The sequence below is a fragment of the Mobula hypostoma genome, chromosome 20 (genome assembly GCF_963921235.1).
Source record: "Mobula hypostoma chromosome 20, sMobHyp1.1, whole genome shotgun sequence".
Lineage (NCBI taxonomy): Eukaryota > Metazoa > Chordata > Chondrichthyes > Myliobatiformes > Myliobatidae > Mobula > Mobula hypostoma.
Window position 1 is genome coordinate 32,301,304 of NC_086116.1, and position 72,089 is coordinate 32,373,392.

General features: G+C 41.4%; 1 protein-coding gene across 1 annotated transcript; it reads right to left on the reverse strand.

Moving 5' to 3' along the window:
* Positions 1–12,681: 12,681 nt before the first annotated feature.
* il17rel (interleukin 17 receptor E-like) lies at positions 12,682–54,728 on the reverse strand. Its single transcript, XM_063072149.1, has 18 exons — positions 54,515–54,728; positions 46,465–46,498; positions 45,740–45,880; positions 43,253–43,362; positions 39,970–40,084; positions 39,027–39,071; positions 37,525–37,664; positions 36,170–36,238; positions 34,785–34,839; positions 32,867–33,033; positions 29,720–29,764; positions 28,540–28,597; positions 23,115–23,263; positions 21,993–22,058; positions 20,516–20,573; positions 18,865–18,975; positions 16,046–16,100; positions 12,682–14,553 (listed from the first exon to the last, which is right to left on the reverse strand). Exons 1-18 carry the CDS (start codon positions 54,626–54,628, stop codon positions 14,517–14,519), a joined length of 1,569 nt encoding a protein of 522 aa, XP_062928219.1. The 5' UTR covers positions 54,629–54,728; the 3' UTR covers positions 12,682–14,516.
* Between the last annotated feature and the right edge of the window lie 17,361 nt (positions 54,729–72,089).

Sequence of the window (72,089 nt, forward strand, 5' to 3'; positions counted from 1 at the left end):
ATTGCCAAGCGCGAGAGGGTAGTGTGGGTGCTGACACACCCTGCCCTGAGACATCAGGCAAGGTCATTCGATGCCAAATAATTCAGTTAATTGATCATTACAGAATGTCTCACTAGTGTTTCCTGCTCCCTCCCCTCTCCCTTCTCTTTTACCTAACAATGATTCCTCTCTCCATATCCCCTTCCCACTCTCAGTCCACAGTAGCGACTCATATCATCACTCATATATGTCATGAAATTTGTTTTTTTGCTGCAGCAGCAATACAGTGCAATACATAAAATTACTACAGTATTGTGTAAAAGTCTTTGGCACCCCAGCTATAGTTACTGTATGTGCCTAAGAGTTTTGCACAATACCGTATTCTTGCTTATCCTATAGAAATCCTCTCCTTGGTGTCAATTACTGGGAAAAGTTCTCAGTGATACAATTTTCTGCAGACTCAATTACTGTCCTCAAGTGGACAGTTCCACAAACACTGTAAAAGCAAATGCACTCCCCAGTTTTGAACAAGGAACTAAAAACAGCTCAGAAAAGAGAAGTGGCCAGGGAAAATGACCAAATGAGGTTACTGCTTCACAGAGACGATTAGTTAGGATATCGTTCATGAGTTACAGTATATCACAGTCATTTCAGTGACAGTTTCAAGTCCAGAGGTTTGGAAAGAGAGGCACGTACACTCGGTGGCCACTTTATTAGGTACACTTGTACACCTGCTTGTTTATGCAAATATCTCATCGGCCAATCATGTGACAGGAACTCAGTCCATAAAAGCATGCAGACATGGTCGAGAGACTCCGTTGTTGTTCAGATCAAATACCAGAATGGGAAGCAATGTGATCTAAGTGACTTTGACTATGGAAAGATGGTTGGTGCCAGACAGGGTGGTTTGATTATCTCAGAAGCTGCTGATCTGCTGGGATTTCTGTGCACAACAGCCTCTGGAGGTTACAGAGAGTGGTGTGAGAAATAAAAAAAAACTTCCAGTGAGTGGCAGTTCTGTGGGTGAAAATGCCCTGTTAATGAGAGAGGTCAGAGGAGAATGGCCAGAATGGTTCAAGCTGACAGGAAGGCGACAATTACTCTAATAACCATGCGTTACAACAGTGGTGTGCAGAAGGACATCTCGGAATACAGAACATGACCAATCTTGAAATGGATGGGCTACAGCAGTAGAAGACCATGAACATGCAGAATTACACCCAGTGGCCTCTTTATTATGTGCCTCCTGTACCTAATATAGTGACCATAGAGTGTATTTTAAGGACAGCAATATGTGCAAGGATATAAAGAGGAAGGGAAGTCTAATGAATTGGTAACTCATATTGACTCTGTAACCAGAAGGTTATTTCAATAACAAGTAGTTAACCTCACTATGTGTCATCTAGTCATGTGGAATCTAATTAAAGCTGCACTCCCACATGATTGTGGTTCACCCTTTCTCACACATTAAAAGCTCGAGAAAAGGTCATCGTCCTCATTATGTGCTGTGTCCTATGATGTGGGCAATCATGGTCTTTCCATGGCCATGATTGTTCTTGGCAATTTTTTCTACAGAAGTGGTTGGCCATTGCCTTCTTCTGGGCAGTGTCTTCACAAGAAGAGTGAATACTGTTCAGAGGTTGTCACATAACCACGATTTGTGATATACACCAGCTGCTCATACGGCCACCCATCACCTGCTCCCATGGCCTCACTTGACCCTAATCGGGGGACTAAGGAGATGCTACACCTTGCCCAGGGGTGATCTGCAGGCTAGCGGAGGGAAGGAGCACCTCACACCTCCTTTAGTAGAGACATACCTCCACTCTGTCACCTGGAAGAAAAGGTCACTTTAGTTCATCATTGGGTTCTGCTAGTTTTAGAAGATTCTCCTTTATCATTACTACTAAGTAGCAGTGGTGGTTTAACTAAATTTAGCTGAACAATTATTTTGGCAACACTGATATGTTTAACCTACACCAAAGGTAATTTTCTGTTTGTAAAGAACAAAACATTTTAAATAACCATATTCAAATTTATCCTGTTAATCAATAGATTTTTTGGAAAGACTGTCTGTGAATGTAATGGCCATTTTATTGGCAGTTTGTTCTGGGATCAGTGCTACTCTGAGATGAGGAAGAAAGCCATTGGCTGATTCTTTAATGCAATATATCGCAACTTGAGTGACGTGGTGGAGATACGTCTCAATCAAAGGAGGTGTAAGGCTCTCCTTCCAAGGCTAGAATGAATGTATTTTGTGATGTATGCATGCCTCTCAAAGTCCAACCCTATGTCCTCATCGTGAGAGGAGGAAACGGGTAAGCCAGGCCATCAGGGCTCTGGTGAAGCTGCATAGGCTAATCCCTTTTACAGACGATGCAATGGATTGCAGAATCGTTGATGAACTCCAACCACACCATCGATTTTGGATGGGTTAGGATGTTTACAGTGGCCTATGCCCCACTGGGAGTTAAGGGCCCAACAAGATGATGCATGCATGTTTTTGCTACACATTTGAGATCAAAATGCTTCTTTATTTTTTCAATCTGAAGTTATAAATCTAAGGAAAAAGTAGCAGCAAAACAATCCCCACTAAAATTTTAGGAATTGAGATTTACTATTACACAGAGTGAAGGGAAAGTCAGGGACGGATTTGTTCCTGTACAACTCTAACACAACTTTAATAGGAGTGTATAATCTACATGACCCAGTTCTAGCAGTTAATGGTGTACTGGATTGGGTATCTAACTTGTTGTTAAATCAATTCTTCAAAGCACAAATATCTGCAAAAGGGAGAAACAAAGCTGGATAAATCCTGAGCCCATGACTAAAATGGTCTTTACACTTCAGTGTTTTCTGTTCAAATATGAAGAAAGTTTGATAGATAATATCAGACAGATCACGTAACAGAAAGCCACAGATAACTTCCTCCTAGCAAACTAACTTCCTTAATGTGGGAAAATCCCTAAATACAGCTGATGTAACAGAATTCCAGAAAGACATTTGAAATTATTTAAATTTAAAGACCGTACAGAACTGACTGTGACAATAATACAGCTTTGAAGGTTTCCTCCAATTCCCTTTCATGCTTTTCGGTAGGTGTTGATTCATACTGACACAGATTGTAAAAGTTACAGTAATTACAAACCATTCATGTCCTCATTCATCACTTACATACATATGACTGCAACCCTTTATTTCCCTTTCCTACCCTATGCTGCTCGGGTATAACCTGCTACAACCTTAGACTGGTTAGTTTGCATTGATAAAATTTGGGTCTCTCCATTAATCCATGGATATGTAAAAAATGGTCATAAAATTTAATGGCAGAATCCTACAAAAAGTAGTGGATACAGCCCAGTCCATTACAGATGAAGTCCTCCCCACCACTGAGAACATCTACCTGAAACACTGCCACAGGAAAGCAGCATCCATCATTGGGGACCCCCACCTCCCAGGTCATACTCTCTTCTCACTGCTGCAATCAGGAAGAAGGTACAGGAGCCTCAGGACTCACACCACCAGGTTCAGGAACAGTTATTACCCCTCAGCCATCAGGCTCTTGAACCAAAGGAGATAACTTCACTCAACTTCACTTGCCCCATCACTGAACTGTTCCCACAATCAATGGACTCACATTCTTCTCAAAGGTTCAAAGGTTCATTTATGACCAAAGTATACAACTCTGAAATTCTTCTTCTCAGGGTAGCCTAGAAACGAAGAATCGTGTGTTCTTGATACTTAATTGCTTACCTATTTATTATTATTATTTATTTATTTTTCTATTTGCACAGATTTTTGTCTTCTGCATACAGAAACATAGAAAACCTACAGCACAATACAGGCCCTTCGGCCCACAAAGCTGTGCCGAACATGTCCTTAAGAAATTACCTAGGGTTACCCACAGCCCTCTATTTTTCTGATCTCCATGTACCTGTCCAGGAGTCTCTTAAAAGACCCTATTGTATCCGCCTCCACCACCATCGCCGGCAGCCCATTCCACGCACTCACCACTCTCTTACCCCGACATCTCTTCTGTACCTACTTCCAATCACCTTAAAACTATGCCCTCTCATGCTAGCCATTTCAGCCCTGGGAAAAAGCCTTTGACTATCCACACGATCAATGCCTCTCATCATCTTATACACCTCCGCACTTTGGTTCAACAGGCAAATTGGGCGGTCTTTCATTGATTCAGTTATGGTTATTATTTTATAGATTTGTTAAGTATTCCCACAAGAAAATGAACCCCAGGGTTGTATATGGTGACATATATATAAGTTGAAATTTAATTTACTTTGAGCTTTGAACTTACATGTGAAGAGATCAGTTCTACTGTAAGCTCTAACTGCATTTGTCACATTTGTGATACAAGTCACACCAGAAACTATATTGGCGAAGGTGTTAGATTCTAGCTGTTAGCTAGAACCTGCCCAAAATATGCACTCTAGGAAGATTATGATATCAGACATAATGCAGTTATGATTTTTAAAAACAGGAGTGGCCACTTCAATGTTGACAAACTCTTACTTGCCCTTGGAACCAAAAGTAAATTTTCCATGCCATTTAGCTGTTGCAGATACAAGTAAATGCAGAGTGTTAATGAGGGTTGTGTCCAGTGTTTGAAGCAGATGTTTGCTCTGGTTGAATAGATGAGAGCTGAGAGTATGTGCAATCTCTGAGATGACAATCTGAGGTACAACACAGTGCCTCGACTTTCTTTGAGATCCGAGCAGATTTGGCATGTCATTTAAAACTTTGATGCAGAGTGGAGAATATCCTAACTGGTTGTATCACAGCCTGGTACGGAAACACCGAAGCCCAAGAATGGAAACAAGGAAGACTCAAGTTTGTGACACTTGTTCGTACTACTGAACCCGGACTTCTGAGTCGAGAGTGGAACTGCCCCAGTACAATGGTTTTCCCACTTTAAAAACTCTCCCGCACAATTTTCCTGTCATCGTCAGACATGATGGAAAACCTCCACTACCATGAATTTGAAAGTATGTTAAAGGGGTGTGGTCACAAGGGTTTCTAGCCCACACTGCACTAGCTACACCAGCAAAGAACTGGCAAATGGAGTTTAACATTTCATGCACCAAAAGGCTGATTATTATCTCAATGCAAAGAGGCTGCAAGTGAGTAAGGAGGAATCTGTTGTATGTAACGCACTCAAAATGCTGGAGGAACTCAGCAGGCCAGACAGCACCTATGGGAAAATAGTACAGTCAACATTTCAGGCCGAAACCCTTCAGCAGGACTGGAGAAGAAAAGATGAGGAGTAGATTTAAAAGGTGGGGGGAGGGGAGAGGTGATGGGTGAAACCAGGAGGGGGAGGCGTGAAGTAAAGAGCTGGGAAGTTGATTGGTGAACGAGATACAGGATTGGAGAAGGGGAATTATGATAGGTGAGTAAGATGGACATGGAAGAAAGAAAAGAGGGGAGGTGCTGGACAGGCAAGGAGATAAGGTGAGAGAGGGAAAAGGGGATAGGGAATGGTGAAGGGGAAGCTGTATTACCAGAAGCTCAAGAAATCGATGTTCATGCCATCAGTTGGAGGCTACCCAGACGAAATATAAAGTGTTGTTCCTCCAACCTGAGTTGTGTTCAATTGTATGTGCTCTGAAGCGTGAACCACTATAAGACTACCATGTCGGTTCCAAAAGCCACTAAGAAAGCTTTCATTGCCTGCTAGCCTTCATTGTAAATTGGCTGGTGTTTAAAAATAGAAAAGTTTTATTACGCACACAACACACACAAAATGCTGGAGGAACTCAGCAGGTCAGGCAGCATCTATGGAAATGAATAGACAGTCGATATTTCGGGCCTAGGCCCTTCTTCAGGACTGCAATGGAAGGGGGAAGACTCCAGAATAAAAAAAGGTGGTGGGAGGGGAAGGTGGATGTAATGTGAAGGGTTAGTTTACTTGTCGATCGAAAGCCACTTCTGCGGTGCAGTTCACCGACTGGCCTGTTTGAAGGATGCAGCAGATCTTCCCACTGGTCGCCTTGTGTGCCACGGCCCCAGTGTCTGGTTTCAGGCACCTCAGGAACTTTCCTTTGTGTCTGGGCTCTCATCTTCACACTGAGGTCATGACCTGTGCTGAAGAACCATTGGGAAAGTGTGCAGCAGATATAAGAGTGCCCACAGGAGCTCTTAGTTAATTATCTGTTTGTGTCACAGGGTGGTTTAGATGTCTGGGTGAATGCTTTATTGTTTGTCTGTGAATAAATGATTAAGGTACTTATTTGTAATCAGTGTCTTCTGTGTCTCTCACCAAACCTGTGACCTTTTTTCCTGGTACAGAGAACTAGCTAAAAGCTGATAGGTGAAGCCAAGTGGGTGGGAAAGGTAAAGGACTGGAGAAGAAGGGGTCTGATGGAAGGGGAGAGAGGACCATGGGAGAAAAGGAAGAAGGAGGTGCACCAGGGGAGGTGATAGACAGGAGAGGAGAAGAGAAAAGAGGCAAGAGTGGAGAATAAGAGAAGCGGGAAGAAGGAGGGAAAAATTCTGAATGTTCATGCAGCATCTGCAGAACCTCTTGCGTGTATGAAGTTTTATTGCATCTGTATAAGTTGCTGGTGAGGCCTCACCTGGAGTATTATGTACAGTTTTGGTCCTCATCTAAAAATATGATATAGTATTGGAGGCAACACAAAGGAGATTCACCAGGCTAATTCCTGGGATCAGAGGCTTTTCCAACCATGTGACACACATTAACACTTGTCCTTAGAGTTTAGAATAATGAGAGGGGACGTTATTTAAACATCGAAGCAATTAAAGGGGCTTGCCAGTGTAGATATAGGGTTGTTCTCACTTCTGGAAGAGTTTGAAACAAGCAGCAAAACTACAAGATAAGGAGATGGTCATTTAAAATGGAGGTGTGTAGAGCTTCCTTATCACAGACAATGATGAATCTCCAGAACGCTCTGCCACAGCAGGTGGTGGAAGTTGGATCCTTAGAGACATTTTAAGTGGAAATGGATAAATATTTTATAGATCAAGGAATGGAGGACTATGGAGAAATGGCACAGAAGAGGCATTAAGGAAGAGTTGGACCAGAGACAGCTTCTCTTTTCTAATAGACAACAAGTTAAAGGAATTCAGTGGGTCAGGCTGCAATGTGGAGGAAATATTTTGGGTTGAGATCCTTGAGATCCACACTAAACAGTGTGGATGTGGAGAGGATATTTCCTATGGGGGGGAGAGAAGTCTAGCACCAACCTCAGAATACAGGAACATCCCTTTAGAAAAGAAGTGAGGCGGAATTTCTTTAGCTAGAGGATGGTGAACTGTGGAATTTGTTGCCACAGACAGGGGGCCAAGTTCTTGGGTATATTTAAGATTGAGGTTGATCGGTTCTTGACTAGTCGGGGCGTCAAATGGGGACAAGGTAGGAAAATCGTAAGTCAGTCTTGATGGAATGGCAGAGCAGACTCAATGGGCTGAATGGCCTAATTCTCCTCCTGTGTCTTATGGTCAGTAAGCACAAGCCAATAATTCCCCATAGGAACTCACATCAAAGTTGCTGATGAACGCAGCAGGTCAGGCAGCATCTCTAGGAAGAGGTACAGTCGACGTTTCAGGCCGAGACCCTTCATCAGGACTAACTGACTAACTGAAGAAAGAGCTAGTAAGAGGGGGAGGGGGAGATTCCCCTTAGGCTTGGTCTGCAGAGGGGAGGTGAACTGCAGAGTAACACCTTGCATCAGAAATACCAGTACAATGGCAAAACTGATTTATTGCTCCTGTGTTGGAATTTTTGTTGTTTTACTCGTCTAACTGGTAGGGATTGTGGCACAGGCTTTATTGAACATACTTCATACAAGCAGATGATGTGTACCACAATGTAACGTGGGTCCAGAATAAAATTCCCAACTTAATAGAATACCAGGAGAAACTAGTCAGACGTAACTACACTTTCTCCATGAAAGGATATGTCTTGAAAGGGATATTGGAATGGACATTGAAATTCTTCCATGGATTGAAACCCTGTTGGAAGATATATACAGTACTGTGCAAAAATCTTAGGCACATGTATACTATATATAGCTAGGGTGTCTGTGAATTTGCACGGTACTGCAGTAATTTTATGTACTGTAGTAATTTTATGTATTGCACTGTAATGGTGCCACAAAAAAAAACAAATTTCATGACGTATGTGAGTGACGATAAACCTGATTCAGATATGGGTCTCTGTTGTGGACTGAGAGCAGGAAGGGGTCAGGGAGAGGGGAATCGTGTTTGGGAAAAAGGGAAGTGAGAGAGGAGAGAGTGGGAAGCACCAGCGAGTCATACTGTAATGATCAATAAACCAATTGTTTGGAATCAGAAGTCTCAGGGCTGGGTGTGTCTGCACACACACAAACCCCACCCCTGCCACCTGTCCCACACCCTTCCCACGGTGCTCCACCCTCTCTATTCCCAACATCCTTTGCTCCTGCCAGATTACATAACTCACTCTACACTCCATGTTAACAAATACAGGTCTATGCGATTGTCTTAGGAAGCCTAACTCTATATGTATACCCAAGATTTTGCACAGTACTATCATTGCTGCTTAGTACAGGAGAGTTCATTGTGGAGGCCTGTGTTCAAAACAAAAAACAGAATACTGTATGCCAAGAAGTCTGTTGGTGGGTATTTACTGTACTTGGTTAAAAATATAAATAGCTCATCCGGACACAAGAGATCCTCTAAATGCTGGAAATCTTAAACAGCACACACACACAGAGTGCATTCTGACACATTAACTGTTTGTTTCCCCACATACTGTAGATGCAGTCAGATCTGTTGAGTTCCTCCAGTATTTTGTATAATTAGCTCACAGTTGTAAACTCATTTCTCAAACTGGATACCTACTTCCTTCCCATTATGCTACTGGGGTTTAGGACAGCAGTGAAGGTCTTTCATATCTGGCAGTGTTCTGGGCTTCTGTCATTGCGCCAGTAGCTTCCTCTCAGTTTTCACTACTGTCAGTCTTGCAAGTCCCAGGTGGAGATTAAGGAATACCATCACACTCAGATATAGAAGGATTCTTCATTGCTGTTTTCGTAACGATTTTGTCTGACCAGTCTAGGTCGTTAGCCTCCAACCTGGAGGACCGGTGGACCACCCTTAGTCTGGCCTCTACCCTTTGACCTGTTTGGCATGGGTAACCCTACAAAGAGCCAAAGCATAAAGCCCTGAATCCAGCCAACGTAGCTCGCTGGGTCACTGAGGCACACAAGACTCCAAACCACAAGAAGGTGTAGTCCTCTTGGAGGTCAACTTGTATGGTCCTCAAAAATAAAATACAGGATGCTAAGACAGTCATTGAAAATGCAACCACATAAACTATTTTATATAATGTTAACAAATCAAAAGGACATTTTAACAAAATTGTAATAGCATTGCAATTCTTTTTCTCCCATTTTCTTGCATCTCAGAGAACTTTCACAAAACTACTTCTTAATGATGGTGAAGGGGCCATGAAGCTAGAGAGCAGACACCAGAGACTGCACGCACAAAATGCTGGAGGAACTCAGCAGGTCAAGAAACTGCAGGTGCTAGAATCTGGAGGACTGATGCTGTTTCCACCCGAAACATTAACAATTCCTTTCCTGCTACAGATGACATTAAACCTTCTTAGAGAAAAGTTGAATAGGTTAGAACTTTATTCCCTACAATGAGGGGAGATTTGATAGAGGTATGCAATCTTATGTGGGTTATAGATAATGTAAATGTTGGGTGAGACCAGAGCTAGAGGTCATAGGTTAAGGGGAGAGATGAAGTGTTTAAGGGGGACATGAGGGGAAACATCTTCATTCAGAGGGTGGATGGAATGTGGAACAAGCTGCTAGCCAAAGTGCGGGAATGTGGGATCCCTTTCAACATTTAAGGAAAATTTGGATAAGTAAATGGACGGACGGAGGTGTAAGGCACTCCTTCCCTCTGCTAGCCTTGGTCAAGGTGTAGCATTTGCTTAGCCACATGAAGCCATGAGACCAGGTGGTGGATGGTCGTATGAGCAGCTGGGGCATATCACAAGTCCTGGCTATGCGACCACTGATACCAGGCAGACAATCTCTGAAGAGTGTTGGTAATGGCTGGGGTCACACACAATGTTCCCTCCAATTTGTAATGACTAGTGTGTGCAAAGATCTTCTGCTGTACAATTGTTTGCCCAGTGACAACAACATGTGTGCACTGAATTTTTAAGTGGAAGTAAACCTGAAATTATTCTAAGGATAATAAACCACAAAGTCCAGTTTGTTGTTCATTGTTTAACTGAAATAAAATAATACACATTAGTGAGTCTTACTTACCAAATACTATACAATAGCGTGTAATAATATCAATCTCTTCACGTTATTAAAGTATACTTAAGTATACATGCCAATGTGGTAAAGGGTGACAACCTTTCGTGCGCAGTTTAAATTCCTTTGTCCGCTAGTAGCAAAAGGAGTGCGCGCGCACACACACACACACACACACACACCTTAGAGGGAACATTGGTCACTCATCTTGTAAAGACACTGCCCAGAAGAAGGGAAAGGCAAACCACTTCTGTAGAAAAATATGCTAAGAACAATTATGGTCATGAATCAAGACCATGAAGGCCTGCGTCATACGATGCCGCACATAATGGTGACAACATGGATGAGAAGGGTATGGAGGGTTCTGCTCCGGATGCAGGTCAATGGGACTAGGGAGATTAATAGTTCAGCACAGACTAAGTGGGCCAAAGGGCCTGTTTCTGGTCTATGACTCCTTGACTCAGTGAACTGCTAAATTGCTCCAGCAGATTGTACATTGCCATCAAGTTAAATAACTTCTCAGCTCTTGTTCTCACTGAGTTAATACTTCAGGAATTTATCTTCCTATCCAGCCTAGCAAGATCATGATAAACTGGATTAAAATGAGTTCTTGTTAAATCCAGATGTCAGGTGAAGGTAAAATACATCATCAATATCTGCAGGAAAATTGGCTTACTGTGCCTACGTTAACAAAAGTTGGCAGCCATATATGCAGACGTAGACTGATCCATTATCTGGAAATTGACCTAAGATGCAGTATCTCTGCATGGTTGAAAGAACTATGGTTTTTTGAAACATACAAGCTGTGAAACAGCCAAATGGAAAAAGGTGAAAATGTTCAATAATGGTTACATTAGGATTATGCTAATCTCTTGACTATAATATAAGGTTTTTCACCATAAAATAATGATCTCTGTTTTATATTGTCATTTATTTAAAATTCCTAACCAAAACCTCTGCACAATCAGCAGTAATTTAATTAAGACAATAAGACCACAAGATACAGGAGTGGAATAAGGCCATTCAGCCAATTGAGTCTACTCCACCATTTCATCATGGCAGATCCATTTCCCTCTCAACCCCATTCCCCTGCCTTCTCCCAATATCCTTTCTTGCCCTGACTAATCAAAAAACTATTAGCGTTTGTTTTAACTGCACCCAGTGTCCTGGGCTCCACAGCTGCCTGTAGCAACAAATTCCACAAATTCACCACCATCTGGCTAAAAAAAATTCCTCCTCATCTCTGTTCTAAAGGGACATCCTTTTATTCTAGGGTAGTGCCCTCTGGTCCTAAACTCCCCCAATAAAGAAAACATCCTCTCTACATCCACTCTATCTAGGCCTTTCAATATTTGATAGGTTTCAATGCGATCTCTCCTTATTCTTCTAAACTCCAGTGGGTACAGGCCCAGAGCTGCTCGTACGATAACCCTTATATTCCCAGAATCAGTTTTGTGAACATCTTCTGAATCTTCTCCAATGTCAGCACATTCTTTCTTTCCAGAACTGCTCACAATAGTCCAAGTGACCAGTGCTTTATACAACCTCAGCATTGCATCCTTGCTTTTATGTTCTAGTCCTCTCCAAGTGAATACTAACATTGCATTCATCTTCCTCACCACCAACTCAACCTGCAAATTAACACTTTAGGGAATCCTGCAGGAGGACTCCCAAATCCCTTTGCACATCAGATTTTTGAATTTTCTCCCCATCCAGAAAATAGTCTACGCTTTTATTACTTCTACCAAAGTGCATGACCATACACTTCTCGACCCTGTATTCCATCTGCCAGTTTTCCGTTAAGAACCTAGGCAGTCATCGGAATCACCAGACCTGTAAATCAACCACATAGTAAAAGTAGACATCAGAGCCTCTACAGAAATTTAACAGTTTTTAAGCCTCAAACTGAAAAACTTGTCTATTAAAGCAGAGGACATTAGATAAGTGACCAACAGCATCACCAGAGGTAGGCATGAAGGAAGGTCCTGCATGAGAAAAATGACAGAGAGAGGATATTCCAAAACTTGGAACCACAAGCTTTGCCATTAATGGTGGTCTGAAGGAATTCCCAGCAATTATCAACACACAGGGGGAACTCAGTTTGGAAGAGAGTAAACAGTCAACATTTCAGGCTGAGACCCTTCTTCAGGACTCAATTTTGTCCACTAATTCGGTGGGAATGCTAGAAACCAGGGTTTCTGCAATTTATAGTATGTTCGACTATTGTTGGTCATTAAAGGGGAAAATGGAATCCATTATGCATGTCTTGCATTTACCAGGGTGGATTGACCGCACAGACTTCATTTGAAATCTGACCGTTGGGGCACAAGGACACAAAAAACATTCATCAGCTGCACCAAAATAATTATTAACACAGCAATACAAAAAATAACTTTCTCTTTTATTTGCTTTTTAAAAATTATAATGAAATTCTATTTCACACACTTAGCAAATGATACTTTTTTCTATATATATATATACACACACACACAGTTAAAAAAATCGGATTTTTGTATCTGCCTCCAGGTGCATTTTCAGCTTATAAATATATATATGGAAGATCAAGGAGGCACAAAACACTGAGATAGTCAATAAAAACACAATTGTAGAAGCACTTTCATTTGGTTTTATATGTTACTAACAAGCTTTAACCAATTGCAATGATTATTATTTCTTGTATCTCAGGAAACTTCTATCAAACCATTTCTCAATGATAATTAATGAAATGGCTCAAAGGTAAGATTATACAAGCTCTATATAAAACATAACATCTATCTAAATGTTCCTCCCTACACCAGTTTGGCGCATTCGGCGAAAACCTTGCCATTTCTTTAGCGTTTGTCTGTTATATGAGGCCGAATTGCTAGCTCGATGCTCAACCCATCACAAGCAGAACTCGTACAAGGAAACTTCTATCTAACAGGTGTCTAAAACGTTAAGTGGTTGTTCCAAATATTTGTTTCACTATGTGATGTAACAGTCATAAATTATTCCCCCTGAAATGGAAGGTGCAGATTCCAATTAAAAAAATGTTTGTAATACTCAGAAGCATTTGTTAATGTACACTTTCAAATGCAGTGTTGATAATAACACAAAACAAATACAAAATAGTTCTTCAAATTACAAAATTCATTACAATATCTTTATTCGCTACCACTTTTACATTAATATAGAATTTAAAATATATTTATTTGGCTATTGTAGTCTGATCATGGAAAAATTATTTCCAAATTGGTTGTCACGTTTTCTTTTTAATTCAAATGTAAATATTTCTCAAAGTTATACATCATGGATGAAGCTATGTTTTGATGCCACAGTAGCGTAGTTGTTAGCAGAACGTTATTACAGCTTGGGGTATTCCGGAGATCGGAGTTCAATTCTGGCATTGCTCCGTAAGGAGGCTCTGTATACCTTCCCAGTGGAACGTGTGGGTTTTAACTGGGTGCTCTGGTTTCCTCCCACAGTCCAAAGAGGTACCAGGTAGGTTAATAGGTCATTGTAAATTGTCCAGTGATTAGGCTCAGGTTAATTGGGGTTGTGGGGTTGCTGCCAGGACACAGCTCAGAGGGCCAGAAGGCATCCTCCATACTGTATCGCTACATTTAATAACTTTTTGTCTGCCAGATGCTGTCACATTTTAGGTAAGGTTGAAAATTAGATTGACTTTCTGGTAAAAAAAAACTTTCTTCTGGTCTGCATAAGCACTAATATGTTAAGGAGTCACAGAAAAGTACAACACAAAATCAGGCCCTTCAGCCTATCTAGTCTGTGCTGAGCCATTTAAGCTGCCTACTCTGTTGCCACTGAGAACTGTAAATGATTCAGATTTACAGTCACCCTCTGACAAGGATAGATCACCAAAAAGTAAAAGGTACAAGTAAACAGCAAAAGATGAAAAGATTCTTGTGATACCCACTTGCAAATAATAATTCACATAGATTTGACAGATAATATGAAGTTAAATGTAGTTTTGTTCACACATATCAGACTGAAATGATTGGGTTATTATCAGGAATATAACAACAACATCATGCTCCCATCTTCCTCTTTGGAAATCTTTCAGCAAACTAGAAGTGCTTCATTTTCATCCTTGTCATATTCCAAAGGTGTAAATATCAGGATACAGTATCTGCTAACAGTCTGAAGCATTATGTCTTCACATCCAAACAGCTTAGAGTAAACTTCATCCTTGTTACATGACAAGATTCTTTGATTAGCTCAAAGTGGAATGGAAAACTTTCAAAGCTGAGAAATTCCTTTCACGTCTGTATTGATGCTGAAAAAGAACAAGAAAGTTTCAGTGAGGAAAATATTGTAATTCAGTTTATGATCTGGAGTTTAGCCTTGAGTAAACTGTATTTTTTTTCCAATTCAACACAAAGTACAATTTTTATGCAGATTAAGATACCTGGTCATTTTTGTGCACAGGTATATATATAAAAAAACGCAAACATACGAGGGGTGATTGATAAGTTCGTGGTCTAAGGTAGAAGGAGTCAATTTTAGAAAATCTAGCACATTTATTTTTCCTACATTTACACACTCAGTCCAGCGGTCGTGGAGCATACGGATCCCTTCTTTGTAGAAGTCGGTGTCTTGGACCTCCAGGTGGTCCACAGCAGGGGTGATTGATAAGTTTGTGGCCAAAGGTAGAAGGAGATAAGGAGAAACTTCAAACTTTCTGCATTTTCACTCAAAGAGTTGAACTGCACGTGCACGTAATGAGAGCTGTATAACTCATCTCCTTCTACCTTAGGCCACGAACTTATCAATCACCCTGCTGTGGACCACCTGGAGATCCAAGGTGCTCTCGTTACATGCACGTGTGTTTCAGCTCTTTGAGTGATAATGCAGAAAGTTTGACGTTAATAACGCATCTCCTTCTACCTTAGGCCACGAACTTATCAATCACCCCTGCTGCGGACCATTTCTACAAAGAAGGGATCCGTATGCTCCACGACCGGTGGACTAAGTGTGGACATGTAGGAGGGGACTATGTTGAAAAGTAAATGTGCCAGGTTTTGTAAAATTAGGCCATGAACTTATCAATCACCTTTCGTAGTTGCATGTACAGTCAGATCAAAAACAAAGTATACCCCCAGGGCAAATTAGTCACACTGGAGATTTAGGGTCACATACAATTCTTGGAGGAAGAGCCAAAACTTCAATCACAGACACTTTCTACAAAGTTTGGAATTTTTTTTTAAAACACGGATTTGCTTCTGTATTCCAGTCAAACTGGAAACTATTCTGTACTCAGTGGATTCAGGTTAACACAGAGACACATCCGGACCAGTACAGTTTTTGCCCAATTAAGCAGCTGCCCCAATTAGCCAAGGTTTCATGGAAATAGTTAAAAGGGTATAAAAAAAGACAATCAACCATTTAATTTAGTAACAAATTATGCATTTAAATGAAATGCAGAATAAATTAGGACACTACCAATAATACTATAGTACTACTAAACTGTGCATTAGCTCCGAGAAGTTGTCAGCAGAGGAATTCATCCTGTGTACACTGCTGTGTTCTTTTAATTTACCAAATAAACATCAGTGTAGAAACCTAGTGCAGATAACGGACTGTCTTCATACAATGCCTTCGACCTAGGTCATTAGCTTTGTTAATTTCTTCCATGTTAATCAATTGGAGATTTGAACAATGTCACTCTCACACATTTATGCCACAAAGAATATCAGGTGTCAATAGACAACAAGAAAAATCTGCAGTTACTTTAGTGCTTCTATTAGTCAATTCTAAAGTTTTCTTACCTTCTGGATAATTGGCCTGAATACAGGAACACTCTTTGGTAAGGCTGTTGAAGAACTGCAGAAATATTGACTAATTTTAGCAACGATTACATTTAAAAACAAATAGCAACACACAACAGTACAGTAAACTTGGACAGTCAATATGCAACTTTTAACCCTCTGAACAGATGAAACTATTCTCATTTAGTTTCGATGTTGACCTTGGAGCAAGGCTTCATTTGGCAACCAGTCATGACCTCAGCCAACGCTCACCGCATTTGCCAAGCTTCACCACACGGAGATTAATGGTCACTTTGATCAGAGCCCGTGCCTTGCACCGGGAATTGATAGTTACACTATGCAATGTAAAATTGCGGTGAGGTAGAGTAATGCTTATAACAACGTCTTACGGTGACAGCAAACCAGGTTCAATTCCTGCCACTGCCTGTAAGGAGTTGATACGTTCTCCCCGTGACAGCATGGGGGTTTCCGTCCATAGTCCAAAGACGTACCTGTTTGCAGGTCAATTGATCATTGTAAATTGTCCCGTGGTTAGGCTAGGGTTAAATTGGGTAACTGCCAGTTGGTGCAGCTCAAAGGGCAGGAAGGGCCTATTCTGCACTGTATAAATGTATAAAAGTCACCAGGAAACTATCGCATTTCCTGGAACTGATTATGAATACGTCTTTAACAATCTACTGTAAATACCTTACAGTCAACATGTACCTCAGTAGTCAGCCTCCCCCCAGCTCAGAATGACTCATCAATAACTAACAGTCATCTTAACTCATGACAAAATGCCACTATTTTCTTGGGAGTTCGCAGTACTCTCTACCTGCCTTTGATTGGTCTATCAGACTATCAAGTGAGAGCCAAGACGCAAATTTGGGCTCAATGACTTTACCTGTCGGCCTGTAGGCCATGTGTTAGACATTATAAATGTAACAGCAAGAAGTTACCACACTGCCAATTTTACAATATTGCCAAGAGCTAAAGTACTCCTCAACGCATCAACAAGAAAATTAATCAACAAGCTAATTAGGGAACAGCTGTCTCCTGCACAAGATAATATCTAGTAAGGGGAAAGTGGTTAGCCCTGAAATGTTAGTTGACCAACCGCAAGAAAATTGTTCAGTTGTGTTGCTGAGGTCCTGTTTATCCAGTGCCTGAGCTTATTATCAGGGAGACTGCACACTCTGACCGGGATCCTGATGCAATTTGCCACCTGGGATCGGAATCAGGTTTACTATCACCGGCATATGTCATGAAATTTGATGTCTCCCAGCAGCAGTACAATGCAATAAAAACTATAAATTACAACGTATACAGTACTGTGCGAAAGACTTAGGCACATAGATATAGCTAGGGAGCCCAAGACCTTTGCACAGTACTGTATCTGTCAATGTGGAGCAGAGAGTGAGCTTGTTAATCTGGCAGGAGCAAGGGATGTCGGAGGGTGGAGAGGGGAGTGGGACTGCCAGGGGCAAGAGGAGGGGATGGTGGCATGGGTGCAGACACACCCAGCCCTGAGACACCAGGCAAGGTCATTTAATTCCAAACAATTGGTTTATTGATCATTACAAATGCCTCTCTTATACTTCCCACTCCTTCCTTTCTCCTTCCTCTTTTTCCAACCATGATTCCCCTCTCCCTGCCCCCTTCTCACTTTCAGTCCACAACAAAGACCCATATCAGAATCAACTTTACCATCACTCATATATATCACAAAGTTTGTTCTTGTTTTGCGGCAGCAGTCCAGTGCAATACACAAAATTACTACAGCACTACGCAGAAGTCTTAGGCAACTTAGCTACATACAGTATGTGCTGAAGACTTTTGCACAGTGCTGTTTCTATAAAAAATAAATTAAAAGGAGGGGAGGAAAGTAGTGAGGTAGTGTTCATGGGTTTAATGTCCATTCAGAAATCTGATGGCAGAGGAGAAGGAGCTGTTCCTGAATCACTGAGTGCGTGTCTTCAGGTTCCTGTAACTCCTCCTTGATAGTAGCAATGAGAAGATGGCATGTCCTCTCCCATTAGGTTTCCTCACTAAAATATATATCCAAAGGGAATGGAATGAAGGTATAATTCATATGAAGTCACAGGACTATTCCCACTCATGCTGCACTGAAAGGTCTTTTCTCCCACCTTTCATGAGCTTTTCTCACCATACTGGGAGGAGAGTGCAAGTCGCATATTGTAGCCTGGACTTCTGGCTGATTGCCTGGGCTTCCCAGTGGTTGACCCAGCAGTGGCATGGGACCTGGCCACAGAGCCCAGCGTTTTAACTCTGCTGCTCCTCCCTCTCCACCTGGTCACCACAAGCCCAAGTCATTTCGTGGTTGTAACTAAGCTGATAAAAGGCAGAATGTCTGCACAAAATTGGGATCAAACTGAGATTTGCTCAGGTATTCAGATCAACACTCACCCTGAACACAATCTGACCATAGCCAGTCCAATGCGCAATCTGAGCCTGACCCAACTTAGTGTGGTCCTATTGCCATGGAATCAGATTGCTAACCACTAGAAATCACTGCCAGAAGGCAGCAGAATCCAAGCTTAACAGAAGTATCTGAGAGGGAGATAAGAACTAGAGATTTGAATGTGTAGTAGCTTCAATGGCCTATCTGTGAATTCCAAAAGAAATCTTAAAATGATAAATAAGCAAAAATCTATGGAACGAATTACCATGGAAACTAGACACCTCTGAGAAAACGCTTGAGGTAAAGAGCTCCTGCCAGTTACCACAATACTTTAATCCATGCAAATAGTGACAGCTCGTACATAAGTTATGTATTTTCTGTATAGTTGTATGCATTTATACTTCCATTCATTTCTCACCTGTGAATAGCATGTATCCAGAATAGATTAACAGAGTTATTGTAATCAATAAAATAGCGGTGATTGCCAATGGCCAGAGAAGTCTTGGGGAAGCCGTTGTGTGGTTTTCTTCTGTAAGAGAAAGTAAATAAATTCTAGGTAATGTTGTGTACAAAAGTGTGTAAGACAGAGCTTCCCATGTTGTTTTATGCCTTGGACCAATACCATTAAGCAAGGGGTCCATGGACCCCAGTTGAAAACCCCTGGTGTAAAGACATAGGTGGAGACATTCCTCACCAATATCCATTTTCTTTTCCTGCTTCTCTAACACGGAGATACCAGTAGGGGAGGGGCAGGTGGGACCTGCATCTTTACTGACTCTTGCCCTCCACTGCCCCACTTTCTGTTACTCCCCAAGACCACTGGTGATAAAGATGGCAGTGGGCCTTTGCAAGAGACTCCACACCTTCCATTCTAGCTTCATGCATTTTTTTTTGATACTTGTGTCTCTTTCATGACTTATTTAGGTTTTGCTGTTTGTCACAACGTACATAGTTCTCACACTCTGTTATAGCCCACATTCATCTTTTTCTCCTTTCTCAAATTAAATGGGTTTCATTCTCTGCCAAAATTTACACAAGTTTTGTTATCTGATGTGATTTACTTAGGTCTTGAACCTGGTTTGATCCCCATTTCCACCAAGACCTACACAGGTGTAGCCGCATTTGTCATAGAATTTTACAGCTCTTCAAAGATGAAACACAGCCTCTTCTGATGCTGCAGCGCTACAGTCATGACCTCATTAGGCCTGCTGGTAGATTTTTTGCCAATAATCCTTGACCAAGAAAATTTGCCATGGCTTTAGACTAGGTCAGAAGCTCCAATATGGCTATACCTCTTTGGCTGAAATATCATTTTAGACTCTTTATTACAACATGTAGCTGGGTGTCACTATCTCTGCGGATCTATTGTCAAACCAACATATCAATGCAGTTATACAGAAGGCACGACAGCGGCTATACTTCATTGGGAGTTTGAGGAGATTTGGTATGTCGCCAAAGACACTCGCAAGTTTCTACAGATATACCGTGGAGAGCTTTCTAACTGGCTGCAGCACCGTCTGGTATGGGTCGGGGGGAGGGAAAGGAGGTGGTCCTCCACCACTGCACAGTATCGCTAAAAGCTGCAGAAAGTTGTAAACTCAGTCAGCTCCATTGTGAGCATTAGTCTCCCCGGCATCCAAGACATCCTCAAGGAGTGATGCCTTAAAAAAAAGGTTCTATCATTAAGAACCCCCATCATCCAGGATATGCCTTCTTTTTGTCAACGAGGAGTTGAATGTGTGCCTTCAGGCTCCTGTAATGTTTGAGAAGCAGCTTCTCCCTTCTGCCATGAGATTTCTGCATGGACGTTGAAACCATGAATGCTACCTCACTATGTTTTTTTGCAGTACTTATTTAATTTAGCTGCTGCATAACAATAAATTTCATGCCAGTGATACTAAACCTGATTCTGAAAAGTGGATGGAGATTGATAATGCTGTTTATTATTCCATTCTAACATTAAAGATAATTTATTATTATGTATTATACTTTGTTACTAAATTACTTCAATCGGAATTTTTCATTGCACCAGCAATTTGTCTCTTATTAAAAAAAAGCCAATTACTTACTGCACAAACTGCCGCAGAACTGCACCCGAACAGAATATTCAATATCTGTCCGCCAACCCTGCCAAGACATATTATTTAGATTTATATTAAAAAATACGAACAATTATTAACTTTAAATAACATTAGGGTAAATTTCTCAGTCCAATTGGCAAGTGCATCATGTGAAGATTCAGGACTGAATCCTTGACCTACACATCATGGACAACCAACAGTGAGTGGCTTCCTAGAACTTCTGGCTGCAAAACAGAGGGAGACCATGAGGCCTCACCTGTCTACACCAGCACCCCACCAAATAAACTCTTGAGTTACATCACCAGCCTCTTCTCCATAACCTTGTAAATCTTTTCTCATGGTGCACTGTGCAACTATCCAGTTCCCTAATGAAGGCCAGAGTGGGAACTGCCTCCACCACATCAGCAGGTAGGCAATTCCATATTCCATATTCCATACACGGGATGCAGAGATATTTTCTCATGTCAACCCTCCTTCAACTGTATCCACACTACTCTATTGGATTCCCCAGGCCTCCCCTTCGTTAAGGTAAGGACTCCCGGTCTCTCCGATCTCTCTTGCTAACTGAGTTCCTTCATCCCAGGTACAGTTCATGAAAGTCATCCCTGTACCTTCCCCTTTCTATAATGAAGCAAGCCCAATATAACAGAACTGAATGCAATTCTCCAGTTGAGGCTGGTCTAATGATTTATAAAAATTAAACAGGTCTTCTAATCCTCTATCGATTAAGCTCTGAACTGTGTATGCCTTATTGTGAATTGTATACCACTTTCTCTACCTGCCCTACCACTTTATAGTGTTCATAGTGTACAGAAAAGTAGTGCAAAAACACTCCATTCGGCCCATCTAGTCCATGCCAAACCATTTAAACTGCCTAATCCCATCAACCTGCACTGGGTCCATAGCCCTCCATTACCCTCACCATCCATGTACCTATCCAAACTTCTCTCAAATGTTGAAATCGAGCTCACATGCACCACATGCACTAGCAGCTCATTCTACACTCTCACGACCCACAAACTCCCGAATGATCTAGAGCTCGTCCAGTTCCAGCTCCAACACCTTAACGTGGTGTGGTATAAGTTGCAGCCAGATACACTTCTCACAGATGTACTGTAGTTGTCAGGGACACTGGAGATCTCCCTGCCTTCCCACGTCCCACAAGAAGAGCATTCATCTATCCTCCCTGGCATTTCTACTGTCCTAACCAGATTTTGAGGCTTGAACTTCCCACCAAGCCCTTAATCAATGTTTTCTCAAGTACAAAGATAAAGGAGGAGATAGTAGAGTCTTATCTCATTCACACCTATCAGCCTAGCTTCTCTTGCACATGACTAAGGGGTCAAAGGATCACGATTATTCCCAACATTTTATTGCACAAAGAATTCCCTGCTCCCAAACCCAAAAAAATGACAAGAGAAGGGATACATTAATACAATTTTCCTTTGAGACAGTCCTCACGTACCTGCACACAAATGTTGCTGTCACATTCATCATTAGGAAAGTTTAAAACTGCAGAATAGGCACCCATCTATAACGAGATAAGTCGTGTCAATATTTATTGCATTGATACAGAAACTAATATGAAAAATAGGAGCATTTCGCAAGCTATTTCATATCTTTCTATTTACTAATTGATAGCCAACAATATCGCAAGAGAACAAAATGCAGGTCAAGAGATTCTAATGTGCCAAAAAGGCGTAATTGCTGCCGGCCTTCATTGTCCCCGATACCCAGGTTGGGTGCTACACGTCTTTCGTCTCAAAATGCGCTGCTTAGGGAATAGAGAGAGGGTGGGTTTAGTATCTAAGCCACACATGAAGGCCAGGAGCTGGAATTGGTTATCAGAGGCTTTTTGAGACAATCCTTGGGGAGCATTTACTAGGTAGTGGGACCTCATCCGCACTATCTCCCCTGGCTACGACAACCTTAAGGATCCAAGCCTTGACAGCCCTCTGGGATTTGCAATTCTAGACATTCATCACCTTCTGCAAGATGAAATTAATAACTTCTGCTTTAAATTATCAGCTTCTTATTTTATGACTATGATCATTTCTTCTGGGTCGAGTCATAGGACGTAAGCGATCATGATCTTTCCAAGACCATGATTGCTCTTGGCAAATTTTTCCACAGAAGTGGTTCGACACTGCTTCTTCTGGACAGTGTCTTCACAAGACGGGTGACCCCAGCTGTTATCAATACTCTTCAGAGGTTGTCTGCCTGGCGTCAGTGGGCACATAACCAGGACTTGTGATGTGCACCAGCTGCTCATACGACCATCACCACCCGATCAGGGGGCTAAGCAGGTACTACATCTCGCCCAAGGATGACCTGTGGACTAGCGAAGGGAAGGAGCATCTTACATCTCCTTTAGTAGGGGTGTATCTTCACCCTGCCACCCAATTATAACTATGACCCTTTGTTTTAAGTTTCTACCATTTAAACCTGACCCCCTTAGGTTCATACATATTTCAATAAAATTACCCTTTTCACAAAATTTACAAATACAGTACATGCTAATTGAAAATTTTCATTATGTCTATTTACCATAATTATTTATAAATGCAACGTGTCAATATGAACTTACTGTTCCTGCGGTAACATGCATCTCCTTTATGGGTTCACAATTGTTAGCTGTAGTTCTGTTGCACAGAGCCATCTTAAATTCTGCTTTGTCTTGAGTCACAAAGGTAAGCTGCAGTTTGTTTAGCTGACCAGCGATACTCATGTTCCAGCCTGCAAATAACCACAGTTGGGCCATAAGTTACCTCATTCGGGACCAATTATTTCGCATCTGAATCAAATCCCTATTCTTTACTGAAAATACTTCTTGGCGGACGTCAGGATTGTAGGATAGCATAAAACAAGTTCAAAATATAGGGGTTTTTTTCATGAGTTCAACAAAAATGGAAACCTGCAAAGAGAGAAATGAGCTGAAAATTTACTATCACCCAATTACACCTTCTCACAAAGCCAGGTTATACCCTATTTGCACACCTTTTAAATGGAACAGGGTTTCTCAGATATAATTGTATTAACACAATGGAATGAATTATTTATGAAAAATTCAGAACTAATCAATTAATTATCGAACGAATCTCCTAATTATGAATTAATTAATTCTGGAATGAATGGGAATGGAGAGTCAAATTGAAATGGGTGGCCATGTCAAGTACCTTTGCCATCCATCAAGAGAGCCAGGTCGCCATCCATTTCAATTTGATTTCCACACAATTTTTTTGAAAATTTAGAGATACAATGCAGAATAGACCCATCCGGCTTTTCAAGCTGCACTCCACAGCAACCCCCGATTTATCCCTAACGTCATCACGGGATCAATAACCAGTTACAATGACCAATTAATCTACTAACCAGTACATCTTTGGACTGGGGTGGGGTGGGGGTGGGGGGGAAGAAACCCAAGCACCCAGAGAAAACCTGTGCCTTTCACAGGGACTCCTTACAGACAATGCTGGAATTGAACTCCCTACTCTGGAGTCCCATGATGCAATAAGCATCACGCTAACCGCAACGCTACTGAGGCCTCCAACATGTCTATCCATGGCTGCCTTTACTGCCACAATGACGCCAAATGCAGATTGGAGAAGCAACATTTCCTCCTCTGTTTGAGTAGTCTCCAACCTCATGACATGAACATTGATTTCTCTAGCCTCCAGTAACTACATCCATCAGTTCCAGCACCCTCTCGCCCCTTTTTTGTGGCCCTTTCACCTTTTGTCCTCCCTTGCCTGCAAGATCTGCCCGTCATCTCCCCCTGGTTTCCCACTTCCTTCTCTTTTTCCCTCTGTTCGATGATCCACTGCCTTCTCCTATCAGACTTCAACTCTTTAACTCCTCCACCGATCCCCTCCCAGGTTCTCATGCCATCCCCCTTGCCCCACCCAACCACCTTCCCCCTCACCTGCTCTCACCTATTACTCGCCAGCTTATATTCTTCCTCCCCCCTCTGCCCCACTTTCTTATTCTGGCTTCTGCCCCCTTCCTTTCCAATCCTAAAGAATGGTCTCAACCCTAAAAATCACCTACACATTTTCTTCTATAGATGCCGCCCAACCTGTTGCATTCCTCCAATATTTTGTAACTGTTGCTCCAGATTTCCAGCATCTTCAGAATCTCTTGTATCTTTGATACATCCTATCATTTCCCACTCAGATCATGTTTACATATTTTTAGTGATCCATTAACGAACTGCATGTTTTGAACAGGGCATCCGGGTACTTTTTCACTAAATGTTTTTGTTTTTTAGCCAATCGTTTTCCTTTTGCACAATGTTGCAGGTGTTTTACCCACACAACATGCAGGGAGATTTCCTTGCCTCAGGTCGTTATTGGCAGTTTTCTCAAGTTACTAACAAATCTTTTGAATTACTCACCCCACTTCAACCTTCACTGCACAGCAGCCCAAAATAAAATACAAAAATACCCATCATTTCAAAACTGGGAATTTAACTCAGCAATCTGAAATGTTGTTCCAACTTATTTAGTGTTAGAAGGGCTTTCTTGGTCCCAAATCTCAACAAATGTAAGGAAACTATTCAAATTCAGAGGGCATAGCAGTAAAAGTTATTACTCTCCTTGGATATCTATAAGCAAGAACATTTCACTAATATTTTGTTACTTATGTTGTACTCTGCTTGTCAATGTGGAATGAGAGCGAGTTTGTAAATCTGGTGGGTGAAAAAGAATGTTGGGATTGGTGAGGGTGGAGCACTGCAGGAGGGGTGCGGTGTGGGTACAGACCCACCCAGCTCTGAGACACCAGGCAAGGTCATTTGATTCCAAACAATTGGTTTATTGATCATTGCAGGATGTCTCTCTGGTACTTCCCAATCCCTCCCCTCTCCCTTCCACTTTTCCCAACCATGATTCCCCTCTCCCTGCCCCCTTCCCACCCTCAGTCCACAATAGAGACCCATATCAGAATCGGGTTTATCATCACTCACGCCATGAATTTTGTTTTTTTTGCAGCAGCAATACAGTGCAAAGCATAATACTACTACAGTACTGTGCAAATGTCCTGCGCACCCTAGCTATATACGGTACAGTATATGTGCCTAAGACTTTTGCATAGTACTATTTCTCAGAACACAGGAGGAGGCATCTTACCCACCAGGTCCACGCCAGCTCTCGGACAATTTCTTTCAGTCGCGGCCCCCGCTCATTTCCTAACAAACTGATTGTCTCCCACATGTCCCTCAGTTCCCTGTTGATCTTCCTGCCACCTACTTATACAAGGACAATTCTACAGTAGTTAATTAAACTAGCAGCACAGTTTTAGGCAATGTGAGGCATGTCTGTCTATGGCCTCCTCTTGTGCCAAAATGAGGTCATCCTCGGGGGGGGGGAGGAGCAACACCTTACAGTCCATCTGGGTATCCCCCAACCTGATGGCATTAATATTGATTTCTCCTTTCTGTAAACAAATTTCCTTCCTTTATTCCCCACTTTGACTCTTAACGTCTTCTCGCCTGCCTGTTACTTCCCCCTGGGTTCCGTCTCCCTTCCCTTTCTCCTATAGTCCACTCTCCTCACCTATCAGATGTCATCTTCTCCAGCCCTCGATCTTTTCCACCCTCCCTGGCTTCTCCTACCACCTTTCAGCAAGCCTCCTTCCCCTCCCCCCACCTTTTTATTCTGGCATCTTCCCCCTTCCTTCCCAGACCTGAAGAAGGGTTTCAGCCTGAAATACCGACGATCTATTCATTCCCATAGATGCTGCCCGGCCTGTTGAGTACCTCCAGCATTTTGTGTGAGAGATGTGCAACAAGAAAACAGATGAGCATGGGAAGAACATGCATCCTCCTCACAGACAGCACCCACAGATCAAAGCTAGGTCACTGTACAACAGCTGCACCATTCGGCCACAAGATAATAATCATGGGGTGCAATTCCCTAGAATCAGAACTTTTATGGCACATTTATGGATGCCTCGGTAGTGCAACAGTTAGCACAACACCATTGCAGCTCGGAGAGTCAGAGTTCAGAGTTCAATCCCAGCATCCTCTGGGAGGAGACTATTGTATGTCCTCCCTATGGAACATGTAGGTTTTCTCCAGGTGCTTTCGTTTCCTCCAAAAGTCTAAAAACATACCGGTTAGCTTAATTGGTCATTGTAAATTGTCCTGTAATTAGCTTAGGGTTAAATCGGCGTGTCATGGGTTGCTGGGGTGGTGCTGCTTGACGGTCTGAAAGAGCCTAGTCTGCTCTGGATGGATGGACAAGTAAACAAACAAATAAATAAGAAGACCATTCAGCCTATCACCAGCGTATTGACCAACATAAAGAGTGAATTAACCCTCTTCCCGGCTCTTGTTCCATGGTACAGCAAGTTACAACTCTTCAAGAGTTCATCCTTTGTTGAGTGAAATATTTTCTTTTCAAATCCTCTTTTATCCTGCTGCAAACTAATTTAAATCAAAGTCCCATTACTTGATTAACTTGATCCTAATGTAAGCACTGTTTATCCTACCTGGACTTCTAACAAATTTATATACGTCAGTTATACCTCTGTCTCCCTCACCTCAAACAATAACAACTCTACTCATAAATGCAGATCTCCAAGCTTTCCATCATACTCGGTTTATTTGTTGAGCTACCACAGGGAACAGGCCCTTGTGGCCCTTCAAGCTGCTCCACCTAGCAATCCCCTCCCCCATTTCATCCCAGCCTAATTACAGGACAATTTACAATGACCAACTAACCTACCAACCGGTATGTCTTTGGACTGTGGGAGGAAACCCACCTGGTCACGGAGAGAACATACAAACTCCTCACAGCCGGTGATGGGAATTGAACCTGCGTCACCTGTAATGTAAAGCGTTGTGCTAACCACTACGACACCGTGCCACCCCGGTGTTCTGGTCCATTTCTAATGTTAACACTTCCTTCTGTTAACATGTTGATTTCAAATGTCTGTGTAACCTATTATTTAAATTAAACAGTTCACCAGGGTTTGTTACGTGGCTATATTCCAAGGAAGAAACACTTAAGGAGAGCAAAGTGGAACATTAATTCTGGCATGGACTCAAGGCCAAGTGGCTCGTTCCTGCTCCGTGCGATCTTCTTGGACAGACCATCAGGATTGAGGATGGTATGCTTCACTCCGGTCTGTGAGGCCAGTCTAGGAAATGCAGATTCTTCTGCAGGTGGGCGGGTGAGGAGAGAGAGTGTGCCAGTTCACAAACTGTGTACCGAGAGCAGGGCTTCTGTGCGCTCTGAAGGTTCTGTCCTGAACACTCATCTTCCACTTTGAGTGGTTATGTAGAGAGATCCCAGGAACCAGTAAGAATGCTGCATATATTCAAGGCAGCTTTGAGAACAGCCTTGACTCTTTTTTTTTACCCCTGTCTATCTGATAATCTCTTCTGTGACAGAAATTGAGACACAATGTCTCCTGTTAGTATGGTTCGTTTATCCTTCCAACAAATTGGGAGAATTTTGTAGAGGCAACATTAATGGTACCTTTCCAGGGCCTTGTGGTGCATTCCAAGCACCAGAAGTGGACAGGAATGGCTCAGTGGGCCAAGTGGCCTAATTCTCCTCATATCTCTTATGTTCTTAAGCATACAGGAGAGCAGGGATTCACTGTTGTCCATGAGCCCTGTACCTAGTCTGAGATCCTGGTCAAGAAGCAACCTCCTTCACATTTGTCCAACACTCCATACAATTCCATGTAAACCCAAAATCTGAATTGCAGATGCCCTGCTTGCTAATTCTGTATGTGACGAATATAAGAGATTCTGCAGATGCTGGAAAGGCAGAGCAACACACACAAAATTCTGGAGGAACTCAGCAGGTCAGGCAGCATCAATGGAAATGAATAAACAGTTGACACTTCTGGCCAGGAGCCCTCAACAGGACTCAGAATTTGTGTGCAGTCAGGTTACTAGTAACAGAACAGATTGGAAATGAAACCAGAGATAAACATGGCTCAACGCGCTCCCCCCCCCCGTTCCCCCCTTGCATCACATTGTGAGTAAAGTGTAAATTTACCTGGTAAATATCCATAAACAAACGGACATCTGACCCAAGAACGTTTGTCCATGGTAAACTGAAAAATGTTTAAAGTATATATTACATATAGATTAGGGTGACATCAAACAAAAAGATGGCAAATGTCTGTAAAAGGCACATTTTTATATTTGTACTGATGAGGTAAAGGAAGCTTAAACTTGGGTGCCACAGTAGCATGGTGGTTACTATGATACTAATACTGTTCAGGGTGGAGTTCAGAGTTCAATTCCAACATCACCTGTAACAAATTTGTCGGCTTTCCCCGGGAGTTGCAGTTTCTCCCAGAATCCAAAGACGTACAGGTTAGTAGGTTGATTCATCATCATCGTTATGTGCCATGTCGTATGACATGGGTGATCACGGTCTAGGACCATGATTGTTCTTGGCAAATTTTTCCACAGAAGTAGCTTGCCATTGCCTTCTTCTGGGCTGTGTCTTAACCATCTGGGTGACCCCAGCCATTACCAATACCCTTCAGGGATTGTTTGCCTGGTGTCAGTGGTCCCATATCCAGGACTTGTGATACGCAGCCATCCACCACCTCTTCACATGACCTTGATCGGGGGGACTAATTAGGTGCTACACCTTGCCCAAGAGTGATCTGCAGGCTAGTGGAGGGATGGAGCACCTTACACCTCCTTTGGTAGAGACGTATCTCCACCCCACCACCCATAGTGGGTTAATGGGTTATTGTAAATTGTCCTGTGACTCAGCTCGGCTTAAATCACGGGTTGCTGGGCAGTGTGGCTCAAAGAGGAAGAAGAGCCTCATCCACGCTGTATCTCCAAAGTAATAATATTAATATACGTTATAATATTAATATAATATAAACCAGCTTTCAAGAAAAGTAAAAATACTCTTCCCCTTAAAGGTAGTTGAATATACAAACTCTTTTCTAATTTCTATCTTTATTGGTTTATTCTCAACTCTGTAGGTGATAATGGAGCGAACCCCCCAAGATCAAACGTTAAGGGGATTTATAGTTCAAAAGACTGAAACTATTATCCTGACCCGACACTTTGTTCAGTGATCTTGAAAATCTAGTGACAGCAGGCACAACAATATCCACCTCAGCTTTCCCGAGTTGGGCACGAGATAAAGAAAATCAGCTGCTGTTATGAATGGAAATTTGAGCATGAAAGTTTGTAAAATCTCTTACCTTCATGCAGAGCTTTGGATGCGGATCTATGCGTGAATACGTGACCTATTCACCAAAGATATTGAATTAGCCAATATTATTTACAAGAATTAACTTTTGTAAAGAAAATTATACATTAAAAATTCAGATCTACATGAGGAAGGTCATACAGTCTGTCTTTATTCATCCTTCCAAAGTGAACCCGAATAATGGAATGTTCAACAAGTTCCCAGAGAATTCTCAGAATTTTAGTGTTTTCATTCTCATAATTAACATCATTATGTACCATATCGTATGACGTGGGCAATCACGGTTTCCCTCCGTCTTTAATTTGCTTCAAATTCTTTTCTCTTTCAATGGCCATGATTGTTCTTGGCACACTTTTCTACAGAAGTGGTTTACCATTGTCTTCTTCCAGACAGTGTCTTTACTAGCCATTATCAATACTCTTCAGAGATTGTTTGTCTGGCATCAGTGCTCATATAACTAGGACTTGTGACGTGCACTAGATGCTCATCCAACCATCCACCACCTGCCTCCATGGTTACACGTGACCCTGATTGAGGGGCTAAGCAGGTGCTACACTTTGCCCAAGGGTGACCTGCAGCTAGTGGAGGGAAGGAGTGCCTTACAACTCCTTTGGTAGAGATGTATCTCCACCCCACCACCCATGTTTTCATTCTATCTACCATTAATGGTTCCTAATGTTCATCCTAACTTGGCTTTTACTGCTTCAGCACCCTGCTCATAGAGTCGTTGAGCACTACAGCACAGAAGCAGCCTTTGGCCTATCTGGTCTGTGCCAGAGAGTTCTTCTGCCTAGACCCATCAATTCACATTTGGAGCACAGTCCTCCATACCTCTCCAATCCATGGTCTACTACCTATTTTTGCAATATGGTACATCTTAAGATCTCCGATGGCTGATCAGCTGAAAAGTTCTGATAATGGGTACACAGCATTCACAAATGTTAATAGTCATTCTATAGAACACAGTGAAAACTCCTTCTACCCAATCCCATCTCTTCCAACTTGAATGGCATGGAGGCACAGCTGGTAAAGGAGCCGCTTCATAGCTAAAGCGACCATGAATCAATCTTGCCATCAGGTATTATTTGACTGAAATTTGCCATTTCTCCCGGTGACCATGTGGGTTGTATCCAGGACCTTCCAATCCCCCTACATTCCAGAGACGTTCCGGTCAATAGGTTTATCGGCCATCGTAATTCACCTCTCATAAGTACTTGAAAGGTGGAACTTGGGAAGAGGCAACAGCAACATGGAGAGAATATAGGAGGGAGATTGAAAATCTGGCTGTGTGGTGTCATAACTACAGCCTCTTACTCAATGTCAGCAAGACCAAGGAACTGATTATAGACTTCAGGAGAATGAAACCAGAGGTCCATGAGCCAATCCTCATCGTAGAAGCAGAGGTGGATAAGGTTAGCAACTTTAAATTACTAGGTGCTGTTATTTAGGAGGACATGTCCTGGGCCAGCACACAAGTGCAATTGCAATGAAAGCACAGTAGCACCTCTACTCAGGAGTTCTTAGTGGTTCGGAATGACATCTAAAACCTTAACAAATGTCTGTAGACATGTAGTAGGGAGCTTATTAACTGGCCGCATCACAGCCTAGTATGGAAACAACAGAAACTCCTTAAGCAAGTGGTGGATAAGGCCCAGTCCATCATAGGTAAAGCCTTCCCAACCACTCAGCACTTCTACACGAAACACTATCACAGGAAGCAGCATCCATCATCCCAGGATATGCTCTCTTCTCGTTGCTACCATCAGGAGGAAGGTACAGGAGCCTCAGGACCTAACCATCAGGCCCTTGAACCAAAGAAGATAACTTCACTTTACTTCACAAACCAAGAGAAAATCTGCAGATGCTGGAAATCTAAGGAACACAAACAAAATAATGGAGAATCTCAGCAGGCCAGGCAGCATCTATGGAAAAGAGTATGGTCGATGTTTCGGGCCGAGACCCTTCAACAGGACTGGAGAGAAAAAGATCATGAGTCAGAGATAGAAGGTGGGGGGAGGGGAGAAGAAACACCAGGTTATAGGTGAAACCAGGAGGGGAGAAGTAAAGAACTGGGAAGTTGATTGGTGAAAGAGATACAGGGTTGGAGAAGGGGGAATTCCGATAGGAGAGGATAGAAGGCCGTGGAAGAAAGAAAAAGGGGAGGAGCACCAGAGGGAGGTGAAGGGCAGGTAAGGAAATGGGGTGAGACAGGGAAATGGGGAATGGTGAAGGTGGGGTGGGCATTAATGGAAGTTTGAGAAATTGATGCTCATGCCATCAGGCTGGAGGCTACCCAGATGGAATATAAAGATGTTGTTCCTCCAACCTGAGTATGACTTCATCGCAGCAGTAGAGGAGGCCATGGACTGGCACGATGAATGGGAACCGGAAGTGGAATTAAAATGGGTGGCCACTGGGAGATCCTGCTTTTACTGTCTAATGGAGCGCAAGTGCTCGGCAAAACTGTCTCCCAAATTTATGTCAGGTCTCACCGAGATATAGGAGCACCAGACACTAAATGAGCCCTACAGACTCGCAGGTGAAGTGTTGGGGCCCTGGGTGGTAGTGAGGGAGGAGGTGTAGGGTCAGGAGAGGCATTTGTTTCTCTTGCACTCTGCTTCACTTGCCCAATCATTGAAATGTTCCTGCAAACAATAGACTCACTTTCAAGGATTCTTCACCTCACGTTCTTGATATTTATAGCTTATTTATTTATTATTATTATTATTATTTCTTTTTGTATTTGCACAGTTTGTTGTCTTCTGCATCTGGCTGATCACCCTAGTTGGCTGGTCTTTCACTGATTCTGTTATGGTTATTATTCTATAGACTTATTGAGTATGTCCAGAAGAAAATGAATCTCAGGGTTTATTTGTTGATATATATGTATTTTGATAATATATTTACTTTAAACTTTGAACCAGAAAGATGAACAGTTATGGCAAGGCAACATGATGGTGCATTGGTTAGTGCAGTTGCTTCCCTTCCCTCCTTTGAAATTATTCCCCAATATATTTCCTCCAGGTTACTAACAGATCAACTTGTAAACATAGTTTCTCCTTACTTACCTTGCCAAATAGGTCCTAGAAAAATAAAATGTGAGATTTTGTCATCTTTTTTTCTAATTCCATTCCTTTACCTTTTGTTGTACTTTTTTGTGGAAGGAGTTCTGTATATCAACGCAATTCTCTTCGCTTTCACCCATCCAACAGAGGTTAACGAGAACATCTACAGGGCAGGATGGTTGCCATGACAACTCCTGCAGTTCGCGATTGTATGTTAACTCATTCCAGAGTTCTTCCGTATCTGAGTCAGATATCAGAAAAAAGATTGAAAATAATCAGCATTAATTAAAAGTTGTTGAAATATAGTGCATTCCCTCCTCTCTATCTCAGCATTAAAAGTCAAAGTCGCATTTATTATCATCTGCACAACTACGTGTATGCATGAGTGCAATGAAAAATTACCTGCAGCAGCATCACTGGGACACAGCATCATATAAACAGTATTCATAATAAAATCATAAATTAAATATAAACTACATACTATTTTCCAAGTCAGAACACAATTGGAACAAAAAAAAGTCCATTTAGTGGCTGCCACGGTAGCGTAGCAGGTAACATGACGCCATTACAGCTCGGAGTTCAGAGTTCAGAGTTCAATCCCAGCATCCCCCAAGGAAGTTGTACGTTCTCAATGTGGAATGCATGGGTTTCCTCTCAGAGTCTAAAGATATAGTGGTTAGAAGGTTAATTGGTCATTGTAAATGGTCCCGTGATTAGGCTAGGATTAACATTAGGGGTTGCTGACAGCAAGACTTGCAGGGATGGATGAGCCTATTCTGCACTATATCTCTAAATAAATAAAGTGCAAAGTGATTAAAGTGGTCCCAGTGTTGCTTAAAGTAGTGATTTGTGTTATGCTGGCGAAATTCTTTTACATGACATTGCATCAATACGATGGCATTCATTGCAATTTCTTGGGCTTCAATACAGTCTGTACCAAAATTTTTTTATACACAAGTTAACTGAAGTAATAATCTAGTTATTCCTGAAGAGTAAAGGTTTAAAGGTTCACTTAATATCGGCAAATGTATACAGGATACAACCTGAAATTTGTACTCTTCACAGACATCCGTGAAACAAGAGATCCCATAGAATGAATGATAGAAACAAGGAAGCCCTGAAGCCTCCCTCCACCCACCCTTCGCACAAGGGTAGAGATCCTACTTTAGGCACTTTTGGAAACCTGATCCGGAACTATTGTGAATCATCACAGAGACCACAGACAAATGTAATTTTGGATGTAATCCATCTACGTTTTAAACACGTTGGCCTCTTGCACACAAATAGCTCTGAACAGGCTGCACTGGGATAAGGAAACAAAGCATCAATAGAAAGTCTCTCCACCCATGACTTGCATTGGAAGTGTATTACGAAAATGTTTCCAGGATTGAATGGCTTGTCACATGGGGAGCGTTTGATGGCTCTGGATCTCTACTCACTCGAATTCAGAAGAATGAGGGGTGACCTCATTGAAACCTATCGAATGTTGAAAGGCCTTGATAGGGTGGATGTGGAGAGAATCTTCCCTTTGGAGGGGGAGTCTAGGATCAGAGGACACAGCCTCAGAATGGAGAGTCATCCTTTCAGAATGGAGAAGAGGAAGAATTTATTTAGCCAGCGGGCAGTGAATCTGTGGAATTTGTTGTCACAGGGGGCTGTAGAGGCCAAGTTATTTGGTATATTTAAGGCAGAGGTTGACCTATTCTTGATTAGTCAGGGCATGAAGTGATGCAGAGAGAAGGCAGGAGATTGGCGCCAAGAGAAAAAGTGGATCAGCCATGATGCAATGGCAGAACAGATTCGATGGGCCAAATGGCCTAATTCTGCTCCTATGTCTTATGGTCTTATGTCTAATTGGACCCCCCCCCCCCCATTTGATAATCCATTTCATTGACTGCATTAGACACAACTCCCATCAGTATTCACTTTGATCACTGCTCTGTTTGGTTCAAATACACAAAAATTATCATTTTAGTAAGTTCTGAAACTTACAGTTTTTAAATGGACAAAGTTGTATCCTTCTAGCATCAGGAAGTACTGACCAGCCCTGGAAATATAACAAAGGTATATTCAGATTTCTCAAAAGCAAAAGAGAATACAAAATAATTAGGTTGGAAAACAAATTTTAGCTGCACTGAATGGAAATCTGAGGAGAATTCTATTGTTTGAAAATGTCAGCTGTTCTGCATAAATTCCTGAGGCTTACACAACAAGCATCAGCTATTTACATCACCCCTATCCCTGTGTGTCACCAAGTTGAGGAATTTATCATTTTTAATAACATCCAAAGTTCTTGGAAGTTCGACAGCTAGCAAGTCCTGCAACCCGTCAAAGATTTTGCAGCTATCTTATTTACAGTGATTGCTTTGGTTTACCCAAGTAACAATATTAAAACTCACAACCCCTTGCAAAGCCTTGCTTTTTTCATACTAGAATGATACTTGTCTGAAATCCAATTCTGGAAAAATAGAAATGGGGGTTGAAAATAGTAAGCTTATACCTTTTGGGTCTCTGCCCAAAAAAATTAGACTATTTATTCATTTCCAAACCTGCTCAGTTCCTCCAGTATTTAGAGTGTGTTACCATTTCTACAAATTGACAGCATGCGTAAGTGGCTTATTTGTGTTTGGAAATTCTAGCCGAAGACAACTTAAGTTGGCTTGCAAATTTTTATTGTGCAATTTTAGGAATTTTAACTAGGTCAGATTTTGCAACACAAATAAAGTGAAGAGAAAATTAAATATGCCGAATCATTTCAACAAAATATTAGGTTTCTTTTACAGTTACAGAACATCATACATTAAATAGTTGATTTAGAACTGTCCTTTATTCATATTAAAAATATCTTCAAATGACCACAGCAGCAGGGCTACCTCAATGCACAGACAGGGTAGTATCTGAGAGTATGGTTGACTGAAGATTTCAAGGGACCAAAGGGTTTCGACTATATACATATATATTTTGCATGGTTGTACTTTACTGACATTCTATATGTGCTGGTTATCTTGTATGTGCAAGGTCTAGGCCTCGGGCCACAGTGGAGCCTGTGCACTCCACCAGGGGCTGTGTGGTGTGGCATCCAAGCTGGAGTCAGTGCTGCTCCCCATTGTCGCCCCCACTCCCGAGTGTTCGCTCAGCAGAAGACAAGCTCTATTGTGGTTGACTGTACATTGATGCGCAAGTCTGCATTCTTCTATTGCGGCACCATTTTATCGTGACACCATTTGTGCTTACGCTGTGTGTGACTGCTGGTACTGCATTTTGCACCTTGACCCCAAAGTCACACTATTTCATTTAGCTGTATTCATGAGTATTCATGTATGGTTGAATGACAATTAAACTTTTGAATTGAATTGAATCGTGAGTAGTAGTCCTACCTCAATGCACAGACAGGGCAGTATCTGAGTATACTGTAAAGTGACATTTTTGGGGTCATCTTCCTTAATCTGCAAAAGAAAAGATATTTTACCAACTTCACAATAGACATAAAGTATCAAAATATGTGAAAGAAAAGTGAGTCAAATGAATACTTTGGAAATTCACCACGTCAGTGCAGAACCTGGACATGCCTAGATTCTTCCCGGTTACCCATTGTCCATGTGTCAGTGGGAAAAACTTCTGCCTGCCTCTAAAAGAACAAGCTGTGGGTCGATTTGGTGTCTAGGTATTCTCTGAAAAATTCCACTGTTAATATACCAGCAGTGCCTCACTGAAACTAGTAGGTATTCAGCCAGAATTGTTGCAAGTTATCTTTAAAATGTTTAAATTTGTGGCCAGACTGAGTTGTAAAATTATGAGTGATCTTATTAGTTCCCTAAGGTTGTCTTAGCCAGGGCGGGTTGGGGGGGAGGGAAGTGGGGATAAGCTCCCACCACCTGTTAAATGCTCCTAATGGTGTGCATCTCAAATATTCTCTGAGAAGTCCAGCTCCTGGCCTTTACATGTGGCTTAGCTACTAAACCCGGTGGAATCCTTTCTACTGACAGGAGATGGGGCAAAAGCGGGTTACTGGCACCTTAAAACCAGTCACTCCAGGCAAATGAGTCTCGTCAGCCATGGTTGGCAGCTCATCATAGAAGGAAAACTCTAATCTCAAACCTCAGCTGCCTCACAGCTATATCCACTCATGGGCAAGTCTTTGGGAGTAAACCCTGAGGAAAAATCAGAGGCTAGAGTCCCTACATTGAGTTCAACACTGACTGGCAACTCCTGCGATGCCACTGGTGCCAAACTGTATCAATCTCTGCCATTCCTTTGGATTCATCAGATGCGTTGGGGGGGAGGGGGGTGTGGCAGTTGCTGCATGGGCGACAGCTTGCTCTCCATATCTTACTGTCCTGGCTTGCTTATCACATAGACAGCTGGGTCAACCCCAGTGGAGGGCCTCTAGTGATCTTATTTCTGGGTTTGGAGGGATCTATGGCTGCTGCTTGCAATTGTTTTTTTTAAATTATTTTCTGTTGCCAAGGCTTAATTTCCTAACCTAATGAGAGTATTGTTAACCTGATACCAAGGCTGGAAGGTCTATGTGACATTTCTTGACCTTACAAGAGCTCAGTGCATTACATTAAAAAAATTGTAGATATTCCCATGTTCCCAATGAAAGCTGGTATCCCAGGTCTGGCGAGCGTTCCACTATGCTTAAACCACCCGGAACAGTCTGCTCATACTTTGTGGCCTATGCTTTCAGGAGAAATAAAATTTATATTGAAGTAAAGTGATGAACAATTACCGATGCACTCATTCCCATATCCTCACAGATAAACCATTTCAGGCATAAGCGCACATGGTAGGCATGATGTTCAGGGAAGTCCGAAACTTGGACCGATAATGTCTTCTGGTATTTGTTAATTTCGTAGTCTAATTTACCAACTGAAAAGGAAGAATAAATGGTAATAAAATTGTTATTGAAATCCTAACTGCTGATCATCAAGGGTAAAGCCCTCCCCACCATTGAGCACATCTACACAGAGTGATTTTGCAGGAAAGCAGCATCCATCATCAGGGACCCCCACCACCCAGAATATGCTCTCTTTTCATTTCCTCCATCAGGAAGGTGGTACAGGAGCTTCACACCACCAGGTTCAGAAACAGTTACTACCCCTCAGACATCAAGCTCTTGAACCACTGTGGATAATTTCACTCAACTTCACTCACCCCATTACTGAACTGTTCCCACAACCTATGGACTCACTTTCAAGGACTCTTTGTCTCATGTTCTCAATATTTATTGCCTATTTATTTATCATTAGATCATTTTCATTTGTATTTGCACAGTTTGTTGTCTTTTGCACATTGGTTGTTTGTCCATCCTGTTGGGTGTGGTCTTTTATTGATTCTATTACGTTTTTGGGATTTACTACTGAGAATGCCCACAAGAAAATGAATTTCAGTGTAGTATATGGTGACATACTTTGAATTTTACCAATAACTTCCACATCTCACCACTGAGCACATCTACATGAAACCCTGTGGCAGGAAAACAGCATCCTCTCCCACAACCTATGGACCCAGGGCATCTTCTCACAACCTTTAGACTCACTTTCAAGGACTTCTCATCTCACGTTCTTGATACTTGTTGCTTATTTATTTATTATTACTTTATTTTTGTAATTTGCACAGTTTGTTGTCTTTCTGCACTCTGGTTGAACGCCCAAGTTGGGTGGTCTTTCATTGATTCTGTTATGGTTATTGGTCTATAGGTTTACTGACAATGCCCACAAGAAAATCAATCTCAGGGTTGTATCTGGTGATGTATATGTACTTTGATAATTAATTTACTTTGAACTGTTTCTAATATCAAAAAACCCTACATTCATAATATCCAGTTTGAGAAACATAATTCATTCATATTAAATGCAAACTTTGGGAGAAGTACATATTTTCATTTCTTTGTGATATTATATCATTTTCTCCATGATGGCACTGAAAATTATGCTTTGGTGTCTTTACTAACTAATTCCCACACACTTCAGAATAAGCTTCAGCATGCCAGTGTCATGAAGAACCAGGCCAAACTATGTACTTCTTGACACGAGGAAGCAGGCAGAAACAAAATTAGTCTCCCCAGCAACATTAGGTTCTTTTATAAGACAGAAAAGTATATATTCCCTATTAATGCTTTAATTAAAGAGTATAAACTGAGGGGCATCTGGAATTAATCAGAAAGAAAGCGATTAAATATCCAAGCTTAACGACAAGAATTATAAAACACAGTAGATAATATTACCGTACCCATGCAAGATGGGATATTTCGTCCAATATCCTTATTTGTACAATCTAAAATTAGATAAGATGTCAATTAATTTCTTATGATACCATTATTTTACAAGAATTGTAGTCAACAATACTTTAATGTTTTAGATTTGCTTCCACTTTAGATCAAAAATCTAAATTTTAAAAGTTTTACATGCATCAATTAAAAGCTGTAATTATTTTTGTTGTCCCAAGGCTAAAGAAGGGTTTTAGTTCCCAGCTCATTTAACTTCCAGTGTTGATAGCTGACTGGCAGGGCAAGGGCCAAAGGTCAAACAGGAGAAAGCTGTCCACCAGGACCATGAGGGGAGTCAGCAGGTTTGACGGTGCTGACGATGTTTTAAGACCCCTGGGCCGAGACAGTTGCGGTTGTGATGTGATTGGTTAGAACAAAGGGGTAGAGGAGAGCAGCTCAAGTCCGAAAAGGTGTGGAATTATGCTTTTCATCATTTTCACTGGAGACGTCTTTAAAGTTAAACTGTGGAAACATTGTCTATTTTCACCCGTATGAAAAATTACCCAAAATTCAAGGACAAGCAATAAATAATGGATATTGAGTGGAAACAGGAACTTGGGTGTATGTTCACACATCCTTAAAGCCATCAAGACAGGATGAAGAAGTTGCTGATAAAGCACATGGGACACTATCTTGATTTGATATTCAGAGCCGGTTATACTAGAATTGTTTACAACACTAGACTGTGATTTCAGAATCAGAATCAGAATTCCACGACATATGCCAGTGACATTAAACCCGATTCTGATTTAGTCAAAAATAGTCATTTTAGTCAATTTAAGCCATGGTAGTGTTCACAATTCCACACCATCAACACAATAAAGAAACAATTACATCAGAAATAATTCAGTATTTATTGAAGTATAGCTTGATATGAGATAACACACAACGTTGCCTTATTTTTACCTTCTACTTGATGCTCTTGTTTCAGAAAAACATCACAATAGTGAGGGATTGTTTTAATTGCTACAGAATTATAGTCAGCCATTGAAGTACTGAAGCAATCATATTCAATAAACACCTGTATTGAAAGAATTACAAATATTATAGGTAATTAACTCAATTGAACATGTTCATGAAAACAGAATTTCACTTTCTAAGTTTGAATTAAACTTGTGTGGAGTAAAAGTTACAAAGAAGATTGAAGATTTAGACTAAAAACTCTTTGATCTTGATATTGCCAAACTCAAATCAGCTGAAGAAGAGAGATCTTCAAATGACAGATTTTTCATTGCAAGCACTGAAGGCAATGTCACCAAACGCTTGCTGTGATCTTTTAAGGTAAGCACCTTGGGAAATACTGTCTGTAAAAGAACCCGAGGCAGGAATCTGATACAACAAATTCAAAAAATACAAACCTGGCCACTAGGAACTTCCCTATTATTATCAAATTGATGACATGATCAATGAAAGTACTTCAAAAGAAAATATATCAACAGAGATAACGTAACTATACAAGTCTGGATGATAAATGTTAAGCTCCTTATTGTATGGCATTTAACAAGGTATGAAATTACAAACGTTTATAGTATTGATTCATTCATCTATAAAACTACTCCACAAAAGGTGAGGTGTGGCTTAACCCCCTGTCTGTTAGTCCTCTTTCCAAAACTAAATATCAGTATCTTACTTTTGGATCTTCAACATCCAATCATGACACCACCAGGTTCAGGAACAGTTATTACAGCTCAACCAACAGGTTCTTAAACCAGTGTGGATAACTTCACTTGCCCCAACATTGAACTGTTTCCACAACCTATGGACTCATTTTCAAGGACTCATCACCTCATGTTCTCAATATTTATTACTTATTTATTATTATTTCCTATGTTTTCTTTTGTGTTTGCACTATCTGCTGTCTTTTGCATATTGGCTGTTTGTCTGCCCTGTTGGGTGCAGTATTTCATTGATTCTATTATGGTTATTGGATTTACTGAGTATTATTTATGAACTGAGATACTGCGTGGAACAGACCCTTCCGGCCCTGCGACTCATGCAGCCCAGCAATCCGTCAATTTAATCCTAGCCTAATCACAACACAATTTACAATGACCTACCAACCAGTAGGTCTTTGGACTGTGGCAGGAGACTGGAGCACCCAGAGGGAGAATGTATTGGAAAGCATTGTGCTAACCACTGTGCTATCGTGCTGCCCTTGTCTGCAAGAAAACAAATCTCAGGGTTCTATATCGCGTCATATACGCATTTACTTTAATAATAAATTTACTTTGAACTTTGATGTAGTAATTAGATTTTAGTATCAAAATCTCAGAAGTGCAGATGAATCTCGGAATTTTATCTTGAGTAGCAATGAATCTATATCTTTGGTTGGGCTCTCCATAAATGTATAAAGTCAGAGAACATCTTAGGACTTTTGGAGTAAAGCTATTGTATTGTTTTCACTGCCCCGCCTTTAGTGATGTAAGACAGATGAATGATATGTTGTTAACTATTTTGCTGACTTTAAATAATTTCAGGAAATTCCAAACAGTGCAAAATTTGGATCCTTTCAGCATTACATAAAGTCTTATTTAACATGCCCTAGGTTAAACATTTAACATTTAACATGCTTGGGTCTAATTTAGAGGATACTTCCATTTCCTTCTCAAAATATAAAGTGTTGACATTTATTATTGAACTTATTGCTTTGAGAAGGAAATGTAACAATTATCATTGCAGATCAGAAGATATATGAGCAGAATTAGGCCATTTGGTCCATGTCAGAGTGGTGCAATCCATAAAATTATTACAGTATTGTGCAAAAGTATTGGGCACCCTAGCTATATATAGGGTATTTTTTTACACAGTACTGTAGTAATTTGTATGTAACAAGTTATTAAACTTGAGGTTCCCAGCTTGAACTAAATCCAGTTCTCACCCCCTCCCCCAGTAATAAATGGCACAATAGTTGAACGACATGCATTATCTTTGGGAATTGCGAAGAAGTTCATTCTGGCTTTGTCATCTTTTTCCCTGAGCACTTGCCATTAGTTGAACTTAGCTCAGTCCTGCAAAATCATGGATATGTTGAGGTTCTTGGCAGTCAGAGACACATTCCTGTACAGCAAAGTCCAAATGACTCAGTCAGATGGACAGTTAAAAATAATGAGAGTGAAGTTTAGAACTGTGTATTCCAATAGCAGCTTTTAACATCCTAAAGTATCTTAGGCAACACACACAAAATGCTGGAGGACCTCAGGCTAGGCCGCATCCACAGAAATGAATAAACAGTTGACGTTTTGGGCCACGACCCTTCTTCAGGACTGAACAAGAAAGGGAAAGACGTCAGAATGAAAAGGTGGGGGGAGGAAAGGGGGCTAGCTGGAAGGTGATAGGTGAAGCCAGGTAGGTGGGAAAGGTAAAGGGCTGGTGAGGAAGGAATCTGATACGAGAGGACAGAGAACCATGGGCGAAGGGGGAAGAGCAGGGTACCCAGGGGGACGTGATGGGCAGGTGAGAAGAGGTAAGAGGGCAGAGTGGGGAATAGAAGAAGAGTGGAGGGGAAGGGATTTTTGTTTTGCCTTTAGGAGAAATTGATATTCATGCTATCAGACTGGAGGCTATCCAGATGGGATACAAGGTGTTGCTCTGCCATCCTGAGGGTGGCCTCGTTTTGGCACAAGAGGAGGCCGTGGGCCAACGTATCGGAACGGGAATGGGGATCAGAATTAAAATGTTAATTTTAACATGGCGTCTGTTTTGATATGTTGAAATAGCAAACGGGGGCCTATATAAACGCGATCACTCCCAGAAAGAAGCACCAACAACTGCACACTGAGGATGAAATGTCTGCAAGCTAATTGCCAAGTTCAACAAACACCACAACATCAAACGCCTCAACCCGACCTACCAATATTCATCATCATCTGAAACAGCATCTGTCCTGATACAGAGACTACTCTTGCCAAGTACATTCATGATATCTTTCTTCGACTGCACACTTGCTGAAGTCACGATCGTGTGGGCATGAAAACAATTAAGTTCCACACTTTAACCGGCTATACCCGGGCCACTGTTATTCACCAAGATTTCTAACACAGTATCCCAGTTTTCAGTTTTCACTTCCAGCCATCGAAAATGTAATAGCTGGACAAACTTCTAGAGCTTGCAGTTTTATAGCAGAATTTTAATTGCATTAATTTTGTACCTAGTTTAATCAACTTCGAGAATTTTATAGTTTCAAACTTACAGGCTGTGCAGTAAACTTCTTATAATCGTTTCTATCGAACTTCACAGCTATGCACTGGGATTGATAGGTGCTGACTGATAAAGAGCATATCTCCACGCCACGGATGTGTTCTGGAACACAAGAACGGTGAAACATATGACACTTTGGTGATGACGGACCAGCTACGGGAATTCGAGGAGTAGAGGATGGTCTACTCTTCAGTGTTATCTTTGTACAATATATAGCCAAGGCATTTGAGGTTTAATGCATTCTAAAAGTGAGAATCTACCTAACCACATTTAGCCAGTCTCCATTCTGCAAGGCAATCAGTTAGCATTGGAATATAGTAAAACACTGACTGTTGTCCACCCTGTTGTATGCGGTCTTTCAGTGATTATCTTATGGTTATTGAACCCAGGAACTCTACCTCACCACTTTTTTATTTCTATTTTTGTACCACTTAATTAATTTAATTATTTAATGTATATACTTATTGCAATGCATTTTTTATCATGTATTGCAATGTACTGCTATCGCATAACAACAAATTTCACAACATATGCCTGTGATATTAAACCCGATTCTGATTTATTGGGAATACCCACAAGAAATTTTACTTTGAATTTTTTCCTCTTTTGTCTCCATTATTTTCCTCATTTCCAGTCCTCTCTAAACTGACCAAAAGGAAGTACACACAGGTGTAATATTCTAAACAGTATTCATTACTCATCCCTCCTCATTCCCCCATGATATATGGCACAGATTTTAGCTGAAATCATTTCACCTTCCAGAAAGAAAACGGAATAATGCTTTCACATCTGAAAGAAATTTAGTTGGTCTATAGACTTCAGCACTTGAGTGTAAGTGCTGAAGCACTTAGTGGAGTGGTTGAGGTACAGGAGCATTAAGTCCCACACTACCTGGTTCAGAACCAGTACAACCATCAGTTTCCTGAAGCAGTGTGGATAACTTCACTCATCTCAACACTCACTTCCACAACCTATACAGTCACTTTCAAACCTCTACAATGCATGTTCTCAATATTATTTATTACTTATACAGTCTGAGGTACATATATATGTATCTAGGGTGTTTGAGACTTTTGCACAGTACGGTAGTAATTTTATGCATTGCACTGTACTGCTGTCACAAAACAAAACAAATTTCATGACGTATGTGAGTGATGATAAACCTGATTCTGATATGAGTCTCTATTGTGGATTGAGAGTGGGAAGGGGGCAGGGAGAGGGGAATCATGGTTGGGAAAAGGAGAAGGGAGAGGGGAAGGAGCAGGAAGCACCAGAGAGACATTCTGCACTGATCAATAAGACAATTGTTTGGAATCAAATGATCTTGCCTGGTGTCTCAAGGGCTGGGTGTGCCTGCCCCTGACACTCCTGCCACCTGTCCCACACCCTTCCCACAGTGCTCCAACCTCACCATTCCCAACATCCTTTGCTCCCTCCAGATTTACAAAACTCGCTCTCAGCTTCACATTGACAAATAGAGTACTGTGCAAAATTCTTGGGCACCCAAGCTATACATATGAGCCTAAGACTTTAACACAATACGGTATACTTATTATCGTTTTTTACTATTTGCACAGTATGTCTTCTAATACACAGTGGCTGTTTGTAGTTCTTTATTGATTCTATTATGTTTCTTTGTAGCTACTGTGAATGCCTGCAAGAAAATGAATCTCAGGGTCACATATGGTGACATATACATGCTTTGATAATAAATGTACTTTGATTGGCACAAGTTATTTATACATTACCCAATATTTTAGTGAAATTACATTCAAATCTTTGAAGATGAAATAAGACAATTGGCAAAGTGCATTTCTTCATCATTAAAGGACTTTAAGAATAATTGTCTCAATAATTTCCATATTAAATTTCCTCGGAAATAAGTATTTCAGAATACTTACTGACAACAATGTCAGGCAAATGGATAGGGCAAGGCATATGGCTCATTGCCCAAAGAGAATTATCTTACTTATAAATCAGTCTGTTTGAATCAGAAAGGGTCATTTTAATTACTGAGTCTATTTTTTATAAAATGAAGGGAAAGGAAACTACAGGGAAGCCACGTACCTTGTCTGTAAAAAATGCAATGAATTGTATATGTAAAAATCAATTACAGTCATGCATATCATTGTAGTCACTAAGCTAGACTAGCAAGGGAATTATCCAGTTTACCACCCTGGCAGGCTAAAAGGCTGCCAAGATACTGTATTCCACCCAGTTACATACAGCTGAGGAGTGGTTAAACGCATGCAGGAATACATAAACAGCTGGAAAGAGTTGCGGATCTTGCCTTTTGCAAAGGCTTGTGCAAAGGTTACTGGTGGATGATGGAAAAACCAAGACATTTTTTTCCAGTAATGTAAAATAAAATGCATAAATAGTCTTCAGAATTATTTTTCTGCACATGGAAGCACTTTGCAAAGTGGAGTAATTTTAAGGCAATTCTCTATTCAAAGCAATTTTTAATTAAAAAAAATACCATTCAATATCAGTGTCCCCACAATGTTCAGTAATATGGAACATTCTTTTTCCTTTACACATTTCAACACTGTGGATATCTTGAGGTCCTCCAAGATTTTTGAGGGCAGGGATGGTGGTTGTTGGAGGCAGCTTCTGTAATCTGCAAAATAACATAACATACAGCATTTTTAGACACGTGTAGCACTTAGAGTACTTGCAGGGATGTGTCAACATTCGATCCTGACCTGTCCTGGCCAAATTCAGTCACGAGTAATATCTCATTGTCAGTGATGTTCTGGTTGCTGTTTTGTGTTACTACTTTTGGACAATTTTTGAATCAGGGCAGCCTGCACATAATGTACACTGAGCAGAACTGAACTGAAATGTGCCTTTTGATTTTGTGTTTCATATTCTGTGTTTTCCCCCAGTTTTTGTCACTATTGAGTGATTTTTTTGTGTGTGTGGGGGAGGGGAGTTTGATGTTTCTCTTTGAACAGGTTGGTTTCACGGTTCTTTGTCTTGTAACTGTCTGTGGGAGGACAAATCTCAGGGTTGTATACTGCAGACATACTTTAATAAAACATGTACCTAGAATCTTTGAAATGTATTCCATTTGAAACAGCAGCGTTATCTGGACAAGAAACTTGAGAGACTTGGGTTCAGACCTCATATGAGGAGCATCAATTTATTCAGCCATTCCAACAGTAACAATAAATTAAACAGAAATTTTTAAAAATTACTTACTTGAAGCTATATTTTTCCTTTTGCATTGGAGACCCTGAAAAAAAACAACAATGAATTAAAGATTTACCATACTAGTTGTGTGTGTATGTGTATCTGTAGTTTATCCACACACAACCAACTCTTCCTTTAGTGTTTTTTTTATATCATACAGCTGCAGGAACCAACCATTGCTCTAAGCAGGAGCATTTTACACAGTCGTTAAACTGCGCCGTACTTTAAATGTTTTTTCTCCTAGCAATATGCATACTATGAATACTTAGAATGAAAATTGAAAAGTCACATCCTTTTGATTTTATTTTTAATTGAAGGGTATAATGAAATACAGTGCAAAGTCAGGGCAGAACAGTAGCACAGTGGTGAGCACAGCACTTTACAGTACCAGTGATCAGCGTTCAATTCCCACCACTGCCTGTAAGGAATTTGTATTTTCCCCCCAAGATTGTGTGGGTTTCCTCCGGGTGCTCCGGTTTCCCCCCCACAGTCCAAAGATGTACTGGTTGGTTAATTGGTCTTTGTAACTTGTCCTGTGGTTAGTCTACGGTTAAATTGGGGAATTGCTGGGTTTTGCTCATTGAGCTGGAAGGGCCTATTCTATGCTGCATCTCTAAATAAAATTATAAAAATTTAAATAAAGCAAATCTTTCATTCCAAAACTATTTCTACCTGCATCCAATTCTAACAGCGCGGCAAGAAAGGTTATGTGCACGGGAGCCTTTCAGTTACTGCATGGCTGTGCACCCACACAACTTGGAAGGAACAGTGCATACAAAGTATATTTCTCTGCAATAGTTCAATTATCTATAGATTTACATGTGTATTTGTATGTATTTGCATGCATTTTAGTTCAAAAACAAAAAGTTAACTAAGAGCTAAGTGGGAGTTTTCAGTGGACCACTCTCAGCAGAGATCAAAGTTGAGTTTCATGCTGCTAGCAAACAAATTTACTGGGAGAGATTCCTCCTAAATTTGCCATTAACTTAGCATGGTACTGTATGTTTTAAGATCTTATTGAACCATGGGTCAAGTTTCATCTTCAATTCATTACACTGTAAGGAAAATAAAAATTGAAGTCTGATCAATGAGTTTTTAGTTGGTTATTCTCTTTCACCTGATCCACTTTGCAACTGGAATGTTGTATGCACCTGTAGTCAGTATGAAGGGGAAAAACTCCAGAATGTGTTGAATGACCGGATTCCTTGTTTATGTTTGAAGTTGCATTCAATGTTAAAATAAACACCAAGAATTTCATATCCTGGGCTGCAAACAGAAGACTGCAACATGTAGTTGTAGTTAATAGTGTTACTCCTTTGCCACGCAGTTAGCCACGCCCGCATGGGAGGAGTTCACATACTATACAAGCAGGGGGATCATTAAAGCGATGTTGAATACCCTGCATGCTGGCATCTTGGTGTGCTCTGCACTCTCCCTCAATATCGAACACAAACTGAGCACTGCAACACACATAGTGTGCAAACTGAACAACTATTTACCTGCCTCATCAACAACGCGAGCCCTATTGATTGAGAACCACCATCAGATTATCTAGTTTATAATGCAGTGTATCAAACAAATTTTGTCTCCAGTCAATAAGTATTGATATTTCTCTTGTTTTACTTCACCATACATAGGTAGACATGACTCAGTTCTATTATCAATACTTAATCTGCTTGAACCTTCACCGTATTAAATAATCACTTACAAAGTAAGGCATAAGATGACTATGAACTCCTTCGATTAATGGTGATACAAGTTCTTCAGCTTAGGCTGAACAAGTCACTTAGAACTAAAGTTCCCAATTGAAAACATAATGGAAATATTCCGTATCAAAACTCCAAAATTATGTGAATTTCTTACCATGAATTCTTAATGTATTCAAAAATAAACAGGAACGTCAAAACGTCACACCACCCTTGAGTGGTGGGCTGGTTATGCGACCACTGACGGCAGGCTGACAATTTCTGAAGAGCATTGATAATGGCTGGGGTCACCCGTCTTGTAAAGACACTGCCCAGAAGAAGGCAATGGCAAACCACTTCTGTGGAAAAATTTGCCAAGAACAATCATGGTCATGGAAAGACCATGATCGCCCATGTCATACAGAAAGGCACATAATGAAAGAACATATACCATATAATTTTTTAAATTATCATAACTGAGAAAGGCTCATTATTAATTACACTCAAAGTTGGGAATCAACATTTATTGATAGCTACTGAATGATGCATAATTGTGGACTTTAGGAAGGCACAAGCTGGCCACTTTTCACTGCATATAAACAGCTCCGCTGTGGAGAGAGTTGGGAACACAAGTTTCTGGGAGCGCACAGAAGAGATGATCTCACCTGGTGTCTCAAAACTACCGCTTCAGTCAAGAAAGCACAGCAGCTTCTCCACTTCCTGAGGAGGTTGAGGCAAGCGAGCGAGGTTCCCCACCTCACTCCCTCCCCCACCACAGAGAGTGCCCTGACCAGCTGCATCACTATCTGGCATGGAAATTGCAAGGCATTTGACCGCTAGACAATACAAAGGATTGCAAGGACTGCTGAGAAGATCATCAGAGTCACTCTTCCACCCACCCATTTCTGAATGGGAAACGGCTTCTTCCCCCAGGCTGTAAGACTACTGACCTCTCTGCCACCACCCTGGTCTCATCACAAATGAAGCGCCAGTAGTGTTATACTGTTTACTTTTTAACTTGTGATGTAAATGCACCTTACTATTTCCGCTAACATTACTTTAGGTGCTGTGTGTGAGTTTTATGTACTGTGTTGTGCACCCTGCTCTGGAAGAATGTTGTTTTGTTTGGTGATATACATGTATATGTTTGAATGACAATAAACTTGAACTTATGTATGGTATCCCCCAGGACGGCCACAGCTTTATCATAGGGTTTGGAGGCCTGCATGCTTCAACGACCCAGACAGCTGTGTTGGCAGCAGTCAGGGCCTTGTGCTTCTGCTCTTGGTAGGGTCAACCATGCCAAACAGGTCAAAGGGTCAAGGCCAGAATACGAGTGGCTCCCCAGGTTCGGAGGTTCCACTCAGGACTAACAACTCTAACTGGTCAAAAAAAATTGTTATGGAAACAATGAAGAATCCTTCTACATCTGTGTGTGATGGTATGGACAGACAGAGATGGGGGGGCTTTCATTGCTGTCCTAAATGCCAATGCGTAACTGGCAGTAAGTAAGTAGGTGTGGCATAATTTACAGGCCATGTACAGATCACGTTATACTACAATGCCTCTTCAGCCAATTAGAACCCAAAATGAGGCATGTAGAGTTGAAAGCGTATTTCATTCAATGCAAAAATCATCCGCGTAAAAAAATTTACTCAAGAGGGCAAGGAAAGAGGAGCAAGAGAGAGATCAATCAAGACCGAATTAGGGATAGAAATAAAGGGAAAAGTAAAAAATATATTTAAAAAAAAAACTTTTACTTTTGAATCTCTAAGTTAAAATTAAATTTTCAATGTTAGGTAAAAATGTTAGGTTATTGACAATTACACATGAATGGATGGACTTAACATTTATTGTAAGCTTATGGTATTTGGTGAATGATCAGCTTGAAGCCCTTCATGTCTTTAAATACGGAGTCTCTCAGCAAGATACCCAGGGACACCAGTGCCATTCCAATAGTAATTTCCTGCTTGAACAGCAAAAATTATTTGCAATTTAGACAATAAGGTCATAATATTTGGGAGCAAAATTAGGCCTTTTGGCCCATCAAGTTTATCCGTCATTTCATCATGGCTGATCCATTCTCCCTCTCAGCACCAATCTCTTGCCTTTTTGATGTAACCCCTCTTTCCCTAACTAATCAAGAGTCTATCAACCTCTGCCTTAAATATATCCCATGACTTGGCCTCCACAGCCGCCTGTAGCAACAAGTTTCACAGTTTTACCACTTACGGCTGAAGAGATTCACCTTCATCTCCATTCTAAAAGGATGCTCCTCTATTCTGAGGTTGTGTCCTCTAGTCTTAGATTCCCCCACCATAAGAAACATCCTCTCCAAATCTACTCTATAGACCTTTCAATAATCGATAGGTTTCAATAATGTCCCCCCTCATTCTTCTGAACTCTGGTGAGATTTCCAATTTACTTAACTGGTGTTAATAACTTTGTTACTAGTCCTAATCAAAATGCAGGTAAAATGTAAAGTGGAACTTAATTTGAAAGTGTGAATACACTTTAGGACCAAAAGCATATATTGAAAGGACTCGGTGTAAACGTGAACACTTCTACGCTTAGCTGAAGTCTGATTTCCTGCTGGCCCATATTGAAGACAATTCTAGAGCACGAAGTAAAGGTAATCTTAGTGGTTAAAAAAAGACAACCAAGAAGGTTGAAAGACAGAATGAGAGAAAAGGAAATTGTTAAGGTAATGGTCAGATATTATCATAGCTGAGCTACGTAACTGCTTCTTAACAGGAGACCACAAATACCAGAGGAAGAGATGAAAGTAGGCAATAAAAGTTTAATGCAACAAAAAAACCTGTCTTAAAAGTCCTGAAGAAGGAGCTCAGCCCAAAATGTCGACTGATTATTCATTTCCATAGATGCAGCCTGAACTGCTGAGTTCCTCCAGCATTTTGAGTGTGTTGCTCTGCATTTCCAGCATCTGCAGACTTTCTCATTTTTTTTCACAACCATGTTCTTTAAAAAAAAGTAATCTGTTTTAGTGACCATAAGAATGCTGTGTTATCGGTATGAGTTTACGGTTGAAAGATCCAGCTGAAACTGTATTAGTGTTGTAATTAAGTCTTGCATGCCACAAAGGATTATGCATTGCTGCTATGACACTGCCTAAATCTTCTTCCTCCAATATCTACCAAAGTGTTGGAGTGTGTGTCCAACCCCAGCAGCAGCACATAGTGGGTGAAGTATGGAGCAGATCTTCTCTCTTCTTCTCACCTAACTGACTCAAGTTGAAGGCATGACTGAGAGCTGCTTCTGTTGAAAGACAGGAAGCTCTACCAAGGCTCTCCTTTTGCTAGCTCCTTGGGATCATGTTATCCAACGTTCCGAATTTGCTATGTTTCCCCACGCAGCCTACAAGTCTGTTCAGATTAAGTTGAGAGAACATGTAGAACTGCAGAATGAAAAAAGTCAAAGCAGTTCCTTTAGTTTACTGCGTATGCCTGGGAAAAGAACTTTATTATTTCTGCACATCAACATTAATGAACAGGAGCTTTCAAATTCATGAATACCCACTCCTACCTGACTTACAGTACTGTCCAAAAGTCTGAGGCACATATACATATCTGGGGGTGCCTAAGACTTCTGCACAGTACTGTAGTAATTTTATGTATTGCATTGTACTGCTGCTACAAAAATAAACAAATGTCACAACATATGGCAACGAACACAAGAAAGTCTGCAGATGCTGGAAATCCAAAGCAACACACTGAAAATGCTGGAGGAACTCAGCAGGCCTGGCAGCATCTATGGAAAAGAGTAAACAGTTGATGTTTCGGGCCAAGACCCTTCATCAGGACTCATGAAATCCTTCAGCATTTTGTGTGCGAGTCATGATAAACCTGATTTTGATATGGGCCTCTGTTGTGGACTAAGAGTGGGAAGGGGGCAGGGGAATCATGGTTGGGAAAAGGGGAAGGGAGAGGGGAGGGAGTGGGAAGCACCAGAGAGACATCCTGTAATGATCAATAAACCAATTGTTCAGAATCAAATGACCTTGCTTTGGTGTCTCAGAGCTAGGTCTGTTTGCATCCATGCCATACCCCTGTCCCTGGCACTCCTTCTCTGACATCCGTCCCACACCCCTCCTGCGGCACTCCACCCTCGCCATTCCCAACATACGTCACTCCCGCCAGGTTTACAGATTTGCTCTCTGATCCACGTTAACGGATACAAAAGTCTCGGGCACCCTAGCTACGTGTCTAAGTCTTCTGCACAGTACCGCAGTTGAAGTACCGTCTGCTACATGTTTCCTCTGTGAAAATCCAGTTATAGGTGAAAATCTGAGAGATCTAATGGACATCACCTACATTGAAGTCTACTGTATGTATTCTCTGGCCCTTGCATGCAAAGTACCCCTTATCTGCCTAATACATTTATGGGATCTGAACTGTGAAGTCCATAAAGAAAGTTGCTCAAATTAGCAGAAATTCTCTCTAAACTTTGTGGAGTTTGCTAAAGGAAGAAACATTTTCTCTAAAGAATATTTATCCAGGCTCATTGGGAGAGGAGTGCTGAGGCTTCACTTTTAAGAGCAAAGTTTCAGCTCTTCACACTCTACTGCTGAAATAGTTTCACTGATAAGTTGCAGAGCTTGAAAAAGATCTGCCATCAGAGTTAACTGCTGTTAAACACATTCTTAAGGAGGAATGAAGACAATTTAGTTGCCAAATCTACATCTCTATTGCAGGTTTTCCAACAGCAACAGGAAATCTGGCTTAAATCAAAAATTGGCTGTTTTCAGTCCCCTTCTGACTCTCCAGCATATTTTATGAAGTGCACAGTCCTTCCACCCTCTGATTTAAAATTCTCACACCATCCCTTCAATATATCAGCTTCTTCTCCTTCTTCAGCACTTCCCTGGCGCCAGAGATGACTTGCTTCCATTCTATGTCCTTGGGCTTTGAGCTGGCTGATGAGACCGCTGCAGGATCTGCACACTCTGCTGCACAAAGGGCCAAAGCAGGTGTTTGAGAATGTGGTTGGGTCTGTCTTTCTGGTCTCATTCATTCATTATGTACCACGTCATATGACATAAGTGATCATGGTCTTTCCAGGACCATGATTGTTCTTGGAAGTCTTTTTCTGCAGAAGGGGTTTGCCATTACCTTCTTCTGGGCAGTGTCTTTACAAGATAGTTGACGCCAGCAATTATCAATCATCTTCAGATATTGTCTATCTGGCATCAGTGGTCAGATAACCAGGACTTGTGATATGCACCAGCTACTCATACGACCACCCAGCACTTGCTCCCATGGCTTCCCGTGACCCTGATCTGGGGGGTGGGGTGGGGGGCTAATCAGGTGCTACACCTTTTCCGAGGGTGACCTGCAGGCTAGCGGAGGGAAGGAGCGTCTTACACCTCCTTTGGTAGAGATGTATCTCCACCCTGACACCCCATTTGTATAATGAGCTTACCACGATAAAACATAAGACATGCTGAATATTATCCCACTGCAAGTGTTCATTCAGAATGAAAAACAAGCAAGACGCAGCCAGGTAAAGGAAAAAAGCAATCAGGTGTTAGGAGGGGAAATCAGAAAAGAGAAGCAGATAAGAAATAAAGTGGAGGGAAAGTCACAAGTTAAGAGGTAACTATAGTCTCCAGACTTTAATAAGGGGAGATAAATTAGCAATATATTAAATGTTAATAGATATATTTTGTCTGTTTGATTATCTGTAGCATTCTGTCCTTGTGTTTCTCCATCTCAGAATTGGAGTATCACCAATGAGGAAGTAAAATTCTAATCCAAATCACCAGGGAAAAAGGTGATGTCCTCTAGTTATAGGCACATTCAAAATGTTTCAGCCTCTGTCTATTGTTAACAACGGTACAACAGTAATCCATAACAATTCTCACACAAAACATCAGTCTTCTATTTCTACATTCATTATGAGTAAGAAACATTCCTGTCCTATCTTTTCCAACTTCTAGTAAAAATCCATCAATAAAAGGTCCTCAGAGTAGATGCTCTCACTAATTGTATCTGGATTCCATCCAAACATGATAATAGTATTAAATACTTTGTTCAGCAACATCCACACATTCAAGCTAGCTGAAACCAGAGTTTAAAACGTTTTATGAAGGAAAACATCTTATGACGGTGGATCATAACATATAATAAAACTATAAACATTTTAACAACTTAATAGAGGCTTTAAAATATAATACTATAAAACTAAAATAATATTTAAAATACAACACATTTAAAAGTACTGTAGAATTAATACAATATTTTAAATATTGTAAAATCAACATAATATTTAAACAATATAATGTTAAAATAATGTAAAATTACGTTCCTGCTGTAATAAATCATTAAATTATAACCATAATTTAATTATGACTATACCTGAGAGCACCTGAGTCCACATTTAGTGATGTATTCAACAGCTTGAGAGGAAAATATGAGCAATCCCAAAGTAGTTAAGAAACAATTCAGTCGATATCTTCTATAACTGTGCATTTTACCTAACACTTCAAACGGAGCAGAAACTCGGTATATCTAGTTCTATTGTCAGAAGTGTATCAGGCTCGAATTACCAGGGATGCAGTTCTGCAGCCTGTCACTGTCCCAGTGTTAATTCAGTCACTCACACACAAACACACAAGGATAAAAGGCAGCCCCAGTCCTCGCTCCGCCCTGATCGGTCTGGTTCCTATCACCGAGCGCAGCGTAAAACGCCGACCCGTCAATCAAAGCAGTTGATTTCCTGGATGATTATTAAATTGCAATGGTCTGTTGTCATCACTAGTTAACATTTGACGTAGGTATTACTAAATTGAGCAGCCTGGCGTGAAATTCCTAACGGCATAATTCAAGCGTAAAGTAGGGAGTTACTAGGGATGTAAGAGCTGCCAAGAATTCAGTCTGATTTCTCGCACCATTTACGATATCTCCTGTCTGTAATGGAACATTTCCAAACATCCGTGGTTTTATTGTGTCTTATGGATAAACACTATTCAACCAATAATTCCTGAAGATAGGTCTCGTTCCCTATTCATTTCCATAGATACTGCCTGACCTGCCGAGTTCCTCCAGCAGTTTGTGTGTGTGTTGCTTTGGATTTTAGCACCTGCAGACTTTCTCCTGTTTATATACAACTAAACGTATTTCGCATTGCGTTATTTACATATACAGTCCAGAGAGGAAAATCGCCGCGGGGGACGTATTTGATAAAGATGATAAAATACGTTTCTAGCCAGGATCAACCCTTTAAGAATAAACATCCTTAGAATAACATCCGAGTGTGTTTTTTGCATACACTTCAGGAATTTTTATTTTAAAAAAACATTATTGCTTCCAGCGGTTACTTGAAGAATAGCGTTTTTGACAGCAGATGACAGAGCCATGGCTAACAAGAGAAGTTAAAGCCAACATAAAAGCCAAGGAGAGGTTGGCTTTAGAGCAAAAATTAGTGGGAAGTTAGAGGATTGGGAAGCTTTTAAAAACCGACAGAAGGCAACGAAAAAGGTCCTTACGAAGGTAGAGATGGAACACGAAAGTCAGCTAGCCAATAATATTGAGGATACCAGAAGTGTAGAAGAGAGGTGAGAGTGGATATCAGACCGCTGGAAAATGACAGATAATGTCAGACATGGCAGACAAACTGAATACGCAAACACAAGGAATTATGCAGATGCTGGAAATTCAAGCAACACATATCAAAGTTGCTGGTGAACGCAGCAGACCAGACAGCATCTCTAGGAAGAGGTACAGTCGACGTTTCGGGTGAGACCCTTCATCAGGACTAACTGAAAGAAGAGCTAGTAAGAGATTTGAAAGTGGGAGGGGGAGGCAGAAATCCAAAATGATAGGAAAAGACAGGAGGGGGAGGGATGGAGCCAAGAGCTGGACAGGTGATTGGCAAAAGGGATATGAGAGGATCATGGGACAGGAGGCCCAGGGAGAAAGAAAAGTGGGGGGGGACCCAGAGGATGGGCAAGGGGTATAGTGAGAGGGACAGAGGGAGAAAAAGGAGAGAGAGAGAAAGAATGTGTGTATATAAATAAATAACGGATGGGGTACGAGGGGGAGGTGGGGCATTAGCAGAAGTTTGAGAAGTCAATGTTCAACTTCTGGGTTGAACTTCTAAGGTCTCTGGGTACTTGGAGGCACATGATAAAATAGGCCATAGTCAGCATGGTTTTCTCATTGGAAAATCTTGCCTGACAAATCTGTTGGAATTCTTTGAAGAACTAACAAGCAGGATAGACAAACATGAATCAGTTGATGTGTACTTGGATTTTCAGAAGGCCTTTGACAAGGTGCCACACATGAGGCTGCTTAACAAGCTACAAGCCGATGGTATTACAGGAAAGATTCCAACATGGATAAAGCAGAGGCTGATTGGCAGGAGGCAAAGTGTAGGAATAAAGGGAGCCTTTTCTGGTTGGCTGCCAGTGACTAGTGGTGCTCCACAGGGGTCTGTATTGGGACCCTTTCTTTTTGTTATATGTCAATGATTTGGATGATGGAATTGATGGCTTTGTTGCAAAGTTTGCAGACAATATAAAGATAGGAGGAGACATAGGTAGTTTTGAGGAAGTAGAGAGGCTACAGAAGGACCTCAGCAGATTAGGGGAATGGGCAAAGAAATGGCAGATGGAATACAGTGTCAGAAAGTGTATGGCCATGCACTTTGGTAGAAGAAATGAAAAGTTTAACTATTTTCTAAATGTAGATAAGATACAAAAAACTGAGGCACAAAGGGACTTGGAAGTCCTTGTGCAGGATTCCCTAAAGGTTAATTGCAGATTGAGTCTGTGGAGAAGGTGGCAAATACAATGTTAGCATTCATTTCAAGAGGACTAGAGTTTAAAAGCAAGGATGTAATGTTATGACTTTATAAAGCACTGGTGAGGCCTTACTTGGGGTATTGTGAGCAGTTTTGGGCCCCTTATCTTAGAAAGGATGTGCTGATGGAGAGGGTTCAAAGAAGGTTCATGAAAATGATTCCAGGATTGAATGGCTTGTCATATGAAGAGCACCTGATAGTTTTGGGCCTGTATTGACTAGAATTCAGAAGAATGAGGGATGACCTCATTGAAATCTATCGAATGGTGAAAGGCCTTGATACAGTGGATGTGGAGAGGATGTTTCCTATGATGGGAGAGTCTAAGACCAGAGGACACAGCCTCAGAATAGAGGGCTGTCCATTTAGAATGGAGATGAAGATGAATTTCTTTAGCCAGAGAGTGGGAATTTGTGGAATTTTTTGCCACAGGCAGCTGTGGGGGTCAAATCTTTTTGTTTATTTAAGGCAGAGGTTGATAGATTCTTGATTGGTCAGGGCATGAAGGGATAGGGGTGAAGAGGAGTCAGGAGATTGGGGCTGAGAGGGAAATGCATCAGCCATGGTGGAATGGTGGAGCAGACTCGATGGGCAAAATGGCCTAATTCTGTTCCTATATCTTATGGTCTTATAGTCTTAAGTTGCCCGTTCCTACCCAAGGGAATGTATTGCTGAGCAGACAGTCTCTTTGGTGGGAGGAGGGGAACATCAGTCCACTGCTCAGAACTGTACTCCTCCCTGTGCTATAATCATATCAGATCCACCACAGAGTCTCTCTTCCATGCCAGGTTCCAATGACATTCCATTCCCTAATCCTTCTAACATGTATCTACTTCCTCCTTAAATATCCCAAGTAATCTTGACTACGTTGTCTTTTGGGGTAGAGAATTCCAGAAATTCGCCACCCTCTGTGAGAAAGGGTTCTTGTGTGTTCAGTTTCAGATGACCAGGCCCTGCTGTAGGGTGTCACGGTGGCGTAGCGGTTAGCGTGAAGCTATTACAGCTGGGGAGGCCAGAGCTGGGAGTTTGTACATTCTCCCTGTCACCCACATGGGTTTCCTCCCACAGTCCAAAGACGTACTGGTTAGTAGGTTAATTGGTCATTGTAAATTAGGCTGGGATTAAATTAGGGGGGTAGGGGGGTAGGGGGGTAGGGGGGTGATGCTGGCTGGGCGGCTCAAAGGGCCAGATGGGCTTGTTGTGTACTGTATCTCATAAATTAATACATAAGTAAATAAATAATGTGGTAACTATATCAATTTTCAAGATTCCCCCACTCAAAGAAACATCATGACATCCACCTTGACATACTCCTTAAGAACTTACAACTTTCAATAAGTTCACCCATCCTTTTTCAAAACTCCAGAGAATGTAGATTTAATTTCTTTAGCTTCTTGTGAATGAAATCTCCTACTAAATTTCTTTTGGAAAACTCTCAATGCCACTATATCCTTCCTTAAATAAGGGGAAGAAAACTGCACATTGTCCCAGGTGTGGCCTTACCAACATTTCCCCATTTCTAAACTCCACCCCATTGACAATAAAGGTCAATGGAATATTTACCTTCCTTAAGCACTTGCTGAACCTGCCTGCTGGCTTGTTGGAATTCCCATGAACAAGAATACTTCGATCCCTCTCTAATTTATTCACCGGTAATCTTTCTCTATTTGGATCATAGTCCTCCTATTGATCCAGCTTGGTGAAATTCATAAGCTCACACTTTCCCACATTAGACTCCATTTGTCAAGTTATTCTGTGGGCACATGGCCAAGTGGTTAAGGTGTTCGTCTAGTGATCTCAAGGTCGCTAGTTTGAGCCTCAGCTGTGGCAGCATGTTTGTGTCCTTGAGCAAGGCACTTAACCACACATTGCTCTAGTGTCTGTGCGAGAGTGGTGCCCCACACAGACTTCCAATCTGCGCCTTGTAAGGCATGAAAATGCCCGACGCAGGCCTCTCATGGTCTGAGTCGACATTCCCCCGTCAAGTTATGCTGTGCAGTCAACCTGTCTACAGTAACATACACAAAATGCTGGAGGAACTCAGCAGGACTGGCAGCATCGATGGAAAAGAGCAAACAATCGACATTTTGAGCAGAGACCCTTCTTGAGGACTGAGAGGGAATGGGGAAGATGCCAGAATGAAATGGTGGGGAGAGGGGAAAGAGTCTAGCTGGAAGGTGATAGGTGAAGCCAGGTGGGTAGGAAAGGTAAAGGGCTGGAGAAGAAAGTGTCTGATAGGAGAAGAGTGTGGACAATAGGGAAAAGGGGAAGAAGAGAGGAACCAGGGGGAAGCAATAGGCAGGCGAGAAGAAGTAAAAATTCAGAGAGGGAAATTTTGTTTTCTGGAAGGAGAAATCAATGTTCATACCATCAGGCTGGAGGATACCCGGGCAGAATGTGAGGTGCTGCTCTTCCACCCTGAGGGTGGACTCATCTTGGCAGAAGAGGCCACTTTATTCGGCACACCCACACACCTGCTTGTCAATGCAGATACCTAATCAGCCGATTATGAGGCAGCATCTCAGTGCATAAAGCATGCAGACATGGTCAAACAGTTCAGTTGCTCTTTTGCACAATACTGCAACATCTAGGGAATCACATTGCAGCTTTATAAAATATTGATTAGACCACGCCTGTATTATTGTGTGCTCTATAGAAAGGGTGTGATTGTGTTAGAGAAGACGCAGTGGAGAAGAGCTCTTTTTCTGTACTATTTGACTCAATGATTCTTAATGATATTGTCCACTTTCTTCGCTGATGATTGAGACTAAACTTTTTGGCCGGGATTGAATTTTCCCAGTTTTGTGACCAAGGCGTATCTGGACAAAGTTCCACAATGTTAGGCTGGTACTAATATTGTAACAGAATCTGTGCAGAAGTCTTAGGCACATATATATATAGCTAGGGTGCTAGGACTTTTGGACAGTGCTGTAGTAATTTTATGCATTGCACTGTACTGCTACCGAGAAAACAAATTTCATGACATATGTGAGTGATGATAAACCTGATTCTGATATGGGTCTCTGTTGTGGACTGAGAGTGGGAAGGGGGCAGGGAGAGGGGAATCATGGTTGGGGAAAGGGGAAGGGGAAGGGAAAGGGGAGGGAGAAGGAAGCACCAGAGAGACATTCTGTAATGATCCATAAACCAATTGTTAAACATGTCAGTCCATGGCCTCCACTTGTGCCAAGATGAGGCCACCCTCAGTGAAGGAGCAACACCTTATATTCTGTCTGGGTAGCCTCCAACCTGATCGCATGAATATTGATTTCTCTTTCCAGTAAAAAAACTATTTCCCTCCCCCTCTTCTCACCTACCTATCACTTCCCCCTGGATCCCCTCCTCCTTCCCTTTTTCCTATGGTCCACTCTCCTCTCCTATCAGATTCCTTCCTCTCTAGCCCTTTACCTTTCCCACCCACCTGGTTTCACCTCTCACCTTCCAGCCATCCTCCTTCCCCTCTCCCCACCTTTTAATTCTGGTGTCTTCATCCTTCTCTTCCAGTCCTCAAGAAGAGTCTCAAGCCAAAACGTTGACTGTTTATTCATTTCATTTGATACTCCCTGACTTCTGAGTTCCTCCAGCCATGGTAGTGTAGCGGTTAGTGCAACCTTATTACAGCTTGGGGGTTCAATTCCCGCACCGTTCTATAAGGAGTCTCTGTACGTGGAATGTGTGGCTTATCTCCGGGTCCTCTGGTTTCCTCCTGCAGTCCAAAGGTTTACGGGGAAGGTTAGTTGGTCATTGTAAATTGTCCCAGAATTGGGTTAGGGTTAATCAGGTTTGACGGGGTTGCATGGCTCAAAGGGCCAGAAGGGCTGACTCTACATTATATTGTTAAATAAATGAATAAATCTTGTGTGTGAAGTTAAACAAATGTCAAGTTATGTAGGCCAAAGATTATTTTTCCTTTGCCTTCGCTAGCAGTGAATAATTTGCAATTCTCAATGGACTGGTGCAAGGAAGTTCAAGGTCAGTGAGGGAAGATCCATAATTAATACAAATTCCAAAGCACTATAGTATTATAATATTCTTTTATACAAATGATTGTACTCATTAAATCATCTGGACTGTTGATTTGTGCCTTATGTTGGTTCAAGCTTAACTAAAACTATTAAAAGTTTTTACAGCTGAATATTAACACAAGGAAATCTGCAGATGCTGGAATTTCAAGCAACCCGCATAAAAATTGCTGGTGAACACAGCAGGCCAGCAGCCTAATGCTGCCTGGCCTGCTGTGTTCACCAGCAATTTTTATGTGTGTTACAGCTGAATGTTGTTGGCTATTAAATATTTATACACCTAAAATTTAAATTTGTCTTCATTTGGATGTGATACATTGACTCTGGGAGTAATAACGTTTCTGATACCTTCTAACATAAAGAAATTTCTCAATCGAGAATTCCAGGAACATCCCTAATATCTAATAACTCAGTGTTATTGAATTATAACTTCTGTTGAAACTAAAGTATACTGAGGGTAAGTATGATAATATTCCCTGTAAAACACCTTGAATTTTTTATCTAAATTAAAAAGTGCTACATAAATCTGCAGTTGCTGGTTTAATATGGTGCTGGTGAATCTCAGCGACTTCTGACTGGTGGCTAATGTAACAAGGAAAACACTTAAATTTTCTGGCAAACAATCATCGTGCGTAATAGTCTGTAACTTCCCTTTGGACTTGGAGGCAATTCGATACGGCGGAACCAAGGTGAGGCAAGGAAGCTGAGAGCTAGGTCAGGCACAGGCCATATTGAAACAGCAGTGTCCAGGCCCCAGAGTGCATCAGAACTGGTGTTCGGGTGACAATTCAGGCGCAGAGCGCATTGAAAAGGTCAGAGTGTCGGGGCCTGAGGCATAGCGACAGATGGGTTCAGCTCACTGCTCCGCTCTGCACTGAACTCATTGTCTGGGTCTCAGACTCTTTTTGTGAACTTCAGCTGAGAAAGCTATCTGCTTGTGTTTATTGACTGCATGATTTGTTTTTTTTTCTCTCTGCACATTGGGAGTTTGACGGTCTTCTCCTTTTAAAGGTTTTTTTTGAAGTTTCTTTGTTTCATGGTTGTATGATAGGAGATGAATCTCAAGGTTGTATATAATATACGTACTTCGAAAATAAATGTATTATGAACCTTCTGAATCTTTGAAAATGCTCAAAAATAGCTTTTTCCCCAGAGATATAATTGCTCTGAACCAATTGATCGAGCATCATCCATAAATTTGATATATTGCTACTTTTAGTATTGATTTTATGGCTGTCATGCATCTGAGTTGTGTTTTTGTACTGCTGGACGTTGCTTGTACTGGCTGGTTACTTGATTTTATCTATTGTTTATTTATTTTATTTGTTGTTTTATAGCATTGAGTATGAGAGTTGCAAACTCATTTTCGCTGTATCGGTGCATGACAAATTGTACCATGCAATGAAAATAAAGATATTTCATTTCTTCATTTCATTTCGTTTCATTCTGCATTGGATTTTACAAATCATGAAATCCTCAAGGATAGCTACTGTGACGAGAATACACATAAAATTAAGATGTTTGCTGGCCTGGGTTAGCATCAGTGACATCAGCAAGTGGTCTGCCACCTGCCCTCAGGGGAAGGAGAGATAAGGAACAATGGAGCAGCGTCTGGAGATGTGTAATGAAGGAACAGGGGAGAGAGAGCTGTCTGGAGCGGCTCCCCCCTTTGAACCTTGAACTGTTTGAAGTGATGGACAGGCGATACCCCAGCAGGGGGATAAAAAGGGACCGGTTTGCTAAGGCAGGACACACGCCACCCGAGGTAACGAGACCCTGGAAGCGGTGCGCCTCTCACGAGTGGGTGAGAAGTACCAGACAACGACCAGGGTGGAAAGGTACGATCAGCAGGAACCCGGTGTGTGTCCGCCCTTGCCTGGGTGCCGGGTTCACTGCAGAGGATCGACCGCATCTGGAGGAGGGGTCACAGTCGGTGACCTCAGGTGACATCACCAAGGACCCGCCCAAAAGTTGCTTGTGAGCCATCTCGCCGGTCTGTGAGTGAAGCCGTTCTGAATGATCAGTTGTTCCTGTTCTATCTCTCTCTTCCCCCACGTTGTCCATCCATGGCAACGATTACTGCGAACTGAACTACTAAACTGGACTGAACTTTGAGTCACTTTGAAATTTGGTCATTTACCCCTAGACAACGATAGAGCTTGATTGATGCTGTTATCTTAATTCTGTGCACATGTGTGTTTATCATCGCTGAACTGTTGCATTTATTATCCTTTCGATTACTGTGTTGCTTGTTTCTTTAATAAAACTTTCTTAGTTCTAGAACTCCAGACTCCAACTGAGTGATCCATTTCTGCTGGTTTGGCAACCCAGTTACGGGGTGCGTAACACTACAAATAAATTCTTTCATCCTTGCATTTGAAATGATCGCAACTTATCTTTTCTATTTACTTCCCCGAGGCCAGACATGGTTATTCTGTCAGAAACCTCGAAGCAGATGGTCATGATGTAACTGACAGTTCCTTCCAAAGACCGAGTTGAGGAGGCTTTTGTGCACTGAGAAAGCCAAATACCAGGAGCTGGGAGAACAGTGCCAGAGACAGGGGTGGAAGACATGATACGAACCTATAGAGGTTTTGCTAGCTGCTCACTGTGCAGAACCTACTCTCTCCTTAGTATTACAGGGGCTGCAAAGAAAAGAGCCCTCAGGACCATCACAGAGGCTGCCTAGTGAGCCTCCAGATGGCTGTGGATCAAGGGGTGTGACCCATGGACCAGTGCTGCTGGGATAGATGCCAATGCCTGATCAACCCTGGCTGGGTCACCTGGGCGAGAGTTTCTGATGTTGAAAGACCTGAAACACCCGATGACCGCAGGTTACATCACTGATGATGTGTCCCAGCGCATCCGAGGATGTTTCGCAACATCATGGATAATACTTGTTCATTGCGTGCTTAATCTGATCTTGAATATTTACTCTGTTCTCCTTCTCACTGTCCTACTGAGTACTTCCAACGTAAAACTGATTATATTTCAGATTTCTAGCATATTTCAGATTTCTGATTTTCATAGTCTGTGATCTTTCTGTTCAAGTCTTTTGTTTAGCTGAACTGATTTACATCTTGGGTGGCATGGTAGAAACACATCGCTACCAAAGGAGGAGTAAGGCACTCCTTCCCTTCACTAGTCTGGATGTCACCCTTGGGCAAGGTGTAGCACCTGTTTAGCTTCCTCCCCCCTCACTGATCAAGGTCATGTGAAGCCGTGGGAACAGGTGGTGGATGGTCATATGAGCAGCTGGTGCATATCACAAGTCCTGACTATGTGACCATTGATACCAGGCAGACAATCTCTGAAGAGCCTGGGGCTGGGGTCACCCATTTTGTGAAGACACTGACTAGAAGAAGGCAATGCTGAATCACTTCTGTAGAAAATTTTGCCAAGAACAATTATCAGAGAGACCTTGGGGTCCAAGTTCATAGCTCGTTTAAAGTGGCTACACAGGTCAATAGGGTGGTTAAGAAGGTTTATGGATTCCTTCCTTTTATCAGTCAAGGCATTGAGTTCAAAAGTCAAGAGATTATGTTGTAACTTTATAGAACTCTGGTTAGATCACAACTGGAGTATTGCATACAGTTTTGATCGCTTTTTGACTGGTTCGGCACAGTATTGTGGGCTGAAGGGCCTGCTTCTGTGCTGTAATGTTCTATGTTCTATTTTCTATGATCATGGAGACCACGATCGCCCACGTCTTACAACATGGCACATAATGTTGATGATGAACTCACATCATGTTGAATCTTTAAGAAGAAAATATACCGCGATCAAACTATACAAGCTGATGTGAAATGAACAAGACCTTAAAATGCTGCCAGCCCTTAGACTGTTGTCAAGCGCTATGAGGAAATGACTACAGGGAATGCCCAATATTTGGAAGGGCATGGTGCCAAACAATATATAACTATTTTGTTTTACAACAGCGAAATAAATTGAGCGGTTTCTTTTTATGAGGAATAGGATCTTCCCTTGAGGAGCCTCCCAACAGCAAAAGTGGAAATCAAAACAGTGCAGTCTCAACACTCACAACGACTGATAACCAAGGATACAGGCCAGTGGAGATCACCCAGCTATCCTGATGGCCAGGTCCCAGCAGAGACCAGCAGCCAGTATGATGGCCAGTCAGAACAACCAGTCAGACGAACATAAACATGAGCACAGAGCAGAAACAACGCTCAATTGCGCACTGATGATCTGACCTCGACGGGTGATGAATCGCTTACGACCCAACCTCCAGGCTTGACGAACAACCCAACAAACAAACAGTACACCCCACCAAAAAGATCTGAATAAAATATTTGATTGTGAACTATCTATTCCTTGGAACGTAGAAGATTGAGACGAGATTTGATAGCGGTATACAAAATTATAAGGGGTATAGATAGAGTAAATGCAAGCAGGCTTTTTCCATTGAGGTTGGGTGGAGCTGCAACCAGAGGTCATAGGTTAAGGGTGAAAAGTGAAAAGATTAAGGAGAACACGAAGGGAAACTTCACTCAGAGGGTCGTGAGAGTGTGGAATGAGCTGCCTGCAGAAGTAGTGCATGTACATTTCTATGAATCTATGACACTAACTACATTGCTCAATCAGTCATAACAACTTTTGTTGCTGTTGGAAAAGTGATATTGTCCAATAACTAGTGAAGGAATGAGGCTGGAAGAATATTCCAGAGATTTACTTTATTATCTTCAGAGCCAATAAGCTTTTACTGCAATGCCAGTCTTCAAGAAATAGCGGAATCACTGCACATGGAAGGTAACACTGAGCTCCTTTCCTCACCCCATGCCTTCTAGTACAAAGAAATTTACCAATTACGAATTCCAAGGTGTAACCTTATCAGATAACAATTCAGTGTCATTAAGTGAAAACATCTGTTGAAGCTAAATTACACAGAGGAAAATATGATGGGGAAACAAATGATAATATTCCCAAGAAAACATCTTGAAATTTTTACCTGTATTAAAGTGCTACATAATTTTTTTACTCATTAACACAGGAGATTCTGCAGATGCTGGAAATCCAGATGAACACACACACAATGCTGGAGGAACTCAGCAGGTCAGGCAGCATCAAAATAAAGGATTAAACAGTCAACGTTTCAGTCTGAGACCCTTCATCAGGACTGGAAAGGAATGGGGAAGAAACTAGAGTGAAACATAACTCATTACCTGCAAGGGTGGTAGAACTAGAATCAATCACAGCTTTCAAAAAAATCTATTAGATAAACAATGGAGGGAAAACTTGCATGGATATGGAGAAAAACCAGGGAATGGGATTAACAGGATTGCTTCATAGGGTACCAGCATGAATTCGATGGGCCGAATAGCTCTGGGACTGTACTCACTGGAATTCAGAAGAATGAGAGTTGACCTCATTGAAACCTGTCAAATGCTCAATGGAGTGGATGTGGAGAGGATGTTTTCTATGGTGGGGGAGTCTAAGGCCAGAGGACGCTGTCTTAGAATAGAGGCGTCCATTTACAACTGTGATGAGGAGGAATTTCTTTTAGCCAGAGGGTGGTGAATCTGTGGAATTCGTTGCCACAGGCAACTGTGGAGGCCAAGCCATTGGGTATACTTAAGGCAGACGTTGATAGAATCTTGATTAATCAGGGCATGAAGGGATATGGGGAGAAGACAGGAGACTGGGGCATAGAAGAAAAGTGGATCAGCCATGATGAAATAGCTAAGCAGACTCGATGGGCCAAATGGCCTAATTCTGCTCCTATATGTAAACGTCTTATATAAGTTGCTGTTATTGTTGTTGAAGGAAAAGCTTAACTTTACCCGTAAGCCAAAATTATAGATACTTACAGAACAGGTCAGTGCTCACTGTTTGAAAGCTTTTATCTATTTTTATCTATTGCCCAAATAACTGCATTGTGTCCAACCTCAATGTAAAATGATTTATAGAATATGTTTTTACTGACTCTTCCACAATAGCCCATCAACTTCTGAGTGAAAGAATTTATTTCATCTCTCCTCTACAACTTTTGTCAGTGAAGATGCAATCTTTTTACTTTATACTTTATTGTCGCCAAACATTTGGTACTAGAAAGTACGATCATCACAGCGATATTTGATTCTGCGCTACACACTCCCTGGATTACAAATATTAAATATTAAAAATAATTAAAATTAGTAAATATTAAAAATTTAAATTATAAATCATAAATAGAACATAGAAAATGGGAAGTAAGGTAGTGCAAAAAAACCGAGAGGCAGGTCCGGATATTTGGAGGGTACGGCCCAGATCCAGGTCAGGATCCGTTCAGCAGTCTTATCACAGTTGGAAAGAAGCTGTTCCCAAATCTGGCTGGACAAGTCTTCAAGCTCCAGAACCTTCTCCCGGAGGGAAGATGGACCAAAAGTTTGTTGGCTGGGTGGGTCGTGTCCTTGATTACCCTGGCAGCACTGCTCCGACAGCGTGCGGTGTAAAGTGAGTCCATGGACGGAAGATTGGTTTGTGTGATGTGCTGCACCGTGTTCACGATCTTCTGCAGCTTCTTTCGGTCTTGGACAGGACAACTTCCATACCAGGTTGTGATGCACCCTAGAAGAATGCTTTCAACGGTCCTGCTTCTCAGCGTCTTTCCTAACTCACTGTAATCTGTTTTCAGGACCTCCTCCCTTTTCCTACCTATGTTGTTGGTACCAATATGTACCACTACCTCTGGCTGTTCACCTTCTCACTTCATGATATCGTGGACGCAATCAGAAACATCTCGGACCCTGGCACGTGGGAGGCAAGCTACCATCCGTATTTCTTCTCCCTTGAATGTTGACTCACTGATCTAAGGGAGTGGTTCTGTTCAATTAGAATCTCCCATCATAACACCTGGATGAAATCATTGCTTGTTTTTTTTTCCATTTCTAACCTACCCTCATATCTCAACCCTTGCTCCCAACTCCATCAATATGATATTACACAAGGAAACTTCCTTTGAACTAAAACTTTTACAAGTTTCATGGTGTGATCACCACTATTGACTATAACTGAGGTATTTTTAGATTCTTTTCATCCTGTCACGCCCACCTTGGTTTTATATTCCACTCATCCATTTCAAATCCAAGTAGTTCACAGTGCCCTTTCATAAACCTGATCATCTTCTTGGAAGATAGACATCAATGTTTTTATTCACCTATGCGTTTTAAGATCACTTATAGTATAGTGTTTTTCCATAAGAATTACACCTCACCATCTTACCTATGTCATCCCACCCTAAAAACACATGAAATAGGAAGAGGAGTAGGGTATAAAGCTAATCAATATACCTTGCCATTCAATAAAATCCTTGGAATCCATATATTTCCTCTCCCAATCCCCAAACACTTTGATTTTTTTCAAGTCAATAATGTATCCTGCTCACTCAATGATTGAGTTTCCATAGTTCAAAGTTTCAAGTACATTTGTTATGAAAGTAGGAATGGAATATACAACCCTGAGATTTATCTTCCCACAGGCAGCCACGAAACAAAGAAACACCATGGAACTGGTTGAAGGAAAACATCAAACATCCAACGTGCAAAAAAAGAACAAATCGTGCAAGGAGCAAAAACGAGCCAATAACACACAGAATATTAACCATCGAACCTCAGAGTTCTTGAAACAGCCGAGGAGTGTTCAGTTCAGTTCAGTTTAGTGCTGTGTCATTTGTTGACTGCAAGCCACAGAACCATTCCACATTAAAGTGCCCTGATCGAAGAGGCACTATGGCAAGGAGAATTCCACTGGTTTGAACTGTTTGTATAAATTCACTTCTCTTCAGTTCACAGTGAATTCGTGAAAAGGACACTGTAACTTAAATGGATAGTTGTTCATCCTGAGATATGGCTTTTCAATTCTTCAACCAAGTCACAATTCCCCGATATCAATCTAATCAAGCCTACCAAGATATCTCCCATTATCTCATCATGATCAAGTATATAAATCTTTCATTAGCACCACTTTCCTACATTCGTGTCCAGGTTATTTATAAAATTGGACAATAATAATGGACCCAATGGATTCCACTTGCCATGAATCATCTCCATCTTTGACTTCCCCTGAGTTCCGAGAGCCTCCTGTATTATACTCTGTCAAATAAAATTTTAAATTTACCTTCACTACCCTCCCATTTACCTCATCAAAGAATTCAGTCTAGCTAGTCTGACATAATTTGCTTTTAACAAATCCGCCCTTGTTCTCTTTAAGAGCATTAGACCAGAAGACATAGGTGCAGAATTAGGCCATTCATTCCATCATGGCTGAGTTATTATCCCTATTCTCCTGCCTTCTCCCTGTAGCCTTCAAAGCCCTTATTAACTCATACCTTCCCAATGGAAATGTATTTCCATTGACGGATCAGAAATGGAGAGCAATTTCAGGTTCCAGAGTATCTAGATCTCTGAGGATCAAAGCTGGTCCCAACATTTCGATGCAGCTATAAAGAAGGCAAAACAGCAGCTATGTTTCATTAGGAGTTTGAGGAGATTTGGTTTGTCACCTAAGACACTTGAAAACTTCTGCGGATGTACTGTGGAGAGCATTCTGACAAGCTGCAACACCATCTGGTATGGGGCGGGGGGTGATTGCTACTGAATAGGATCGAAGGAAGCAACAAAGAGTTGTAAAATTAGTCAGCTCCATCTTCAGTACTAGCCTCCATCGTATCCAAGACATCTTCAAGGAGTGGTGTCTCAGAAAGGCAGTGTCCATAATTAAGGACCCCATCACCCAGAACATGCCCTCTTGTCATTGTTACCATCTGGAAGGAGGTACAGAAGCCTGAAGGCACATTCAGTGATTCAGAAACAGCTTCTTCCCCTCTGCCATCCAAATCCTAAATGGACATTGCACCCATGAACACTACTTCACTTTTATTACTTCTGTCTTTGCACTATTTTTAATTTAACTGTTTAATATACATATATATACTTACAAAATACACAAAATGCTGGAGGAATTCAGCAGGCCGGGTGGCATCTATGGAAAAGAGCACAGATGACACTTCAGGCCGAGACCCTTCATCGAAATGTCGACTGTTTACTCTTTTCCATAGAGGCTGCCTGGCCTGCTGAGTTCCTCCGTCATTTTGAGTATGTTGCTTGGATTTCCAGCATCTGCAGATTTTTTCTTGTTGTGATATATAAACTTATTATAAATCATTTACTTATTTATTTTTTCTTCCTATATTATCATATATTGCACTGTACTGCTGCTGCTAAGTTAACAAATTTCACAACATAATTCAATGATATTAAACCAGATTCTGATTCTGAATTCTGATTCTGATTTTATTCCTGAAAAAGATTTTCAAACGATTACTTGCTAAAGATGGTGCCAGAGGGCAACGTATTTGAGTTCATCTGCAAAACAGTTCAAATTCTTCTTTCTGATGTCTCTTCTTTCCTCTTCAAGGTGGTTGGAGTCCTGTTGGAGTCCGTGATCTATAGCTGCACTTAAACTGTGATTCTTCAAGGCCGTAGGTTCCCGCTCTCAAAGCTCGGTGAGTGGCCCAGCATTTTCAGTACCTCCAGGCGCAGCCTAGAGGATGTGTGCTTTTGGGATATGGACTTGTGCGGCCCTGTGGACGACCTGATTCCTCGCCAGTGTCACCAACTGAAGCATTGCAGGAGATCAGGGCATCAAGGCAGTGGACACAGTTGTCGGGGGCCTCTGCACTCGAGCAGTTGCATCCTCTCTCTCCCTCAATGATGAGAGAGGGTTCGCCACTGATTCTCGAGTCAGGGGAACTGTAAATAAAGTGATGATGCAGGCAGTAACATCAAAACAGTGAGCTGTTGGTCTCCCCTCTCACTGTGAAAGGAGAGATACCACTGTCTCCCTCGTTAATGAAAGGGGGAGCCTGTGGATGTCGAAGTGTTGGGATGAACAGTAGTTTTTGATGGACTCTGGATCATGGTCTCTTTGGGGGCCTTGCTATCGCTTCGTGTGGGCTGATGCTTCCTGCTGGAACATTTGGGGCGGGGGGGGAAGGGTTGTTGCTTTGCTGCTGCTTGTGCATGGGAGGGGGAGCAGAGACTTTGAGGTTCTAACATTTTTCTGTCATTCATTCTTTGGGTTTTTTTCCATCTGTTTTCGTGGATGCCTGTGAAGAGCAAGAATTTCAGAATTTCAGGTTGTATACTGTATTCATTCTCTGATATTAAATGGAACCATTGGACCATCAATGTTAAGCTGCATGACCTACATTTTCCAAGTTTGTGAATAATGGTACAATATTGACAACTCCCAATTCTTACAACATAATCTATGATACTCATGAAATTAAAAGGTCAATGATCAATGCTCCTACTATTTGTATCTTTGATATTTTTAGTAGTCTACAAACCATTCCATCTTATCCTTAACAAATTCCATTAATACTAGTTGTTTCAGTGTATTTGTTATGGTACTGCTCTCTCCATAACTTCTCTCCCCTCCTTTAGTGTAACTTCATTAATGTCTTCTTCCTTACCGAAGACAAATTAAAACATAAAACATAGAACAGTACAGCACAGAAACAGGCCCTTTGGCCCACAATATTGTGCTGAACCAGCTAAAAAGCAAATCAAAAAAACTCAAAAAACTAATCATTCCTACCTACATAATAACCAAATCCCTCTATCATCCTCATATTCATGTGCCTATCTAAATGTCTCTTAGAAGCTTCTAGTGTATTTGCCTCTACCACCATACTAGGCAGCACATTCCAGGCATCCACCACTCTCTGTGTAAAAAACTTACTTCTCACATCCTCTTTAAACCCACCCCCTCTCACCTTCAATGTATGCCTACCTGGAAAACAGGTACTCCCTGTATCCATGCCTCTCATAATCTCGTAAACTTCTATCAGATCTCCCTTCAGACTCCGGAGCTCCAGAGAAAACAAGTCAAGTTTCTTCAGCCTCTCGTGCATGTCCTGGGAAGTTGCTTCCCCACCCTTTCCAAAGCTTCAACATTCTTCCTATAGTGGGGCGACCAAAACTGTATGCAACACAATAAAGCTTTTTCATACTTTAACTTTAATACTTTGGACATGTACATACCTCTACACAACTTCTCTTTAGTTCCTTAGAATCTCAAAAAATGTTCCCCTCTTAACTGAGTATAC

Excerpts from the sequence above, each read along its gene's own strand:
- il17rel (XM_063072149.1), bottom strand. The coding sequence starts at position 54,628 with ATGCACAGTTATAGAAGATATCGACTGAATTGTTTCTTAACTACTTTG. Across the intron at positions 29,765-32,866 it reads ACAAAAAAGTACAACAAAAG|GTCACGTATTCACGCATAGA; the intron begins GTAAAGGAATGG and ends TTTGGTGAATAG. Across the intron at positions 23,264-28,539 it reads TGTTTATGGATATTTACCAG|GCTGGAACATGAGTATCGCT; the intron begins GTAAATTTACAC and ends GGTTATTTGCAG.